This window comes from Bidens hawaiensis, unplaced genomic scaffold (genome assembly GCF_021521415.1).
Source record: "Bidens hawaiensis isolate Kalapana, Puna unplaced genomic scaffold, B.hawaiensis_p1.1 tig00030282_1, whole genome shotgun sequence".
NCBI classification, from domain to species: Eukaryota; Viridiplantae; Streptophyta; class Magnoliopsida; order Asterales; family Asteraceae; genus Bidens; species Bidens hawaiensis.
In genome coordinates, this window is record NW_027505178.1 from 98959 (window position 1) to 171047 (window position 72089).

The 72089-nt window shown below is 36.1% G+C and overlaps 5 protein-coding genes and 2 pseudogenes across 6 annotated transcripts in view; 2 read left to right on the plus strand and 5 right to left on the minus strand.

The window, feature by feature from the left end:
- The first annotated feature begins 9329 nt into the window (after positions 1-9329).
- LOC143611245 (two-component response regulator-like APRR7) lies at positions 9330-13801 on the plus strand. Its single transcript, XM_077085498.1, has 9 exons — positions 9330-9789; positions 9873-10034; positions 10140-10273; positions 10906-11034; positions 11126-11282; positions 11636-11915; positions 12054-12204; positions 13008-13481; positions 13649-13801. Exons 1-9 carry the CDS (start codon positions 9537-9539, stop codon positions 13757-13759), a joined length of 1851 nt encoding a protein of 616 aa, XP_076941613.1. The 5' UTR covers positions 9330-9536; the 3' UTR covers positions 13760-13801.
- A 358-nt stretch (positions 13802-14159) lies between these two features.
- On the minus strand, positions 14160-18975 carry LOC143611247 (benzyl alcohol O-benzoyltransferase-like; annotated as a pseudogene).
- An 11072-nt stretch (positions 18976-30047) lies between these two features.
- LOC143611251 (putative GTPase-activating protein AN11010) lies at positions 30048-33194 on the minus strand. Its single transcript, XM_077085500.1, has 9 exons — positions 32971-33194; positions 32806-32857; positions 32625-32717; positions 31830-31913; positions 31313-31722; positions 30555-30616; positions 30385-30454; positions 30201-30281; positions 30048-30110 (listed from the first exon to the last, which is right to left on the minus strand). The coding sequence occupies exons 1-8, from the start codon at positions 33109-33111 to the stop codon at positions 30216-30218; spliced, it is 978 nt and encodes a 325-aa protein (XP_076941615.1). The 5' UTR covers positions 33112-33194; the 3' UTR covers positions 30048-30110; positions 30201-30215.
- Positions 33195-33795: 601 nt separating this feature from the next.
- On the minus strand, positions 33796-35541 carry LOC143611252 (uncharacterized). Its single transcript, XM_077085501.1, has 3 exons — positions 35307-35541; positions 35134-35203; positions 33796-34856 (listed from the first exon to the last, which is right to left on the minus strand). Exons 1-3 carry the CDS (start codon positions 35351-35353, stop codon positions 34170-34172), a joined length of 804 nt encoding a protein of 267 aa, XP_076941616.1. The 5' UTR covers positions 35354-35541; the 3' UTR covers positions 33796-34169.
- A 1802-nt stretch (positions 35542-37343) lies between these two features.
- LOC143611253 (uncharacterized) lies at positions 37344-39388 on the minus strand. The gene is made up of 4 exons (XM_077085502.1): positions 39176-39388; positions 38976-39081; positions 37689-37837; positions 37344-37555 (listed from the first exon to the last, which is right to left on the minus strand). Exons 1-4 carry the CDS (start codon positions 39314-39316, stop codon positions 37460-37462), a joined length of 492 nt encoding a protein of 163 aa, XP_076941617.1. The 5' UTR covers positions 39317-39388; the 3' UTR covers positions 37344-37459.
- Positions 39389-42174: 2786 nt separating this feature from the next.
- LOC143611248 (putative protein phosphatase 2C 38) lies at positions 42175-44536 on the minus strand. The gene is made up of 4 exons (XM_077085499.1): positions 43899-44536; positions 43427-43794; positions 43046-43282; positions 42175-42372 (listed from the first exon to the last, which is right to left on the minus strand). Exons 1-4 carry the CDS (start codon positions 44164-44166, stop codon positions 42175-42177), a joined length of 1071 nt encoding a protein of 356 aa, XP_076941614.1. The 5' UTR covers positions 44167-44536.
- Positions 44537-70296: 25760 nt separating this feature from the next.
- LOC143611244 (uncharacterized) overlaps positions 70297-72089 on the plus strand; it is a 2889-nt pseudogene continuing 1096 nt past the window's right edge. Inside the window, exons 1-3 of the transcript XR_013149737.1 lie at positions 70297-70345; positions 71207-71383; positions 71457-71649. The product of XR_013149737.1 is annotated as an uncharacterized LOC143611244 (transcript). The remainder of the gene's footprint in view (positions 70346-71206; positions 71384-71456; positions 71650-72089) is intronic.

Here is a 72089-nt window from a genome sequence, read left to right on the forward strand (position 1 = left end):
AGAGATATCAAGGACTGTTAATTTATTTGTATTGCTTTTTTGGTACATCTTTTACAAAGAAAAACAAAAGAATAAATACATGAAGACTATCAACTAAAAATAGAAAAGTAATCACTAATTATGGCTGAAAATCCTTTCGATTGTGTAGCAACGGTCCTAAAATTGTAAAGAATATGGCTGTCAAATCTTCTTTAAATGGAAATAATATTTTATGATCCTACCTTATTATTTTATTTTCTGACATAAAATCCACCATTTAAGATTTCTTATCAGACTCCGCATGGCCCCCGAATGTCAACCAAAGTGTCCGCTTATAATCAGGGTCTGTTGATTTCTTCCTGCATTGGACTCTTCAGAAGAGCGACAACAACTTGCTACCAGCGATGCCTGCGTCGTGCGAGCTTCCTTTCCAGTTGAGACTATGCCAGATAAAGTCTGTGACAAGCCCATCAACCCAAACGTTAAGCACAATCCAAGCAATTTGACCTTCAAATATTTGGTCTGTGACATTTTGCTTGGTACTTTGGTAGCATAAAATATGAATAATTTGTAATAATCCAGTCTTAAACTACTTATATAAAAGATCATATTTTACTAACAAATAATCCGATAAGATAAAAAGTTTGTATAGACAATCTCTTCTCAAATCCATTTTTGATAAGCAGTCATAAACGCCCCCTTACTTATACGAAGGTATATGATACGCGACAACGATAACTGTAACTACGAAATTAGTTTATCACATTATTAAAGACTGGACCCCAATTTCATCATTGTTGGTTGCGATTTGGAGGATCTTGACACGGTGAATAGACTCAATAACTTAATCAATAGACAGAAAATGATCTAAGTACTATTATCAAATCGTTCATGTCTTGATTTACTATGGTTTGGTAGCGTGAATTTAGGAACCAGACATTTGTTTGTCTGGGGTCCCATGTTACTCATGTTTCAAAGTCCCTTTCATAGGAAACATTTTGGATGGTAGACCATTCAAAGTCCTTATCAAAGGTAACATCTCGGGTCAAAATTTTGACCCATTTGGATATGAAATCTCCACCCGGATCACCAATTTGGATATCAAGTGACTATTTGTTTCTTTTTAGTAGACAATTTCAAGTGACTTGACTTTTTCTTCTATTCATGTTGCAATTATCACATTATTCACATGTATTGGTTAGGTAAGTAGTTATCAACTTATCGTACATGACGTCATCCCGTCTCTTCTAAGAAAATACTCAAGACACTATATATATTTGTTTGTGTGTGTATGTGTGTGATAATTACACTAACAATATCTTCATTCAACACATTGATTAGTTTGTTACAAAAAGCACACATGACGAAAGAGTCGGGCATGAAAAAGCCGAACAGAAGGCTTCCACCTAGACGTGGTCTAGTCAAGTTACGTATATTTCATCTTATTATCGAGATGGTTAAGGATATGGTGACTGGTTTACGCGAGGATAATAAAATTGTGCCATCAGAGGAACTCATGAAGTCGATCCAAAACAAGTTTTGAGCTTGTCTTAGAGATATAAGTTTTCTTGTAAGTTTATGTTTTTTTTTTCAAGATTATGAACTCCACGTGCTTTTTGTTATGAACAATAACGATGGTTGTGGGTTCGAAACTTGAGTCTTGTGTATTTTTCCAATATTGTACGTTTTAAACGAACCGTAACGGGGATGCCATGTTGTATGGTGTTATATCAAAGCCTTGTTTGTCAAAATAGTGTTCGCATGCTTAATTTCACTTAAACTTGATATAAACAACTTTGAATCGATTCTCCATCTGTTCACACATTAGCATGCATGATTAATGCTAAACTGGTGATACCGAACAATGCCGTTATGCTCTACTATACAACAACAAAGGTTGTTTTGCGTTGAAATAAGACAGTTCTAGTTATTGAACAAAAATAACTTGCAAAAATATCCATCGTTATGCTCTACTATACAACAACAAAGGTTGTTTTGCGTTGAAATAAGATAGTTCTAGTTATTGAACAAAAATAACTTGCAAAAATATCCATCGCCATCCGTGGGACCGGAACTCACTACCACATGGTTAAAAGCCACGCGCTCTACCAACTGAGCTAGAACGGCAGATGCTTTATTAGTGCATATATATGAATAAGTCTATCTCCAAGATTAATGTTATTGCAACAGTCTCTACCACCAGTATCATGTGATTATTGCCATGATATTCACTTCTTTTAATAATAATAAAAAATGTCTCAGTTCTCTGCTAATCCGTTCCTGTAATATACAATAACATGGAAGATTGATAAACAACACAAGCTAGACCACAAAAATGCGGCTGCAAGATGTTGAGGCGTCTTAGGACAGTGGCACGATCATAGCGGTGACGATGATGTGCCAGGGATTAACGAGGAATATTATGATGTGATAGTTATGAAGACACTGATACTTTTTATGATTGTATATTTGTATATATTTTTTTTTGTTAGATATTGTTGTTGAACATATGCAAACATATGTATTATTTTATAAAGAGATGGTTTGTTTAGAACGTGATATTGACCCGACAGGGGTTTTGACTTGTGTGCACAGCTGCACATTATCTTTCCTTGGTATATAGGATATGAATATTAAACATGACATGCACCTACACAAATCTAATGCTAATTTTATAAGTTCAAATTTATTCTATGTTTTGGTTAGTCCATTTCTTTTGGCGAGTCAAATATCACTTTTTACTAAACTAGTTAGGCTCGTGTGAACCTAAAAGAGTTCACGTATTGATCCATTTATTTTTAAATTTTATTAGGGCGCTTAAGATAAAAGTAACTTTAATTTGAAAATTTCATGTCAAGATGTGTTAACATCATATTAAAATACGTGTGTATTCTTTGACATCGAAATAGAAGGCGTACGTGTAACATGTTGGGACGTCATGTTCCAAACATGAGTGAAATTGAAAGCGATTTAAATAGAACAAACTTTGGGAATGGGTGGTTGAGACATTGAGACAATAGTTTTCATGTTTATTATTGTATTTATAAATAAAATCATAAAATTACTAATGTTGGTTTCACCGAGTCAAACCAACAATTAGAAATATATTGATCCTTAAACAAACAGAGAACAACCTAGCGATATGCTATTAGTTTATAAATTCTATGAACACACTCTCAATATGTTTACATTGTACGTGTGGTTATAAGTCTACACAAGAGACGTAGGTTATAGTTATAAAGAATGCTTTATGATTTCCAAAAACTCTTGATAAATTCTAAACTTATTGCCAAAAATTCGGCGATTATGTTTAAAACTGTGAAATCCTTTTAATGTATCTGTAGAGTGCATATGATTATATCATGATTTTGCTATCCACAAGATCTTTTATATTTTAGCTTCACATTTTTCTCAACGTTTGTGAGATATTTATCCGGTCTACTAAATACACACTTTACGACATTGTTGTCTTGAAGATTTGATACACCAATCACCTTTAGATTATATCCTTGATATGAGCTTCGACCAGTAACTCAATGCATATGCTTTGTTGAACAAAGTATCAAACAATGTAGGCTATTCTGTGAAGGCCCTTAGGTCGGTCAGTGTGACTTACACTTTGGAAAAACTGTTGACTACCTTGTGGCTAGTGTCAATGTTCCAAAATTTTGCTTAGTAACCGTCGTCAAGTACACCAACGCATGATCAACTTTTACACAAACTTGACGCATCAAAAAGTGAGCATTTCTAAGCCTCTCTATTATGGTACCTATACCAAAAACATGAAACGCAAATGTTGGTACCAGTACGTCCGACATAAATACTTTACACAACATTGTTCATCCCTACGTAATTACTTATTAACAAGCCAAGTGTTATGATCACTACTATTCTAAGTAGGGCTGTTCATGAGCCCAGCCGAACCGAGCGAAGGCTTGCTCGTTGCTTGGTTCGTTTACAACCGAACCTAACCGAAAAGCAGAAATTTGAACCGAGCGAAAATTGAAACGAGCCAAAATTGAATCGAGCATTTTTCGATGAAACATCAAGCGATTTTCGAGCATCATTTTATTTCTTTTTCACTTTAAAAAATTTTCAGTAATAAACAAGTTTGAAGGTTGTAAGTAATATATTTGTAAATAAATTAGTAGTTTTTAGACAAATGTGTAATATGTTGTTAATTTTTATGAGAAAAAAGTTTGAAGTAAGATATGATAAGCGTGTAAACAAGCTTCGAGTATTCTAAAAACTTGAAGTAAACAAATGAAACCATAAATTTGACGGAATATGAAAAATTTAAAAGGGTTAAAATAGTGTATACTTATATTTATTTGTTTTGTCTATATATTTATATATTTGTACCTATATAATTATATATAAAATAAGTTAAAAATATTCGAGCCGAACCGAACTGAGCAGACCCTTGCTCGTTGCTTGTTTCGTTTACAAACCGAACTAAGCAGAGCAGCTCGTTTACAATCGAGCGAAAAAACGAGCAAGCATTTTCCGAGCGAGTTCGAACAGGCGAGCAGTTTGGACAACTCTAGTTCTAGGCCCAACGGGTCCAACCAAAGAGTCCAACTCAACAGTTAGCACAGGCCCAAATGAGTTAAACGTTCAGGTTATAAGCAAGAATAAAGGATTGTGTAAGGCATAAATTGTCACACCCTCAAAATCCACTAACGGAGTTTTACCGTCAGAGGGTGTGAACTAACAGGATCGGAATCATTAGTTATAATCAAACCGTAAAAACGTTTAATTGAAAATAAGTGCGGAAGCGTAAAAACCAAAAGATAAAAGTTGCGTCACGCAGGACGACTTAACACCCCATAACAACAGTTAAAAATCAGTTTGCATAAACAAAAGCGTTTCAAACAATGCATTATCCTATACCGCGCGCCCGCCTCGGCTACCTGAGAATAACATACTAAAAGTGTCAACACGGGGTTGGTGAGTTCACAAGTTTATATAAAATAAAGCGTTTAGCGTTTAGCGTTTGCGTTCAGCGTTTTGCGTTAAGCGTTTTGCGTTAAGTGTTTTGTGTTACCAGATAGTGTTATGTCAATTATATATCTATAGGTAGCTAGCCTATAAAACAAGTATTACTAAGTGTTCGACACCGAAGCTGACTGTTTATCATTTGCCTTGCCACCAGGTCTATCCCGACCATGGTATGTGTTTAGCCAAGATTACACCCACTCGACCTCCAGTCGAGTTTAGCGTTGGGTGGGGTTTGTCAAACCCAGTAGTACTACTCAACAATGACTCGCTATTATCCAATATTAAACGGTTTGATGTGAATGAAGGACTTTAGTTATTGCGTTTGCCACTTAGTCTTTACAAGTGATATATAATCTATATTAACAAAATCTTAAATGCGTTTTCGGAGTATGTTATCTCCCAAGTGAAAAGCGTTTGAAAACAGTTTAAAAGGGGTAAGTGAACTCACTGTTTGCGAAGAATTTCCCAAAATAATTCACCAAATGATGTGCGTCACCGACAAAAACTCTCTCTAGCGTTCTAAAACAACAAAGAGATTTTCTAAGTGTCGGAACTATTATCGAGTCTCTAGACTCGGCACATAATACCTATGCACACAACATGTTTCGTGTTTTGTTTGTGAATCGTGTGTGACTTTAACAAGTGTATTTGTGATACGTTACATGTGTGAGCAATTATTTACGTGTCATGTATTCATAATGTACATCACTAGCAATTACTTCTCGTAAGGGCAATTTGGTCAACACATAACAATTAACTAGCAATTATTCCCCACGAGGGCAATTTGGTCAAAATACGACAATTAGTTAGCAATTATCCCCCGCAAGGGCAATTTGGTCAAAACACGATAATAAATTAGCAATCACCATGTTTTATGCAACTTTCACAAAATTCAGCAACTAGTTTCTTAACGACAGAATTCTACTTGAAAAACTAGTCTATCCCACCGATCATAGCATCACAATTAATTTACCAAAAATCATCACAAAAGCATGTATGTGTTAGGTTTCCAGAACATATTTTGTCGTATTTTTATTCCATACATATTTCTCACAAAGATCAATTTACCACAGCAAACTCATAACAGTCAAATTTATGCGCAACAGAATGTTATTTGAAATTCCCGTTAAACGAAAAATCCAATAAATGCAAGACCACTTGGGTTAGGTTCCTAACTCAACTAGTCAACTTTCAGAAGTGGAACCAACCCAATTGGTCTCGTAGTTCATGAGATATAACATTTACAAAACAACCTAACAGCAGGTCTAACAACTCAGCTTTGCACAACGTTTTTGTAAAATCATAAAGGTTAACTTTTACACGTCCAAAAATTGCAAATTTACATTCTTTAGAAACTAGACTCAACCTAGTTTACTGTAGTATCAATTATCTCAATCAATTTTCACATTTACACCCCGTTACAGTCAATTGAACATCAACAACACAATCTGTCCAGAAACTGTTTGCATCCAAACTCAACATATTAACTATCTATGGACCATAATCCGTTCATATAACACTCTAGACACCATAACCACTATCCATGCATGTCAATTACACCATACATACATGGTCAGGGTTTTATTTGATCTCAAAATCAAAGACACAACAATTAACATGTAATAATATCCATTCTAGTTATCAAATCATCATCAATACATCATCAAATCAAACAAGACATATGAACACAACTTATATACAAAAATCGGCCCTAGGGTTTTTAATTAACCCATTAAAAATCGAAATTAAGTATAAAGGATGCAAGGGATAGTCGTTTATACCTTCCTAGCACCTTAATCTTTAATCAAAAGCTTGAAAATTTGCTTGTATGTGTGTGTGTGATTGGCGGCAGCCGTGAGCAAGGGGGAGGGGGGGTCCAATCGGGGTAGAGGGAGAGGAGAGAAAGAGAGGCTAGGGTTTATAATATTATTAATAATAATCATGTTACATCTAGGTCCCTCCACTTTAAATTATTAGTTTACTAGCCCAAAGTAATTAGTTTGCATCTTGAGTTAACTTCTTAAACAATGTAATCACATAACACATAAGCCTAACACATAAATATTGTTTTAATGTTTCTCGTTTATTCACCAATCGTTTGCGTCAACTCGTTTGCGTTTCGGTGCAATTCCCGAAAGACTACACATGTGGTAAGTGTCAAGCGTCATTTAAACCCTAGTTTAAATGTAATGAGGTGTGCGTTATAGATTCAATGATCTTTAAGTTTGAATTAACGGAGTTGAGTTAACGGAGTTAACCTGAAATTGACGAATGTCACATAAATAGAATTGTGTGTTAAGTCTATTTTTCTCATCTCCCGTTCTTTCTCTGTAATCTCATCCCCTTCTTCTTCAATTGGATAATAGTAATCTATGTTGATTAGTTTGATTCGTATTACACATTGTATTTCATACCTGGTCACTTCACTAAGACACGAGACATGTTCAAGCTTGTGTGTGAACAATTTTTGGCTTGTGTGTGAACAATTTTAGGTTTGAATAAAAAGTTTCGGGTTTGTGCTGGGTTTGGCATGCCAACTCGTGTACACTATCCGTCTAACACTTGATTTTGTTACGTGGAAAGGATCAACACTAGTTCATGATTGGTAGAATTTTCCAAATGCAAATCAACTTGATATGCTTATTTGTTAGATTTTATAAAATTAATCCTTCATAAAGGCATGCAGATCTAATAACATAACAAATATAATTGTAATCTCATCTAATAAATAATTATTAAAATAAATACAATAATAATAACATAAATATCTTGTACAAATTCTTGTTTACAAATACGTAGTCCCTAGACCAAATTCGAAAATGGAGTTGTCTTATCATCCTTTCTATCCAAAATGCTAATTTTGGCCAAACACATTCCTATTCATTTGTCTCACAAAACATAAGGTAGTAATCTAGCATTAAACTAAAGTTAAGGGGTAACTGTAAACAAATCCAATCAAAACAAGATCTATTTAACTGACACGTGTCACACAAGGACCCATCTCTTTAGATCCGGTCCAATCCATTTGGCCCGCCCGCCCCATATACACCTTTAGATTTGTCCACCTCATCTTCCACTTGTCACATCTTTAACCAACCACTACTCCACGTCATTTGCCACGTCGGACGCTATTTCATTATTCGTCCTTAGAGTTCCATATATTCACTTATCAGTCCCTTTGTTTCTTACACAAGTCATCTCTCAATCATTTCGAAACCCTAATTTCTTCATACAGAAACTGCAATTCATCGAACGATCTGAGATTAATCTGGTGCAATCAATGTGAATCTGATCTATCTGGCTGAAGATCTTACGGTAATCATGTAACTTAAAGTTTAGTGGATTAGATTAACGGTTAATTGTTGAATTTTGATTAATTAAACTGGATTATGATGCAATTAAGTGTTGTGGATTCAGGTGCGATTGATGCTGCAATTGTTCCGGTAAATTAGGGATTCTTTAACGTTACTAGTTTGATATTCACTTGTTATATTGTTTTAACTTAAATCTGTTACATCAATTGATAGAATCTGCATCAAATTTGGAGGTGTAAACGAGCCGAGCAGCTCCTGAGCTACTCGAGATCGGCTCGGTTAAAAGTTGACATGAGCCGAGCTTAATAATAAGCTTGTTTAATAGACGAGCCCAAGCTTCAATTCTCGAGCTCGTGCCGGATCGTGAGTCTAATAAACGAGCTTATTATTTATCTAGTTTTATTTTAATGTATTAAATATGATTTTTTTTGTTATATATAAAATTATGATGAAAGTAAGTAAATAATATGTACTGTGTTATATATAAAAGTTATAATCAAAATATATGCAAAAAATAGGTATAAATATTAGAAAAGTAATTAATAAATAATAATCAAGGCCGCTTAGAGCTTGAAAAACTACTCACGAGTTGAGGCCGAGCTTTAGAAATAAAGCTTGAAATGAGCCGGACTCGAGCCTGAAAACTACTCACGAGTCGAGCTCGAGCTTGATAAACTACTCAAGAGCCGAGCTCAAGCTCTAGATACAGAGTTTCAAACGAGGCGAGTTTGAGCTTGAAAAACAACTCACGAGCTGAGGTTGAGCCTAGACAAGCTCAGGCTTGGCTCGGCTCGGCTCGTTTATACCCCTAATAAAAATCAGTATCTAGCTTCATAAAATTGGAGTTTCTGGTAAATTTTGTTATTGTGTGGTTTGTGACAGGGTTTGAATAGAGATTTAAGGAGCTTTGTGCTGCAAACTAGGAGTGTGCATTGCTCAGCTCGGTTAAGGCGGTTAATTCTGTTACGGTTCGGTTAATTCGTTATTTGTTCACCCCTGTTGCAAAAAAAAGACCTGGTTGGTTTACTGTTTACATGTGGTTTTATGGTTGCTTGATAATGGTTTTTGCTTACCTTTTGTTTTAATATTTTCTCTTGTTTTAGTGAAGATAGTTGATTCGTGAAGAGGCAGTTATGTGCTGCTTATTTTGTTGTGTTGAGAAGGGTCAACAAATTTCAAGATTTGTTTTCCAAACTCGCTTACCATCAGTGTTGTTAAATATCATTGACAGGAAGTGTTTCAATGACCAGTAGGGATGAAAAGATTCAAAAACCGAGCAATGTGAAAGACGAACATGAGGGGGATGTGAATGTTGGTGTGGCTAACGGGTCAGGCTCACAAATAAATGTGCCACATCTGCAGTTACAGCCTCAAGGGTCCCTGAGCCACTGGGACAGGTTTCTTCATGTTAGGTCTGTTAAGGTCTTGTTGGTTGAAAGTGATGATTCCACACGTCTTATTGTCACAGCATTGCTTCGTAACTGTAATTATGAAGGTTAGTTAACGGGTCAAAATGGGCTTGGGTTGAGTTGGCCTGCGAACACTTTTTACCATCTGATGCAATTTCTTTTTTGGCAGTTATTGAAGCAGCCAATGGAATTCAAGCATGGAAGATTCTAGAAGATCTGTCAAATCATATCGATATTGTTTTAACTGAAGTAATCATGCCTTCTTTATCCGGCATTGGTCTTCTGTGCAAGATTATGAGCCACCAGACGCGCAAGAATATCCCTGTGATTAGTAATATCTTAAAATGATCTTTTCTGATAATAATTGCCAAATTTAGTGCCAAGTGTGTGTTCTTTAAGACTTTACAAAACTAACCCTGTTGACCACTATGTGCAGTGATGTCATCTCATGACTCAATGGGTTTAGTTTTTAAGTGTTTGTCAAAAGGTGCAGCCGATTTTTTACTGAAGCCTATTCGGAAAAATGAGCTTAAAAACCTTTGGCAGCATGTTTGGAGGCGATGCCATAGTGTAAGTTGAACCACTTATTATTTTTATAATTTTGTTTAACCTTTAAAGTGTTGTGAAAGTTATAGCACATCACACATGAGTCACATGACAGCCTAAGTATAAAAAAGACAAACAGGGTTTAATTCATCCTAAATCCCGGTTTAAAGTACATTCTACCCTTGGTTTAAATCGTAAATTACACAATTACCATGTGAAAACTTTTTTACAAAAAAGTTTTAAGACTTAATATCTACATTGAAATTTAAATCTTATACACAATCTATAAAAGAATAAACACAGTCCACGATGTATCAAGTTGTTTCATTGACACCAAATCCTGTTTGAATGACTATTATACCCTTCGTTTTAAGTCTAAATTACAAATTACCTTATGGAAACTTATATAAATCTTGGGTCTTTTTGCAAAATTTACTTTTAGGTATAGAGTTAGTCACATGCAGCTTCTTCAACTGTAACGTTTTTAACCGTTTATTTCACTTAAATGCTTATAAATCAATTTAGCCCCTCTTTCATCCTTGACTTGCTAAATTTGGATATATATGCTTGCTGCCACTTTGTGCATATTATACATCATGTTATCAATATTCAATACCATTCGCGATCTAGTTACAACTATATCTTGTTTTTGTCAGTCTAGTGGTAGTGGGAGTGAAAGTGCTACAAATGCTCAAAATTCAGTGAACTCAAAAAGGTCTGATAGTATGATTGGGGATGATATCGGGAGCAGCCGTGATGGAAGTGATGATGGTAGTGGGACACAGGTATTGTTTTCTTTTTTATTAAAATTCTATTAAGATATAATGTGCCATATATTAAATGTAGAAAGTTACTTATTTATCCATCTTTTTGCAGAGTTCTTGGACCAAACAAGCTGTTGAGCTTGATAGCCCGCAAGCAGCATCACCTTGTGATCAGACAACCGGGCATCCAGATAGCACATGCGGCGTTGTTATCCACTCTGATCAAAATCCAACAAAAAAGGATTTCCAAATTCAAGAAATTCAAGAGGGTTTGGATACATGTAATTTAATATTTCAGATTCATATTTTACTAAATATTATTCTTTGGGGGTGTTTGGATATCATTTTTGGAACTTATTTAATTATCAAAAATTCAAAGTGAGATAATCAGTTTTTAGTGTTTTAACAAAAAAATAAATAAATAACCAATTTAACTTTTTTACAATTACAACCAATTTGAGACACTCTTACCTATTTATTAGTATTTACTAACTTCAAACACATTTTTAGTACTATCTTCTTTGATTATCGAATATCGTAAAGTCACCTTCAAAATGCACTTCCAAACACCCCCTTTCATTGGTTTCCATGAAAATTGTCTTTATGTTTTTACATTTTTCAGATAGTGTTGAAAAAACCAATGGCACAGAACACCTTCAAGATTTTGATCCGATGAAGAACACGAGAGATGATGACATTATCAAGATGAATGGTTCTCGGGTGGTTAATGGAGAATATGAGGCTATAAAAGAGCCCACAAAAATAATTGATACAAACACCAAACTCATAGATGATTCTAGAGAAACCGTCACCAAGTTGAGCTTAAAGAGGCCTCGGGATATCAAAGAAGTTAAAAATGGACACAACATTTTGAGACATTCAGAGCTCTCAGCCTTCACAAGGTCGCCAAATTTTAATCCATGCAACCTCCTTAATTGTTTTATTCACGAAAGTATATTATTACTGTGATAATATAGTTTTGGCATTTGTATATTACATGTTAATGTTACATCTGATAATGCATTTTTAGTGCTTTGCAGGTATAACACAACCACAAATGCTACAAGAAATGGAATCACATCTAGTGGTTTTCAACTTGATAATAATAATAATAATTCAGAAAGTGTGAAGAAAGACTCGACCCGTGATGCTCATTCCGATGGCTTTCTTATTTATCAAGGCTTAAATGAGGTTTGCGTTTTACACTTTTACATAAATCTTTGTTACTTTACTAAATTAGTTTCAGACTTTCATCAAGCGGTTTCAATTTCGAACCGCTGAAGTCAAAGATGGCAATTTCTACCCATTTACTTGCGAACAGGTTGATATGTGGTTTATTCTAGCTCTATTGAGTTAAACTTAAATCAGTAAAAACAAATGAGTTAGACATTAAGTATGTGTTTCTGGGTGAACAAACCAAGGGGGCCCATTTTCAACCCGTACTAAATTACCGACTTGACCTGCCATCCAGCCCTCCATTTTTTCACATATATAGCTAGCGGTATATACGAGTCTGAGCTCAGCTCATTTCAGCTTTGTTTCTACAGCTCGAGCTCCCCTCGTAAGTAGTTTTTCAAGCTCGAGCTCGGGCTTGACTCGTTTATTATTTATTAATAAATTTGTATGCATTTATTATTATTAATATTATATGTGTGTGTATGTATATATATACACATATAATTTAGTTATTTCTATCATATTTGTATTTATAATAATAATAATTATATAAATACATATTAAGTTTATTAAATAAAAATCATATAAATAATAGGCCTCTTGTTTAGGCTTGCGAGCCAGCTTGAGCATGATAAGCGAAGAGCAGGCTTGGGCCCGTTTATTAAACAAGCTTATTTTTAGGCTTCAGCTTGTTTAAGCTCAGATCGATTCGAGCGTTTAGCAAGCATATCTCGAGTAGTACATATTATAGCAATACTTCAGTCCAAACGATACATAGAAATGTATATCTAATCAACTGTCCTACATGACTTTTGCAGAAAGCTGCACACGCCAAATCTGGTGGCATCCTGCCATCTGATTCATTGGATCCACATCAAGTTCACCACATTCATCACCACCATCATGTTCATCACTACAACAACATAGAACCAAAGGATACAGTGGCTAACCATGTAGATTCGGGTCTGAAAGTTTTGGCTGCAAGTGCTCCACATTGCGGTTCATCAAATGTATTGCGTGCAGGTGTTGTAGGTAACATTGAAAACTGTAGTTTGAACCAAAGTGGCTCAGGTAGCAAGCATGGGAGCAATGTGCAGAATGGGAGCAGCACGGGCGTGAATCTAGAAGGGAAAGATGGTGAAAGTGGCGGTGGACTGACAGGAAAAAGTGGTGGTGGTGGCGCTGGCGGCAGTGGTGGTGAAATAAGAAAAGATCAACACAAATCTGCACAGAGAGAAGCAGCCTTAATCAAGTTTCGACAGAAGAGAAAAGATCGATGCTTTAAAAAGAAGGTAACTTCCACTTTCTCTTAATATTAACGGTGCCAAACAAAACATGTATCGGTTCAACCCGGCCTACACAAAATGAAGCATTTTCATATACAATATTAAATCAGAAAACACGTTGAAGTCTTACAAACAAATAAATTCCTAATTATATGTTCATTCTCACTTTTCAGATACGATATCAAAACAGAAAACAACTAGCAGAACAACGACCCCGTGTGAGAGGACAATTTGTGAAGCAAACAGGCCGTCAGAGCTCAAGCAATGCAGCTGATGATGGCTAAATCCACGGGTGCCATCTCTATACGATCTTTCAGACCTGTTTTCTTGTTTGCATTGAAACATTGTTGTGTGTTTGCTTAAAAAACCGAATAATATTTAATTTATTGATACAAATTAGCTGCTTTCAACACTTTTAATTGATTTGTTTGGATCATCTTGTCTCTTCTCTTGTTTAATTATGATGATTAATAATATAGGGCTAATATAATAAAATTTGTTACATCAATTCATCAAATATACAATGATAAACATATAAAACTCATTATATGTTTGTACATGTAAACTCTTAAGTAGCATTTTGATTGATTATGTAATAATAATTCCATACATTATAATCTTTCTGAAAACATTTATATAAAAAAGTACTCTCAGAAATGTTAAATAGAAGTTACACCATGAAAATTATAGTTTGGGGTGAGCGAGTAACTTTTGTTCCTGGATAACTTGATCGTTATCTTGCATCAGCATGGTGTTGAGCTCTTTGACAAATCTCTTCATAGCGACACTTGGCAACCATATGTTCCAGAATCTCCGTTATGGCTTTTCAAACGCACGAAAAAACTAGCAATATATGGTAAATCACCCATACCCGCCTTGGTAGGTCCTGCATAGAGTGGCTTCCCCCATCCGAAATCAACATCAGTTAATCCACTGGCACGAGTCAAATCTGATACTATATAGGTTCGAGGAATTGTGAACATGAAGTGGGGTCGTCCTTTGATTACCATTAGGTCAATAACAGATCTCATGTACTCTTCAGTTACACTAGATTTGGCTTTCCTCACAAGCTCCAATGCGTGACCTAGTGGTTTGTTACATAGGTCTTGAGCTGTGGAAATGGTTGTTACAATGGCTACAACATTTCCATAGTATCCTAAAGGGAGGGGCGGGCTAAACCTTGTGCGCGCGTTAACAATGCAAATGAAACGCATCTCATCTTCGGGATTAGGGTTCAAAGCAATGGCACGATAACGCCAAAGGCAAGCTGATAGCACATCAAAGGTGGAACATTTTTGTAGGTGTTTTGGAACAAACCCTACGAATGGCTGAAATCCGAGCTGCTCCAAAGAAAAATGACCTACGTTCTAAATCATCTATCCGGACGGTAGTACCATTGGTACCGCCTTCAACTTCATTATACTCAAGATGAATGCATGTCACGCGTGGTGGATCCCTTGCACAAAGCAACTCTATTTGAAACCATCAACTCTATTTGCACAAAGCAACTCGACTTGTACAAACCATCAACTCTATTGATGGTTTGGATGCACCCTTTGTGATTTCACTCAATGCGATCATGAATTGTACAAGTCCTAATCCATCACTCATGGTATGATTCATTCGTACACCAAGGCTGAAACCTCCACATAATAGTCGTGTCACCTACCAATCAAACAATTTATAAACATATACCAATGACCAAAAGCTAGTTTATTTATTTTATTTTTCTATTTTACTAAATAAATCAGATTATATGTCAATTTTAATTAGTTAGATATAGATGCAGATGCATATAGTTTTTGCCAGTGCCAATGAGGTGGTGGTTCGTTGGTAAATCCGAAGCCTTTAAACACCTAGGTTTGGGACTTGGGAGATGGAGGTCTTAAGTTCAAGTCTCAAACAATAATGATTAAAAGAAATTCGTCGTTCAAAAAAAAATACATTTTTACTTATTTGTGGACAAAAAAGAATATAGTTTTGGCTACTACTAAATTGGACAAAAATAAAAGAGAAGAAAATATAAAATAAGATCATAGAAGAAATACATTTTTACTTATTCTTTTATTTTAAAAATTGAAAAAATGCGTTGGTAATTCCGGACCTAAGTTGATAAGTTATTCAAGTTAGTTTTTAAATTGTAATAGGATTATTATGGTAACTTTTTTTTTGTCACCAAGTAAGGGATTAGATCTAGAAATATAGGCCTTGGGTGGAGGTTTTAAATGAGTAATCAATATAAATTATTGTAACCGGTAACATTTAAATCAATTTTCTCTTTTAATAATAGGAAAATTGGATTTTAATAATCTCAACTTTCTGTTATTGGTCGATAATAATCTCAACTTAGTTTATTCCCACCAGTGATCCCAAATTTAAAAAGTTTGGCTCTCAATGGTCCCCCGTTAAAAAAAATCTAACGGCGTTAAGTTTTTCTCAAATTTTAAACTGATTTTTTAGGGCTTTTGATCGGAAGAAGGATACGAGTCGATTGATGTAAAACTAAGCCCGAAATGATACTCCAAACAACTTAATTTTTGTTAATTTGAAGTTCAAACACCCAATTTGAAGTACTAATCAAGCCATTTGGAGCATCATTTCGAGCTAATTTTTACGTTAATCGACTCGTATTCTCCTTCCGATCAAAAGCCCTAAAAAATCAGCTTTAAATTCGGAAAAAACTTAACGCAGTTAGGTTTATTTTAACGGGGACCATTGAGAGCCAACTTTTTTAAATTTGGGACCACCGGTAGGAATAAACTCCAACTTATTATCGGCCAATAACAAAAAGTTAGGATTATTAAAATCCAATTTTCCTTAATAATATTATCTTATCTTATCTTACTCTACTAATAAACAAAAATAAATATGATGATGTGTCATAACCACATTAAATCATAATTTCTAATCTCTATTCTCCTTAATCCATGCTATCCATAAGTCATGAATTAAAATTATTTTGACAATTGGGTTACAAAATAGTAAAAAAAAATTTCCATTCTAATCTTAATCTTAATCTTAATCTACTAATAAACAAAAATAATGAATAACCACATTAAATCCTAATTTATAATCTTTATTCTCCTTAATCCATGTTATCCATGGGTCATGGATTGAAATTAATTTAGCAATTGAGTTATAAAATAGTCAATTTTCCATTATAATATTCTAATATCATTCCTATTACCTACAATGGTTCACGGGCCAAAACCATTTTGGCAATTGAGTTATAAAATAGTCACAAAATTAAAAGTAAAATATTGATTGGGATCAAACAAGTAAAAATATGAAAAACAAGTAAAAAATATTAAAGAACAATCTTTTTCTAAGGTTGTTTTGTTCATTCGATGTCCAATTTTTTTTCATGAACATTATATGTTGCATTATTCAGGGTAACTGGTAGACTTGGTTTAAATTTGTTTATATTAGATGACAATTTGAATACTTGTGATAAAACAACAAATCTTGTATATAAAGAGATTTTATCAAAATTTATAAATTTGAGATTCCAGACTTTTTATTGTTTGTATAATATATTTTATTTATTTTTTACCTTTAATTTTATTCATTTATTTCAATAGCAAATTTTATTTTTTATCATTTAACAAATCTCGTGTAATACACGGGTTCAAAAGCAATTATATATATAGAGAAAATTCTGAAAATAGTCTAAAAGAAGAGAGATAGTATCAAAGTAGTCTTAGAAAATATCAAGTTCCAAAAACCATCGGATCCGACGCATTTTGTAATAACCAATAGATTTTAACATCCACTAATATTCTGACAAGTGTCTCATCCCTTACCTACCACGTGGGTTTTGGGTTCTAATAAATCGAACTAGATTGTTTTTGTTTGAAATGCATCTTTGTTTGAAAATCATCTCCATGAAAATTCATGTTTTTTTGAAATTAGTCAGACTAGATGAAATTCATGTGAATTTCTTCTTTCGAGACGAAATTAGAAAAAAAAACACCATCTTCATCTTCATCTTCATCTTCATCTTCGTCACATCCTTCCTTTGCCGCCGCCGCCGCCACCCATCTCCTTCCCCGAAAAACTCCAAGAGCTCAACATTTTCCTGCGAGCCACCGCCGGTCAAATCCATATGAATTTCCGGCGATGGCGGTGGCTCGCCGGAAAATGTTGAGCTCTTGGAGTTCTTCGGGGAAGGAGATGGGTGGCCGCGGCGAAGGGAGGATGTGACGAAGATGATGAAGATGAAAAAGGTGAAAAAGAAGAAGATGAAGATGTTAGGATCAACGAAATTAACATGAAATTCGTATGGTTAGACGAATTTCACGTGAACACGAATTTCAGACCAAAATAATCGGGACAGATAGATTTGAAAGTAAAACTATCGGATTGTGATAGTTACTTTACACGTGCCAATGATTTAGTGGTGGACGAATTTTAGACCAAATGTATCGATGCCAATAGATTTCATTGGATTGTTTTGGTAAGTTGAAAATTTCAAAGACTATTTTGATACTCTCTCTCTTTTTTCGGACTATTTTCAGAATTATATATATATATATATATATATACTATTTTGATACTCTCTCTCTTTTTTCGGACTATTTTCAGAATTTTATATATATATATATACTTTAAGAAAAATTATCCTGTGAACAACATGCATGATTTGAGATGTTGATTGTCCAGTGGGTCATCGGTACGGTTTTGATGGTGAATGAAAGAAACTAATAAGAAAGCAGCAATGACAAAAGCTGTAGATGGGTTAATCAAATCTTTTTTTTTTTAAGTATATTAGAACAAAATAGTTTTATCTCAGAGTTTAGTTCTGTTTTTGGTAAAGAGGTTTGCCTATTTCAACTACTTTAATACCAAGCCAAAATTCTTAATTTACCGTGGTCTGTAATTTCTAACTTTTGACCATTTTATCATTTTAGCCAACTCTGTTAGATTTTTGGGTAAAATGGAAATACATTGGTAAATTTATTTAATATTTGGAGGAGGGGGGGGGGGGGGGTTTATTTGTGCACCTTTTGTAAGCACGTATATATAGTTTGCATGCAACATGATTCACCTGAAACAACATCAATGGTGAATCGATGATGCCACCGGAGCCTGGAACATCGTACATAAGCTCTTCGATACAAGGGAACGGCGGGCAAAGCACATCCCCAAACTGCTTCAATGCAACGTCTGCCTCCGCCTCTATAAACAACACACCCTGGCCTGAGCAGTCCACCATCAGCTTCCTACCCGGACCTTCCTTTAACCGCCCCGAAAATGGATAGTAAAACACGAGTACCTTTGCTAAAGCATCCCTGATCAAACTCGCGGGGTTCTTATTTTTCATGTTTGGATTGTGTTGGTAAAAGAGAATCATGGGAAGCTGAAACCTAAGGCCTTCCTGATCATCGAGGTCGGAGAGAGGCTTTAGTTCTCGAGGTGTCGGTTTAGCCGGAACAACGAGCTCCTGTAGATATCTTCGGACGTTAAATGACAATGGAGTGGTGGTGATTTGTGACATATTTGGTTTAGCTTTGTGAGTTTGTGTTGGTGTAGTTTGATAAATTTATATGGTGTGAAATGTGGATAGGAACGGATATGGTAGTTCTTATTTTTCATATTTGGATTGTGTTGCATCAAAACCATTTTTCAAAAATTGCATAATATTATAATTGTAAAATAAATCAGCGTTTCCTTCATCCCATTACGAATTCTATGTATGCGATTCAAAAAATGATTTCAGTAAGTAAATCAATTCATGATATTATTGTTCTGGTCGATTTGGTTAAATATTGTACGTGTTCTTTATAGGATTTTTCTTTATCGAGGATCGAACAACGTTCTTCCAGTATAGTTTTATTTTTTTTTTCAATTTTGTTATAATGTGATTAGTTGACTATTTGATAGGTTCCTCATATTTTTCATATTAATTAGGATTTATAAGTGTCTTAGTTTTTTTTTTCTTTTTCTTATTTCTTACAGATACCGTATAGGAAGCTGTTAACAAGAATTATGGTTTTTAGTTGAACCACATCAACATCACAGAAGCACTAGCGATATATACAGATACCGTATAGGAAGATCTTAACCACATCAACATCATAAAAGCACAAGTGAAATATATCACTATGGTTTTTTATGAGTTGATATCTATTAATATTTCGTCCTAGCTAGTATCTTTTTAAATAGTTTTTAAAATATAGTTGCCGTTCCCGAAAAAAAAATCAACATATTCAATGAAGGAAATCTTAGTTCTCGGTTCACAAACAAATATCAGCACAAGCAACATCAACGTTCCACAAGCACAACAAAATATTAATAGCGCAACCTCATCAACAATATCAAAAGAATGGAAAGGCTATTAATGGTCAGGAGGTTTGTCATAAGGATTTCCTCCCTAGTTTCAGGAGGTTCGAATCCACCAAATGTATGTCATTAAAAAGAAGGGAACACCATTGTTTTATGACCGTTTAGATAAGAAGAGTTCGATAAACGTTACGACCCTTTGAAAAAGATACCACTATTACTTACCTATTACAGTTCAAAAAGAAGAAGCACCAGCAACAGCAAAACCAAAACATCATCACAGGCAGTAATTAAACACATAGCACACTTAATAACAATGAGACGAAAATAAGGAACCAAAATATAATAATGAAAACACATTCAAATAATCAAATACTTCGGTTTCGGTTCGGTTATTAGGCAACACCCAAACCGAAACCGAAGTAATCGGTTATTTGAATATGCAAACTGTTCGGTTTTCGGTTTTCCGGTTTTTCGGTTAATTTCGGTTTCGGTTATTTTTGGTTTTTTTTCAATTATGTGTTGACATTGCAAAAAAAAAAATTTAAATGAAAATGCATATTTTAAGCTTATATAAGAACGTGCTAGAATACCACAGTCCATATATATTGAATTTTTTTAAAAAAAAAACACGTGTTACATGGAACTATATGAATACACAGTTGCTAAATAGAGTTTAAAAATTAAAAAGCATTAAGAGTTTAGTCCCGGTCTTCATTCATCATCTTATTTATTTATCTTAAAAGTTTAGTCCATTCTTTATCATCTTGATAATCTTTATCATCATCAATCGGTTCGGTTTGGTTTTTTAAAAATGGATAACCAAATCAAAACCGAAATTTCAGTTTTTCAAAAAAACAAAAAATTAACTGTCGGTTAATGATTCTGTTCGGTTTTCTCGGTGCGGTTTTTTCGGTTAATTCGGTTTCGATTCGGTTAATTCGGTTTTCTACTCACCCGTAATATATATTAATGTTAAGTCAAAGGATTCTGTCTTTTTAACTATTTGTTTATTTTATTATTTTATAACTCAATTTCAACAACAAAGTTGTTATTCCAACATGGAGTACATAGTGTTTGGAAGTCCCGATTGCATTGTATTTTCATCTCGGGTCGGGAAACAAATCTGGGCAGGCATGTCTCCCTTTGATGTACCTAGTCTATTGTTATCGAGTGAGTCCTTGCGGGTATGACAGGCGTTAGGATGAAAAAGAAATGTCATGCTAAGTGACTGTGGACGTATGATTTAGTGTGCGCGTTGCATCCATATTGCAAGTCAATGCTCAGCTGTATATTTGACAAATGTTCTTATAAAGGAGAAACCCCAGCTTGGATGGGACGTGTTCAGTGAGACGTCCGAGGTGAACTCCTTTACCTTGTTTGTTGGTTCAGGCCACGAGTATCAAAACATATATGTTATTATAAATTTATAATTGGGCTTGGAACATGTTGTGCTTGGGACAACAGGAGGTATTTTTTATTTACTTAACAAAACACAACTCTTGGTATTATTTATGAGGGCCAACAAGAACCGCTGTTTCTCACAAGTCTCTTATCTTTTCCTTACGGCCAATTTTCAAATGAATGGTCGGGGGTTATAACACTTGGTCAGTCACCTATCTCAAGTCTAGACTCCGTCCACACCAAAGAAAAGGGATAGGCCGTTATATTTACCAATGGTTCAGGCCCGTCTTTGGAATTTCATATGCCACAAGCGTGAAAATACTAGTTTTTATTCCTCGTATTACGAGTGTTGTTTTACATTTTTTTGTTTCTAATATTTATATTATTTTTGGATATTTTCAATTTTATTTATTGTAAAGAAGTTAATAGCTTAATAATATAATTAGGGTTTGATAATGAAAGAGTTTCACAAATAAATAAGACATTATAATTCGTTTAAAAGCTATCTGGGTTTAACAAGACCCATTACCCGCTTATTTTTTTTCCTATAAAATTGTTTCTTAATTATAAATAATATCTTTTTTTAAAATGGGATATTAAATTTTTGTATATCCCTATTTTATAGGATTTTCATATCAAATATTTGGTGAGATTAATTTTTAATTTAATGAGATCCGTTTAAGGGCTATCTGGGTTTGGTGAGATCCATACCCATGAATTCAGGTCAAATGCATGAGAAGCCTCTATTTATAAGTAAAGCAATCTGGTGGCTTGAGAGGAAATAGAGAGCAACCAGAGAGCTTTTAAAAGTTTCGTTTATATATATATATATATGTGTGTGATTAGGTTTATTTCAAAAGTGTTTCTTAGTAATTATTAAAATGCTATATTAGTAAAATGTGCATTTCTCTTTTTTTGGTAACTACTTACAATTAATGGTAAGTTGCACTTTAGTATTTTACTAGTATTTCGACCCCCGCGTTGCGGGGGTTTGTGAAACCACAGCCGAAGTTCAGAAGTAGAAGTTTATATAAGTATTCGACAACCGTATAACAAAAACTAACCGACCACACCAAAGGATAGCAAACATGAGTCTGAGCACCAAAACTTTATTAAACAAAAGATAAATCAAGAATTCCACACAAAAGTGTCTAAATGAATACTTATATTTGCAATACCCAGACCTCAATTTAAGAATAAAGGGATCAAAATGTCAAGAAGGTGTCATCATCCAAACTCATGGTGGTTTCCAATCTAATCTCCTCCTAGTGCTGAAGATTACCATAAGTATTACCTACATGACTTGGTATTTCCATTGTTACAAAAGAATCTCTCTCATGTAGCCACCCTATGACCCAAAAACAAACAGTAAAATGAGCATATAATCACCTTTTTGCATTAACATAGTTCGTTACGGCATAGCATTGCTGCACTTTTAGTATTTCATCGAAGTGTTCCTGTTGCCTCAAGTCTGCAATGACTTCGATAGCGCCCCCCACCCCCCTGCATCGAGTAAATTGTATTATATATATGTTAGAAAACATATACGAAGATGATCTAATCTAGTCATTTTTAATTCATAATGTTATTTTATTCTGATAGCGTATACAATTTTCAAGAAAGCTTATACGCTGAAGTATCAACAGAAATATTATTTTCTTTTGACATTTGCTGATCTAAACGTACAACTTAGAGCAGCAGAATTCTTTTTGGAATTTTGGAAACCATTTCTTTATGATCCTCATTTGTATGAGCTGCGGTTTTGAGCCGATTTGATGTCAGGTAGGCGAATCAGGGCCGACTCCATTTAATTGTATGTGACACAAATAGTAGCAACAAATCCAAAAACACTCTTTCTCATCTTGACATTAACTCAAATTAACCCATTGAGATGTAGAAAGACCCCAACAGTCTCTTTATCCATAATTCCATATTTCTTCCCTATTCACAACTTCATTTGCAACCCCACCGACACTAAATTAATACCCATTCATTAGCTAATTCATGCTACGCAAGAAACGAAAATGCTGTACAATGCATGATTACATGATAGTCACGTCATTTAGTAACTTTTTTTAATGCTTGATGTGCAGCTATATCTAGATAAAAAGAAGCTACAGCAAGCTAAAAAAGAGGTACACCTTTGTTCTTCGTCTACATCTTTACTGCGCCTCCACCACCTTCTGTACATCACCACCTCCACCAGTCGTTTATTAGGCGGCTACTTGTTCTGGAGACGGACGTCTCTCTGTTGAAAATGCAAATTAAATTAGGTAAAAAAAAAATATACAATTGCAGTTGGTTCCACTAATACATGTTAATAACAGTTTGTTATAAAGCAGTACCCAATATGTGCTACACTAAAGCTGTTACCTTTTCCTACTTGCTTCTTAAACTGTGATTGCACATTACAAATAAAGCATAAATACACTTTAAATCAAACCAAATATAATGCCACGATATGGTGGAAGAAGGAGGTGGCCAGGGATGTAGGGTTTGCGAACCCCACGCACAACAACACGTGTAAATATACCATCTCTAAAGCATCAAGTACAATACCTAATGCACCAATTTTGTCAACAAAGTTCAAAATTAATATAATTAATTAATAATTTATTTTAACTAAATTTCTTCCTTCGTGTCATTATAAATTTAGATTCATGAGATTTTTCTAAAGCATTTCACTACAATGCCCAATTTCATTAATTAAGCAATTTTTTTTATTCAATTAAGCTTCATCATATATAATTTAGGTTCATTAATTTATTCATTTCATAAAAAAACCATGAGATACAAATTTCACAATCTGATTTCTCTCTCATTTCATTAATACTTCAAAATACTACAAAATTCCTAATCACGATATAAATAAAATCAAAAGCAAACTTTTTCCAAGCTCCATAATCTCATCATAAACAAAATATCAACTACATAAATTTAAACCAATAATGTTTAGTAATACATGACTAAAGCCACAAAAATAAAATGTTGACTATCTACTATCCTGGATTAACCAAAATTTCATTCAGATTCAATATCGCCCCAAAAATGAGATCTTTTCGTGTTTAGCCTTCTCTACTTTCGACATTCTTCTTTTCTTCTCTGCATCAACACTGCTAGTGACCAATATCGACTGATTTTTAAAATCAAAACATACAAGATAATAATGATCAAGTTTAATCAGACATAAACTTACACATGAACTTACAGTGCCCTACACAGACTACAAATTACATACACACCATACATTAACTTACAAAGCCCTACACATAATTATACATGAACTTACAGAGCCTACACATTACCAAATATGAACTTACACATTAACTTACAGAGTCCTACACAGAACTTATAGAGTCCTACACAGATTACAAATAGCCTACACATAACTAGGCATGAACTTATAGAGCCCTACACAGAACTTACACAACGTTGCAATAATTACAATTTACCTACACATAACCTAACATGAACTTGCATAACCCTACATACATTAAAAAATACATATACATTTTTACATATGAACTTACACGGTCTTAGTATACGGATTGCCTACACATTTTCCACTATGAAAAGCATGTGCAGTACATATAAAACGTAAAACTACAACTATAAACTAAAAACGTAACCCCTACAAATTTAGTAAACTACCACAAAAAAAAGTGCAAAAAATAAAAATAGCATTTGTAAACCATAAAAATAGCATTTGTAAACCAAGTATACCTGCATAAATCATACACAAACATAATAAAAAATGTTGTCACCGTCTTGCATGTGTAGGGATCACTTATCATAGTGTAGGCAATAACAAAATAGTGTTTGTATACTAAATAGAATATAAATGTTGCTGATAATCATTATATATACACACACACACTAACATAAAAATGCTCTAATTTTTCCTCGAAATTATAAACTCTTGGAATAAGAATTATGAAAAACAAAGCATGAATCTATAACATGATACCGGTGATATTAAGAAAGTTTCACTCAAAAGAATTTACTAACCTTTATGTCGTTGTAACCTTAATTTAAAAACAAAAACATAATATGAAACCCAGTGTCGTTTAGAAACAAAACAATATTAAAAGCTTAAACAACTTTGATTCATACATCCCTGTGAAGAAGTTATTTTTAAATGAATTATAATAATTTCAGAAATTATAATTCCTTGTATAAAGATTTTGAGAATTACTATCTTGAGAAAAAAAATAAGGCATGGTAAGGGGAAATGGGTTTAATATATATACAACATGGTGTAATTATATTGAAGTGTAATGCAATTACGTAATTACACTACTTGTAAATATAATTACACTGCTTGATTCTCACAGTTAACACGTTAATTTAATCTGTACGTTAACTTTAACTTTCCCCTACCCGAGTGAGCATGACTTTGGCTATTTTGGAATATTGATTGAATAGGTCTTAGAGGTGAAATATTATGGTGTTGCTCATTGCATTTTTGTGATGTTCAAGTATTCTTGGTTTGACAATAATCACAGGGTTAGAGTGGCGATCCAAAACATGGTTTGGGATACGATTCAAATCAAGACTAAAGATCAATGAACTCTAGCATCATAGGCAAAACATGGTGTATATGTGCCGTATTCTTCGGCATCAAATGATTTGAAACTTTGGTGGATGGTAGTAAAGGCAAATATTTACTTTTTAGCCATAAGTTGACTCTTGACCAATTTAGTACCGACAAGTATGCTAATTTAATCTCAATTCAATTTTAAATTTAGTGTCTAGTTTAGATAATCAATTGAGAATCAACACCATCTACTAACTACTCGCGGATTCAACACCCTATTTACCTTAAGAAGTTAAGTTACCTTAGGAATACAAGTTTTATCTTGATCTTTGATTGACAATTTGGCGCAAATCACTTACTAACAACTGAAGTGTGACCGAAAGTCGAAAGAGATGTGATGGTGCAGCAGCGCGAGATCAACAATGGCGCATAGATGTTGACATGTGGTGGTGTAGAGGTGTGAGAGAGATGATGAAGAGGAGGGAAAATTATAATTGAGGGAAATTTACATAAATTTGTCGACTGGTGTCGTAAAAGCCGTCGGTATGACAAATAATAATAATAATAATAATAATAATAATAGCAATAATTAATATATATATATATATATATTAAATTACGGCGATGCTCATAACACCTAGCTAGCATCCATCATTTATGGCTAGCACAGTAGCACTACTATGGTATGCAATCTCATTGTGGTGAAAGTTCTAAGTGTTTTGATGAAAAAAAAGTTTATTAAGAAGTAATTTAGAAAGTGTAAGTTTTTTTTTTTCTTTGAAGACTAAGATACCCACGTGCAAATGTTTGTGTCACGGTTAGATTAGACGAAAGAAGGCCGCAACTAATGCAAGAACAAAAATAAGCTAGTTGGAAGGCTCCATCAGATTGATATGCATTCAACTTCTATGATGCAGACAAATAACACGTCCTCAAGTATTATTTTGTGGGGCTTATCACCTTTTTGCATCCTTCCAATTATGTGATAACGACCCGATAGTGTACTATTAATACATGATAATCTAATTATCGCTATCAGCATAATTACAAAAAGTCACTGCGTATTTTCCTCCTTTCGAGTCACACAATAAACATCTTTTGTATTTTATCTTGTTTAAAAATAATGTGTCTTTATCAATTTTATATCCAAATATGTCGGTTGGTTGTTTATTGATTTCACATGTTTTGGGCTGGCCATTGGAGAGTTATTGGGCTTGAAGCTGATGCTATTGGATTGGCTTACTTGCGGATGGATGGGCTAAATTTGATGGGCTGGATGGAACCTTCAAGGCCCGCGCATTTTTTATTGATATTGATAGCATGAAAGATTTAAAGGAGTGTTAATCTTATGGGTTATTTTTATAATTATTTACATCGTCTTGCTCTCTCGAAATGTCTTCTACACATTATTTGGGGTTTCTTCATTCATGATAAAAAGAAAAAAAGAAAGAAAGAAAACGTTTAGAAGCAACTGTGTTTTTTGTTATGTTTATCACATTGATGTACATCGGTTAGTTTTGAGAGTACTGTATTGTTGATTGTGTCTGTAATCTATCGTAAACAACTTATATTATTTGTTTTTTTTGTTGATTTGGTAATAAACATGTTTGGTTCAGGATTATAGAGTCTTGATTTATCATTTGTGACATATCCAAACACATAAAAATAGACCAAAACATATGTATCAAGTAAATGGTGTTATTCACGATCTATTGAAGCAAAGGCGGACTCTCTCTCGGTTAGGTTTTGAATTGCATGATTTTTAATTTACTAGGTTTTGTCTATGAAGCCTTATTAATGGTTTTATTCACGATTTTAAAGCAAGTGTATGGACCCAATTACTAGATTGCTTATAACCAACGAAATAAGTTAACCTTATCCATTGTGGGATCCTTTTACGTTACCCTTTAAAAAACTTATTGGATCCAATTAGTAATATATAATATGACCCAATCTATGATATACACATACCACATGGACCTTTCGTGCACTTTATTCTTTTTTTTTTTTTAAGTTAAAAGAGTGTTTAATGTTCATAGTATTCCTACTGATTAACTGAAGGGGCATCTATAACTGGGGTCTTTTTTGAAATTGTCTCGGTGACTGTTGATAAGATTGTTTTGGTAGTTTCTTTAGTTGAAGAATAGTTAAAACCATTCCTTCCAAGTAGGTAGGAGTCGGTAGAGGTTTAGTACCAAAAGCCACCTATAGTGACCACAGATTCGACATCTGAACCAGATACATAATTAAAGTAAGAAACAAGTGCTGTATATATTAAAAACAGTTTTAATAAAACATATTGAAATGGGTAGATATGGATTTTAGTTATGTATAATATTGTAAAGTTTAATCAGGTATATAATATCATATTGAAATTAATGTTTTTCTCAAAATCAAACACAAATAATTTATGTTTTCACAATGACATTGCCACCTAAATGTAATGTGAATTTGGATTACTCCTGGTGATAATGTATAAATATTACAATTTACATTTGATCTTAAAAGTAAACAAATTGCCCACTGCATGTATGAAAAACTAGATGGGCTTGACAGAATGAACATATAATAATAATGCACCAAAAATAACAAAAAGAACAAAAAATGTTGACCTGCATATGAGGCTTGTACCACAGGGTACAATCCTTGAAAAATCTTGATTCAAATTTCTATATGTTTTATGGTTCTTGGTGACCATTGTTTTCAGATTTTGCATCTGATGTCTCTTTTCCCTGTGACATAACAGTCACATGTAATCCTTATTATGTTTGCAATAATGATAGATTCACAATAGTATTTAAAGATACGAACCTTGTTTCGTTCACGCCAACCTAGTCCAAATGAAAGTATGCCTGGCTTTTTTGTTGTGTTGTTGTCTTTCACAGACTCGGGACGAATGGTTCTACACAGGATTAACAACTTATGTTAGTCAACGTAGGAGTCAAAGATGCAACAATGTATGTATGCAAATACAAACGTTTATAAATAAACATACAAGTTTAGATATAAGTTTTGGTAAAAGGTACATATAAGTTTAGATATAAACGGGCGGGTAAGGTGAGTTGAATAATGGGCCAAAATAAGTGTGAATTAAAACAGGCAATATCTTGTACGGGTCAAAACCAATCCAGTCAGATTGGGTTAACCCGAAACTTCTGTTACCCTGTTTTCATAAATAACTAGTGTGTTATAAGGTTGAAAACTTCCAACACGACCCAAACATGACACGAGGATAATCAGGTTTTTGGTTCGTATGCTCGGTTCGGCTTGTTTAACCTGTTTGGTTAATAATCAAGTCGACCCACCAACCTGTTTAGTTACACAGGCTGACCCCCTAGCCCGTTCCCCAATAACCCACTTTTTACTACCCACCAACTTGATTAGCACGTTTATAATGGCCCATATCGAATTAAACACGAAAATATTTGGCACAACTCACCAATTTTATTAATCAAGAAAATAACTCAAAACTTGATCAATTTTACATTAACCCTTGCATGAATTCTTTGGGGTTATATAGAGGCTCGATTATAATTAGAGTAAAACACAAACTCCTATTTATCTATTAAATAGAATTCCATCTCTATCGAATAAATAAAATAGATAATTATCTCTAATTGCAATAATTAATGCGATCGATCCATTAGCTCGAACCGGCCCCACCTTCCCAACCCATAACTCGGTTCGGGAATTAACTCCAACAGTTTACACCTTGGTTATCACAAGCCAACCCGTTTAGCATATTTAAATAAATGGGTTAAACAGGTCGTGTTGGGGCCACGTGATTTTATGTCTTCATATATTTTGGATGTAATAATGTCGGAACTGCCCCCAAAAGTTAATTCATTAAAAGAAATGCTTATAAGAGAGCATTGTTAATGACATGAAAATCAATCATGTTTGAAATCCAAAATATTGAAAATAAAAAAATGCACGTACGCTGGCATTGCTTGTGCTTTAACTTGGCCAGAATCATATTGCAATGTCGCCTCTAACATGGATTCCGCCATTACAGCTCTTTTCTCCATCTGAGCAAGTGAACTAATGGATTGCTCATACTTCTCCTGCATATAACATATTCCTAACTTTCAGGAAATATCAAATAACATAATCTCATAAAATTCTTCCTCGTAAGGAAAGTTCATGTTGAGTACTTAAAGCTGCGAAAGCATATAAGACAAAACGATCAACAAATATGAGAAAGGAAATATCAAATACCTATATCATCTTTGTTCATACAATGGAAAAGTTGTAAATAATCAGAACATCTTAATCTTCTTTGTAACTATAATTAATGGTTTAAAAAGTACCTCAAGCACACGAACTAAATATCTCTGAGCCGCTGCGTTTCGCTCTGCAAATCTACGAGCATCTTCTGCGACTTTCTGTTCTTGCTCAACTCGCATTAGTACCTGTAATAAAAAAATGCAGTTACCTGTTTTTTAAATGTTAAAATACATATTAATACCAGGAAAACAATAAAAAGAAAATTGTATTTGAACCTCAAGCATTGCTTTTTACTGTTCTTTCTTATCATCAAGAAGTTGTTGCAGCTCATATGCCTCGTGTTCCAAATCATCAATCTGCGTTATGTTAACAAATCTTGGATCAATTTCTCATATTATTAACCTATTTTGCCACATATACATAAAAAAGAAATGTTTAATATATATTTTGAGAGAATACCTTCGTAAACAATTCGCGCCTATTATCTTGTTGGGCCAACTCCATAAGTGCTGTTTCCAACTCCTCAGCTCTAGAAAGGCAATACCCTTTGTTATAAAATGTCATCGACGCTTTTGCTTATTTCATCTTGAATATAAATGCAAAAATAAAAATTAAGTATTGAAGCTTACCTAATTGTAGCTGATCTTTTGTCCTCCAGCATTGAGCACAACTGGGCCTTCAACCAGATAACCTGTACATTTAACCTATTAAATACCGCAAAACTATATAAATATGATAAGGGTTAACAGTTCACCAAAATGTAACTTACTTTCACCTTTTTGGTAAATTTATGCTAGGAAAAATTGTTTTCATTTCCATTGTAGATTTGTAGGTAACATAGTTTCATTTTTTTTTTACCATAGTATGTAAGTAACCTTCAATAGCAGGTAAAACTGTAGTTTATTGATGGTGTAGTGGTGCCATGTCAGCGTTTTACCTGCTATAGAAGATAACTTACATGCAATAGAAATAAATATTGTTTGGTCATTTTATGCAAGAAGAATGTAGTTTTTTATGCAAGGAAAAATTGTTTTGATTTACATTAAGTAAATATAGATTCAGTTTTTTACCATAGTATGTAACCTTCAACAGCAGGTAAAATTATAGTTTTTTTATGATGTGGCGGTGTGCCATGCCAGCATTTTACCTGCTATAGAAGGTACTTGATACAATTGTAAAAGACTGAAACTATGTTACTAACAATGCTAATCAAAACAATTTTTCTTTACATACAATGAATAAAAACTGGGACGACCTTCAAACTGTTTTACTCATTTGACCGGTTTACCTGTTTAGTTAAACGTTTTACCTTAACCCGTTTGACCTGTTACAGATATAAACATAACCCAAATCGACCCGGTTTAAATATTGTAGTTTTAAAACTTACCTGATCTTGAAGATCTGGAAGAGAGTCCATTTCCGAATTGACATTTTCCATATTAAAAGATTTATCCCGTTTAACAGGAGACATCAAATCCATGCTATCTTTATCGTTAAACCCTTGTTTTATACTAAGTTCACGCACAATTGGCTCACGTTCTTTCTTAAAAGTGTAAAGTTTATTAGCCAGCCCTTTGGAACTTTTCCTTAAATTATCTCCTTTTGTTCTTTCTTGAACTGCTGCTATGACATCTGGTCTATGTTTTTGCCTAAGTTGTTGTAATGTGTCTTCTGTAACATAGGAGAAACTTATGCAAGCAGTTACAACTAGATTGCTGCTATCAAAAGTTGAACCAACAAGTGATTGTAATAAAGTTATAGCATCTCCAGCATCCATGGTTGATCCTACGTCCGGACCTACAACAAGTTGCATATTAGTTACTAATAATAATAATCACCCGTGATAGCCTAATGATACAAAATGAAAAGAAGTTTCAAATTAAAATGTAAAGGAATATGGGTACCATAAAGCTCCATTAAAGCTAGTGCAGTTCGCAATAACATTGCACGGTTTCCTTCAAATAAAATCACATCCCAGACACGAAGAACTGAAGGTATAAAAGACAACTAATTGTTATTGCTAAAGGATCCGTCTTTAAGGCCTATAAACAAACCGAACATTCAGTTAACAGTTTGTGAACTGTTCGGGGGGAGTTCGTGTATTTAATAAATGGACGAATATGAACAAAACATGTTGTTCAGTTAGTTGAACGAACAAACATGAACACATGTCTCGTTCCTTCATATGTGTTTGTGAACGTTCATTTACGTTCGTCTATGTTCATTTATTCAATACAGACGAACAAGAACAAAATATTTTGTTCATTTAGTTAAACGAATGAACATGAACACATGTCCCATTCAGTCATTTATGTTTCTGAACGTACTTTTGTTTTAATTCGTTTGTATTCGTTCATTTATGTTTGCTACTTTACATTTGTCTAAATTCGTACACTTATGTTCGTTAATATAATCATTCAAAGTTTTTTTTTTGGCTCATTACGACCCAGTCTAGTTTTAATAACTTTCTAGGCCCCACACATTGTTCTTCACTATACTTTAATTAATTATAGCTCAGTTATGTCCATTCATCTATGTTCAGTGACGTTCGTTTTACTTTTGTGAACCATTTGTTTATGTTGTTAACAAACAAATATAAACGACCACTAGCATGCTCGTTTCTTAACGGACGAACATGAACAAGAAAACGTGTTCACTTAATCGTTTGCATGCCTAGAGAATAAACAAAAAAGCCTCACCGCTTTCCCATGGAATCATATTTACAAATATGGAAAGAAACCACGGTCCACAGATCCATCCCATCTCGACTCCCATAAGATCAAAATGAGCAACTATAGAACAAGAACCACATAGATGAGATACTGCATGTGATAAATTAGTTAGTAAACAGGATTATTAAAAACTAGCAGTAGAGAAAACCTAGATTAGGGTATCTTTCACGCATCAAATCTTCAAAAACAAGTTGGTCCACCTGAATAAACAAACAATATGAAGATGATATTATCTTCCCCTTCAGATTCTCAACAAAATTTGGTAATGTTCTCGATAAAACATTTAAAATATAAGAATAATAGAAAAATATACCTGGGATTCTATCATGTCTGTTGTAAAGTATCCATCATAGTAATTATCGATCATTCCCACCAAAGTCCTGAAAAGATTCCAATTAAAGTAATATGCCAAGGGGTTTATTAATGATGCTAAAAAAAGTAGTTTTGGTGACATGTTAGTATAAGAAGTTTAAATCATATGATCTTACTGTAAATTGTTAGTTTTGTAGGAAAATGGCATGTTAGCTCATGTACACTACTATAGTATACATTCCCACTTGTAAAGATATTTAGATCACATGATCTTACCAACTTACCATAATTATGTCACGGACTCACGGAAAAACCATGATGAAACCGCCACAATGTGTATGTATTTAGAAGCTATCTATCGTGAACTCTATCACTCGTTTTGGTGTATGAATGTTGACAGCAAAGAGCTTGCTCAAATAGTAGCAGTATTTATGTAGAAGCCAACTAAGACAACTTTAAATATCTTAGCTGTTGTAAAAGTGGGAATGAAAAAAAGAAAAAAAGCCCCTATATAATCAAGTATTTACTAAAACAGAACGGTGTGCCAGATTAACATATTTTAAAACTATAATGGAAGATCACGAGTCAATACGTACCAGAAGGCATTTTCTTCAGGCATCATTAACAGCAGCATTGCAGCAAAAAAATTCATTGCCTACACAGATTATTTATAAAAAATGACCTTCCAATCAGAATACAGATTACAAGAAAACGAATTGGTTATTAACCACATATCAAAAGCATATTACTTGGTGAAAGGTATGTTCAAAACTTCAAATCGAAAAATTCTCATAAACCATATGACTAATCATTTGTAGTACTAATTTCATAGGTGGCACGGATTATAGCATTGGTCAATAAATAAACTGTCAAAGAGTACAATAAGATAATCAATCAGGTACATCAGAAGTTTAATCAGCAGGTTACCTGACAATAGCCAACATCAGGGTTATGACGAGCATAAGCTATAAGTAACCGCCTTAAAGAGCTCCTACCTTCCTCATTTAATGCAGGATGACCAGGAAACGTTCGTGGTAAATCCTGTTTTAGGTTAAGAAAAAAAAAAGGATTACTTTCACACATAAAAAGATAGCCACTTATAAAAGAACATGAATATTAATGACCTTTTCAATCTGCTTTTTAGTTTTTTCTGGAACATGAGGTCTTTCGACTTTTTCCCCTGGTTTAGTGAGATCCGTATCACTTGCATCCAACAAACTCTGGTAGTAACTCTCCACCCTTCGTGCTTTCACCCCGACAAAAGCTTGCCATGCCTGAAACAATAAAATATTTCATGTAATAAGATATTAATATGCTAAAGTGTAATACAATTGATGAGGTGCAATCGAGTACCTCTCCTCTAAGATCTCGCGGCACGCCCCCACGAACAAGTGACTCCAATTCTTTCCAAGGAAACAAGGACTCAACTTCATCACTCGACTCTGTTGAATTTGGTTGCTCGTTATCATTTGACTCCTCATTAGAATCCTCACCGGTGGGTCCCCCCTCATGAATTGTATGAAGTTGTTTTTCATGATCATTTTTTGGCTCATGTTTAACACGTCGACACATCATATTCTCAATGTTGCTAAGGGACAATCTGACTTCCGCCCAATTCTCCACCACGGGCTTCTTAACTTTTGGTGTTTCTGAGGCCACTTTTTCAGGAGCATTATCTGTTTGATTATCATCATTTCTTGGTGTATCATCACTTGCAACGTTAACATTTTCCTCTTCAACTGATTCCGGTATATGTTTGGTTTCATTTGCTGTTACATCAGCATCAGCTTTAACGACATCTTCCTCAATAGATGAGTTTGTTTGACCAAGTTCTTCTTGCTGCTGAAGAAAGACCCTCCATTTTGTTGACCTTTCTTTTTCCTCACTCTGAAATATGAATGGAATGAACTTGAATGCCACGATTATACGAATAACTAAACCTATACATATACATCAATATATCAACCAATACTCATTTGGTTGATGATATCCGAGACAAGTTTTTACAGGTTAAACAGACTGAATATATGCATCATTTCACCAATGTAAGTTTTCTATCTTATTTGTCTAATGGATCCCAATCTGTGTATTTTGTAGCACGTTTAGAATCGTGTTATGCAATAAACATTCACACACTAATAATAAGACAATATTACATTATTACCTTATAGATGCGATTAAACTCGTTGAATGTCTCAAGGTACTGAGGTCTAACAGTAAATCCATATGCATCCCTGTCAATTCATTCACAAGTACTTAAACAAAAAAGTTCCTAATTCCATTACTAAAACTAATAATGCAGCATCGAATACTAGCAATCAGCCACTGAGATTATACCTGAAATCGGCGCGTAATGTTCGCTTACTCAGCAAGGATAACAACATAGTTCATAAAGTTTACCAACTCTATTTCCCATAACAATATTTCGGCTTCATAGTTCATACCATGACTACAAAGCTGATGATCATATCACATACACAAAATCCACTGCAGATTCGAATAATTCCAACTAAATCATCAAACTAATCCAGTTCATACAAAAAACTCAAAAGTCTTCATAATGCCACTAGGGGTGCAATAAACGAGCCGAGCCTTATCGAGTCAAAGCCTCAAATAAAGCTTGTTTAGTTATCAAGCCTGAGCTAGAGCCTTGTAACGGAAGATTGTTAAGACTCGTCGAGCCAAGCCCGAGCAAATAAAGCTTTTGGACTTTTATGTATTAATTTCACACTACACAGCCAAGCTCGGGCAATTCTTTGGCTGTTTAAGGTACTAAAGACCTTAACAAGCTCGAGCAATTCTATGTAGTGTGAAATTAATACATAAAACACCAAAAAGAGTTAAAACTTAAAAATACACCAGGCTCGATGAGTCTTAACGATCTTCCCATACAAGGCTCGAGCCCAGGCTTGATAACTAAACCAACTTTATTTAAAAGGTTTTCTCAAAAAAATAAAAATCTTATTAAATACACATTAAATTTATATAAACAAGTCGAGCTCAAGCTTGAACACGTGCGAGCTTTTGAAAAAAGAGCTCGGCTCGTTTACACCCCTAAATTATGCCATTATATCTGAAATCTGAGGCATGAAATCACCTTTTGGCGCCAAAAATGGGAAAAACCCTAGCATAATCAAGCTAACGATCCAAATTTTGCAGTACCAGAGAATAAATAACCCTAATTCTCGATTGAAACGTGATAGATCCGTTTTACGTAATGAATTCGATATCGTCAGAAAGAAAGAAACAAATTAACGAAAATTTCTGGCCTTAATTTGTCTACCAACTATAATATAATTTGATTGAAACTTAACGGAATTGTGTACACGTGTCACCGAAGATACATACAATACAACGAGTATATAATATGCATAGGTTTGAGAAATTGTAATCGGAAGATTAGCGTTACGTATTTGAGCGTAATTCGCGGGGAATCCTGTGGTTGGTTTCTTTGTTTGAATTCTCATCACCATGGCGGGAGGAAGGAATGTAAATGTTAGTGGTTTTAATCCATCATTTACTATTAATTACTTTAATTCCTCTTGATTTTGATGTCTAACCGGTTTCGTTAGAAATTGTAAGATTAGCGTTACCTCTTTGTTTTAGTCCGCAAGACTCTATGACGACGCTCTGACTAAAAGTTCCAATTCCGTCACTAATAATGTGGGTGTGGTTAACAAAATAGATGTCTCGTATTATTCTCTAAACTAATTCAAATAGACAAACTTTATATTAATGAAAAAATTTTAAAACCATGACCTAATGATCTAGTGGTATGGTGTCTACCTTTTCAAAATGAAGGTGGTGGATTCAAATCTTTGCAAGTGTAAGACTGGGTTGATTCTGATGGAAATTAACTTGCTGTTAAAAAAAATGAAAATTTTTAACAATTGACGCACCCTGCCAATTGATCTCACGGGCTGAAAACCAGTTGGCCAGACGAACAGATTTTCTTATTTTGTAAACCAGTTGGTTCTTTTTTATCTGATCAATTAGCTCGTAACCAATAGACTAGCACAATGAAGCGCTTAACTGATCAAACAGGTCGTTCAGTTTTCAAAACATTGATTTCAGCATAATAGGCTGCCTTTATTTATATTTTATTTTATACAATCTCTTTATAATGTTCCTTTAATTCCTTGAAAAGTCCAGACCAAACTTGTTTTCAAGATATAAATTCTTAACAAGCTTGTCAAGCTTCTTGGCCCGAGCCATACTTAGCTCGAGCTCCTTCATGAGCCTTCTGGGCCGCTGGTTAACATATCAAGGTTTCTTGAACCTAGTACTTATAAGTTGCTAGCATGACTATCGCATAAGGGGTTAGCCTCAATTTGTACAAGGTAAAACCAAAATTTTACACAACAAAACAAAAACAACATTTGAATATCGATAGTATGTGATCTATGCCAATAACAAACTACGGTTCAATTAATGTTGTAACAGAAAAACATCTCATAACGTCAGACACAAATTGTACAGAGTACATAAGATCAGTCCTGTTTGGTGTTAGAAAGTCTAGCACGGTGTTTGAGTTCTGCTCGTTTCCACTTCACGATAAGGTGGCATAAAGAAAAAAGTGTGTTCACCTACAAACAGAAAGTGTGTTTTTAGCTAAGTGTACTTTATTTGACCCGTTTGAGATAAACACAACCCGTATAACATATTGACCTGATTAAAGAATTGCCACTATCAAAAATGAAAAGAAAATAAAACACTAACCAGAATTATGGTTGCAAAAACAAGAAGAGGACCAGACCAGAGCACCGAGAGGAAGACTCCATGGCGGTCAAAATAATTTTGACCCGCAAAGCTTTTCCAGTTATTACTCAACACAGTGTTTAGCCTTTCAGCAAGATACACACCAGCCACTGCACCGATATAAGTCAATATAATCAATTCAATATAACCATCATTGATGTTTGGATATAAAGTCAAAGTTTGATACTTTAATTTAAGTGTCATTCCATTTACACAAACTAAAAATTTTTAAAGCTGTTTGCTTCGTCCTATAAATTATGCCAAAAAAAATTACTTCTGAGACATATCGGGTTAGTTGAAACTTTAAGCTAAAAGCCTAAAAGTCACCTATTTGTCATCATTACAGATGTTGATGGTGTTGTCAAGACTGACGGGTAATATAGGCATTTGGCCAATAAACAATTTCCTCAACCTATAATATATCAAATATCAACTCGCATTCTCTAGATGAATAACCCAATCAGTTACCAAACGTGGTTTTCTTGTTAATGTTCATTCATTAAGAATATGAAGGTGTTCATGTTCGTTTATGTATAAACGAATGGTTCACGAACACAAACAAACAAATGTAGTGAACAGAGATGAAGAATCTAACCCAACATAACTGAACAAACACCAATTAAAAGTAAACGTGTATATCAAATTATCAGGGCCGGCCATGGCCTATGGCAGAGAGGTCGACGACAGCCATAGGCCCGACTACCCGTTAGGCCCGAAATTTTTTTTTAAAAAAAAATTATATGTATTTTTATGAAAAACTATATGTATACTTAATGTTTAAACTCAATTACATAACAACTTGGTCTAGTGGTAAAGAGACATGACTACCAACTAAAAGGTTGTGGGTTCTACTCTCATTTGAAACATTTTTAAGCCTATTTTTATACATTAGTTTTTTATACAACCCAAATTATAACCAAGGAAGCCAATTAAAAAATTAAATTGTTATACAGGCCCAAAATATTTTTCGCCTTCAGCCTAAATTTTTTTTTCAATTTTCGGAGCCGGCCCTGCAAATTATCGATCCGTCGGGCCTAAAAGTTTAACAGAACTAGAGTAAATTGCAATGGGTGATATTTTAATTTAATAAAACCATACCAAATTGTAATGCACCAAACAATGTAAATGAATACATAAACGATTAAACCTAAAACAAATGTAAATTAACAAACATAACAAACGTAAATGAACATAAACAAACATTCACGAACGAGACATCCGTTCATGTTCAAGAGATGATAAACTTACATGATAGAAGAAACACGTACATCTGAAAGTTGATATTCTTTCTCGAGGTGAAAATTATTATTAGCACCATAAAGTGAAACGACAATAAGCCCATTAACCAAGGTTCCTGAAAAATAATTTTCAAAACTTACAATCAGCTTTCGAAGATAGATTAAATAAATCTTATCTCTAATCTTGAAACTTAAATGGTACTTAGTGACCTTCCAATCAATGGCATGAAAGAAGCCAATGAAGATATCCATAGCTGGTTGCATTCCAACTCGAAGCTCAGAAGAAATTTTCTCAACAATTTCTTGCATTTGATCCAGATGGTCATTCATTGCGGTCTTAAGTTCATCCATGATTCAGTTTTCTCTCAATTCACTGCACCGGATCTTGAATGTTTGCTGCAGTAATAATAACATAGCATCAGCAATCAAAACAATTTTTTACTAATTCAGATTTATGGAAGACATAAATAACAACAAATTTATGTAAACACCAACTTCTTTAATCAAAATTTACTTTGGCTTATTCATAACTTTAAAGGTAATCCACATAAAATGAAATGCAGGCCTCCTTTAGCACATATAGAATATATAAATAACATCTGTTTTGTGTCAAATGTGACTCTATATGTTACATACTTATATCTAGGGTTGTAAACAGACCAAACTGTTCATGAGCTGTTTGGTGGGAAGTCCGTTTATGTTCGTTGACTTTGTTCGTGTAATAAACGAACAAACATGAACAAGGAATTTCGTTTGACTAACTAAACGCACGAACACAAACAAAGGTCATGTTCGTTCAATTGTGTTCATGAATGTTCGATAATGTATTCGTTTACGCTCGTTTATGTTCGTAAATGTTTGTTCATTAAAGGTTTTTAATGTTATTCTTTATTTTTTTAATTACTTTTCTAATCTTACATATAGATTTAAGCAATTTTATTAACTGTAAAACAAAAATACATGAGCAATATGTAATAATTTATTTATATGTGAAATTAACATGTGAATACGCACGTTAGAACAAATACCAACACAAGCTTGGCAGCCGGATCGAACCGTTGACACCGACCATTTTCGGTTAGCCAAATTAAATAAAACATTTTCAGTTGGTTTCATTTACAGCCGTAATTATATCAGAATAGGTATTCCAGAGATCGAAAACCTAAAAAACTTAGAAGCTATTTATATCTTCAATTACACAGTACAAGCAATTAAACTCTCAACAGAAGTCAAAGTCAAATTCAGATCCGTCTAACGGATCGGAGATTACAATTACAAATTAATTTATTTAAGACGGTGCTGTAAACTGTGAATCACATATCAAATTGTTGGAATCTAAACACAAAATCACAATATTACTAAGAGAGAGAGAGAGAGAGTAAGTGATTGATTACAGCGTACAGATCGCCGATCCACGAGATCGCCGATTGTGCAGTGATTTGGTTTTAAGATTTGAAAGCAAGCTCGACCTTGTTCTAGAAACTCGTTACTAGAGAGTTAAAAGGGGTTGGGTTTTATCGCCCAAGCTCGAGCTTGAGAGGGATGGAGTTCGGCTCATTTTAAGTTTTTTACTTTTTCTTTTTAAAGCCTGGGTTTCGGTTTGGGTTTGGTTCGTGTATTGTTTATTAATTAATTAAACGGGTGCCCGTGTGATGCAGCAGAAAATACAGACATTGATAATCATGTTATAGATTCATGGGTTCTCGTTGTTTCGTTTGTAACCGTGAAACCATTAATGTCAACCTAAACATTGTTAATTGTTTGGTTTTATTGGGTTTCAATTTTCAACGGGCTAGTTTCAGTTTTCGGTGACTAAAAACCATTACTCATGGTTTAATTTAAAACCATCAAAACCGAACGTCAAACGCCTATACGTAAAATTTTGTTTTTTTAACTAAAAACATACTATGACAATATCATACTCAAATTAAAGAGAATTAAATGCTCGTTTTTATGGTGCGTTTTTTTTAAATATTAACGCACGAAAAAGTTATGACCGTTTAAAAATCGTGGGGTATTTGGGTTAAAAGAGAAATTATAAATAATAGATGGTTAAAAGATGAAGGGCCAAAATTATAACTATTTTTTAAATTTACAAAATTTGATTAAAGTTAGAAAGGGTTTGGTTGTAACTTTTTTGGAAAGAAAATGAAAGACACATGAGATTAAAGACTAAAATGACCATTTTGCTCTTATTTTAGGGTGTACCATATGCTTGAAAATTTGAAAACTCTTAAAATATTTGCCCATCAATCATACGGTTTGTATTACCTTTTTCCTCATATCATACAACTTTTATGACTATCAAAATGACTCATATGACAACTTTTTGTGTTACTATACAGCATTTATGATGATATAGGTTGTGTGCTGGTGTACGAATAGCATATCAGTTGTGTTTGTATATCGGTGGCGCTGCATGATATGCATATTTTGATTTTACATTTAATTTTGAGAAAACCAATAAATAAAAGTATTCCCACTTTAAAAAAAATATAGAAAAAAGGACCTTTGTATGCCCTAACTTTCATGTCATTTGAAAAGTAAAATAAATAAAGCATTGTAGTTGGGATAAAAATCAATTAAAAGTTATAATTGACACTGCTATCATTGTTAATATATAATACTATAAACTCGTTGGAGATGATTATTAAAATCTAATTTACTAATGTTTGATAACATGGCACGGTAAAAATTTTATTGTGATAAAGTCGAAAATTAAATTTTAACAATGTTTGATCCACCCTAATAATGTGATGTGTATTTAAATTTCATAACCTGCCTTGTTACCGGTTTGGACTCGTTTTAGCATTTGTAAAAGCTTCAACAAGTGAAAACCCCCATTAGTAGATGATGTGAGCTAGAGCCACGAGAAATACACTACGTTGGGTAAGTCGGGTGAATATTAACATGTATGTTATGTGTAAAATGTAGTTGTCAAATTGAATCGTTAAACGTTCTCAAACAAGACTCAACTAACTCATTCAGATAAGCTAGTTAAACGGATTAACTAGTAAAAACTTGTGGTTGGGCCACACATAATAAAAGTAATTATAACTAAAGTATAATAACTTTTACAAATATCAACACTTGCATAAAAGTGTCAATTAAAATCAAATGGTTTCAACTCCCGTATAAAACAGAGTTGAAGAACACAATAACCATTGCATATTGTGTCAATAATATTACATGCACAATTTGTTAGGTGCCTACACTACACCTCCTTTAATAGAGAAACTTGAACTAATATTCATCAAACAATGATCGAGATAAACAACGACAACCGTAATATCATCATGAAAATGTCTCCTCACCCCTCTTTCGATTTTCATCAAATCCGAATATCGCATTTCGCGTTTCCTTGCAGCTACTTGAAGCGCCGCTTTCACTAGTCTTTTTGCAATCCCCTGCAAACACAAAGAAAATGGGTTAGAGTTGGTTCTAAATGGGCCTGGGTTGTAAATAGGCCGATTCATGTTGCTCGTTTAGTAAATTGTGTGTTGAAGAAATGGGTTGACGGGCCAGCCCGTTTGAAATTAGAATTAGACTAGAAGAATAAAAAGAATATAAGTTCAACTCACCAACCCATTTACAACCCGATCACGATCCATTCACATGAACAACCGGTTTACACCCTACCACCCCGTTTATAGCATTAAGATAAACATATTAAATGGATCAAGTGTGCTTTGGTTAAATTGGACATAATGTGTATAACTCCTAAATCACTTTATTTAAAAAGTAATTTATCACTTAAGTATATAACTTCGTAACCATACTAATCAGACTAGTTATTTATAAAAAAATTAAAAAAAAAAGTGAAATTATTTAGCCATCGATAGTTATTTTTCCAAAATTCCCCCCTAAACATGTACAACCTTCTAAATAATAATCTTATTAACAAACTAAATATAGTTGAAATATATAACTTCATAATCATATTAATAAGACTAGTTATATACAAAGAAAAAATGTGAAATTATTTACAAAATTAAATATTCGTTCCGACCTGATACCTAACCCGCCCATTTTGCCACCTTTGGTTTCTTATCATTATTTTAGAAAATACTATGAACTTACATTACGAGGGTAACTATGAACAATATTAACGGCTTCCTCGTTGCTAATATGCTCCCATAACCCATCGGATGCAAATATAAGAAACTCATCTTGTGGGTTAATTTCATGTATAGAGACTGAAGGTTGGGGACTAAGGATTTGCTTCGAAAACGGCTTTGAGACCCGAAACTTTCGCAAAAGTGGCTCTCGGTTGAACTCGGGACTCTTCAAATATGCATCCCCTATTGATCTCGAAACCTAAAAACTCAAAAATACAAATAAATCATTTCCATAATAAAGAACAATAATTATTGTTCATAAAAATATTCCAACAAAACCCGTTTTGATCCGCTACCCAACCCACCCATTTTGCAACCGCTAAGTAAATTTAATATATGATACCTGTATGAGGCCTTTAACGCGCCAAACGTTATGTTTCTTAACAACAATATTTGGATCCTCGGGATGCAAAGAACGAAGCTCGGCTCGTATATGTTCGTGGGTCACATTATGCTCTTCGGATAATTGAACGGCTGAGATTCGTCTACCATTTTTCTCCACCCTCCCCAAAACCACCCGTGAGTCCCCGCCATTTGCAATATATATTAGCCCGTTACAAATAACGCCCACTAGACAACACGTGCCCACCAAGGCAAGTTGTGGGCCCGAACGCCCTTGGTCTCTAACAAGCGATATAAACTCGTCCTCGGTTTTTAAGAAAGATTTTCTAATGACATCCGCGGACATTTGTTCATCTTGTGATACAAATTCTAAATCAAGAAAACAAAAATAATTAACAAATTATAACAAAACAAAACATAAATATAAAGAGCGTGTGACATAACATATCATAGCATAACATGAGTTAACGTACTCTTAAGATTGGAGAACAAGTTTTCGTTCACAAACCGTGATGCTTCGGGCCCACCATGACCATCATAGACCCCAACAAACGTCCCATAAAGCCCATCTATCAACTGGCCCGATTCGACTTGGCTTTGATCCTCCAACATATTGTTTGCTTGAATAGCGGCCATTGAGAACTCTCCGCTGACATGGCGATCCAAATCCTTGTACCGCAACCCATTTGTTGTTGCATCTTGTACCACTTCTAGCCCTCCTTTCCCACAAGGTTTAACCATATCTAAGTAACTATGACCCGAAATGAGTTTCGCTTATATATTATCCAAAATATTCATAAATAACAAACTATATATCCAAAAAGAGCGAGCACTTTATATTTAAGCCTGACAAAACAGGTGGGTCAGGTCACGGCAACAAGCCGTTTTAATTTGTTTTAAAAAAAGTTATTTTGGTTCTGGTTAAAAAAGGTTCGAACCAAAATGGGGTCGGATTTAATAACAAGATTTATCAAACTAAGACCAAGAATCTTGCTTATGTTCTAACCCAACAACCAAGATTCTTGAAAGTTGAAACTATATACTATATAGTACCCACAAAGATTAAACAACCTAGACAACATTAATGTCTAGAACTTCAAATGGGCCAAATGGACCAAATGGGTATGGGTAAAAATTTACGAAAACAATTTAATTTAACTCAAAAAGACAATTTAATTCAGAGAATATGGAGATGTGTTGTTGAAGTACAGACCATGAACCAGTTATATATGTAGTGTATCTAGAATTATTAACTATTTGTCCACTTTCATGAACATAGTGAGCTGTAAAACCCATAAAATAATATTATTTTGTGATAGGTGTGTTTATGGGTTAGATGAAAAAAACAAAGGTTTCGACAGATGATAGCTGTCGAATGGGATCTGTAAGATTATGGGAAGCTGGTGACATATGAGGTTTAGAGAACGGAGACAAACTGTAAACACTGTCTATGCGTCATGCATTACCTCTTATATTAGATTTTCATTCATTATCCATCCCTTAAACATACTCATTTTCTCTCTGATGTTACGTCCTTTCATAACTCATAAGCACCTTTAAAAAATATAATAATATCATTATTATATTGTATGTAGGGATGTTCATGAACCGAGCCCAGCAAGAGCAAGCTCGGGCTCAAGCTCGAACTTAAACGAGCCGGCTCGTTAAAATTGTTGATTTTTTGCAAAAAAAAAAATGTTTTTATTTAATTACAAATAATAAAAATAATAATAATAATAATAATACATAAAAATATTAAACTATAGCCTGTCAACTATAAAAAAGAAAACTTATATAATGAAACGGACAAGCACCAATGGAAGTTTGTACGTGCTAATTTGTTGATGTTTAACCAAACACAAAAACGAACACATATACTTGAACGAACATATTTTACCGTCTGTGTTGGCTTGTTAGAAAGTACCTTCGCAATAAACAAACATTAAGGAAAAATATATAATTATATAAACTATCTTGTTAAAAATTATAAAAGCTAGAGTATATGTGATAAAGATATCCTTATAAAAATATTGTTAAATAATGTATATTAATTATGTTATATAAGAGCATGTTTGGGATTGAGTTTGAAAAATGTTTATTGGCTTATTGATGTTTTCAAAAAGTCAATAAATTAAAATGTGTTTGGCAATCACAAAAATCTTTTGTATTTTAGTTTTTTGAAATGGTTAAAAAGCAGTTTTCCAAAAACCTCAAATCCTGGCTTTTCAAAATGACTTTTTAAAAAAGCCAATAAGCCGATAAGCATTTTTTAAACTCAATCCCAAACATGCTGCCATGTGTATTTATAAATAAGCAATTATAAGAAAACATTAGTTAAATAGTCAAAAGATCAATAGTTTAAAATTACATAAATAGTCTTTTATGGGTAAAAATAACAAAATGTTCCTGACTTAATAGAAAAGGTTTAACTTTAGTTAGTCTCATGACCTAATTTTGCTACAAAACATCATAAAGGATGTCCAACGTAACTATTAAAGATAAAGAATCAAGTATGCAAGTAGGTAGAACGATAAAATGGCGTTATGAGAATTAGAGATGCATAATGTTATTTAATGGTTTAGTGTTCGCTAACCGGATTGAGTTTCCATTGCATCAATAGGTATATGCATTGTTTTCAAAACAAATTAGATGATTGGTCTAAGATATAAATAAAAAAAAAATTGTTGAGAAGATTTTGTTATTTAATATTTCAGGCTTCATATTTATTTATTTCAGACTTCTATTTTGTTAATATTGTAAATCCGTATAAAAAAGTAATAAAAAGGATCATATTTTGTTTTAAATAAAATATTTATATAATAATAGTAACTTTTAAATATTCTTGACACAATCTTGTTTTGTAAAACCGGTCTAACCTAAGAACCAATAAGGATACTGATTTGAGAATTGGTGTGATTACAGTACATAAGTGTTGCATTAGAACATAATGTTGGGGTTGAGTCTTATTTTTCTTGAATTTGATTTCTTTCACTCATTTTTAGAAAAAAAAAATGACGCTAAAAATCACCTTCATCAAGAATAAATGGAATTAACAGGAAAAATTATATAAGTGGTCACTTCACACTCATCATTTTAGATGGTGTACAACACACACAACACATTCCTAGTTTATTTAATTTTAGTTATGTTACAAGTAGAGTTTTGTTCATAAAATCGAAGTTCTAACTATTTTCTAGGCTTCCATGTACGGTTGGATAAACATCCCTTTTACCTTTTGGACCTACAAACCCATAACCTTGTGACTTTCACAACTCCCTTCATTCTTCTTCCAATGCATAAGAACCAAGAAGTTCACTAACGACCAAAAAGAGACCATTTTTTCACATATGAGTTCACATACCAAAATACAAAGAACTCACACGAGTACGACGAGTTATTATAAAAAAGGTATGCAACTTCAATTCACCGATGGTCTTCACTATAATAACGACATTGAATGATACTCCCACGTGTTGCATCGTGCACCAAAGGTCAAAAGTCATGGGCTCGATATGGATACCCATCCATTTTGTCTATTGGTAGAGATTATCGTCATATATCTTATCCGCTTTTATTGGTCTATACAGTATTTAAATGCCAATATTGTAAAACGATTTTGCGTTACATAATTTACGATGCTACATTGTATTATCACTATGTTATCAAAATTAAAAGGTTTTAGTTGTATATTTCTATCATGTTATGGTTATTATATAATTAAGTTTAGGATTTAAAAATCAAATGCTCTTTTTACATGGGGTAAGTTTGAATTGCTTGTTTTCTATATTAAAAGGTATAAAATATATAACATATATACGTGTGTGTGTGTTTTGTGATCATGCATTCATGCACAACATATTATGGGCTTAGATCAGTGGTATTGGAAACCCAGTGAGAGACCAAAATGTATGTTGGGTTCAGAACTTAGTCTCCTTGTCGACGTTTATGGCAACACATTAATTTTAATTGTTTATTTATTTATTTTGTGTATTCTATTATATGTATAATTTCTATTTAAATTAATTCATTAACTAATAAATAAATTTTGGAAGTTGATTTGTACATAACTAATGCTTGATCAATGCACACAAACAAAAAATAATAATTTCATATGATGTAATCAGAGCAAAATATTTAAATTGAAGTCCCTTTGTAAAATATAATCAATGTTGATTATTAAAAATTAAGCACCGCTCCAGAACCAAACATACCACACAATTACAATACAATTCAATGATAAGTAAAATGTTATGAAGCATTTTATTGAGTACTAGGTTAAATCTCGTGTTAAACACGGATGGAAAATATATAAAACTTCATATATATATATATATATATATATATATATATATGAGTGTGCGCGCGCGCGTGTGTTACATACATTTTAATGAATTGTAAATGTAGGATAATATAGCATTATTATTATTATTATAAGGCATCACATTGTTATTTTAATTAAAAAAAACCCAACATACAAAAGACAAATAGAAAAAAAATAACAATTTAAAACATAATTATAAGTTATGCCACATATTTATAACTTATACAATGAAACAAAAAGACATATTAACTAAAACTTCATCATCTACTGAAGTCATATGTTATAAACTATAAAGCGTAAACATGTAGATGCTGTAACATAAGTTGTGTGTTATAAAACTATTTTTATTGAAATTATAAAACATTTAAATACACAACATATAAAATGCTAAAAATATAAATATAACAATGAGATATAATTATAATTTTATTAAACCGCGCATTTAATAAAGCAACAATATAATCCAAACCTCTTGACTTAAACCACTATTTCAATCCAAACATCCATACATCTGGTCCAAAGGCTCATAAATAACTTCTCAAAATCCAAAAAAAATAATAATAAAAAGTCTTAAAATTAAAAAAAATAACAATAAAAACAATTAATTGTCTTTATTACTCAATAAATGATGATTATAACATTTATTTTGAAACTTTCTTCAACGAATGTTTAAAATTAATGTTCAGATTAACATGTAGAAATTATATAAATGGAAAATTGATGAGTTGGAAGCCTATGTGGACATGCTAGTTGAATAACATGTGGAAACCTTGTTTTGCTTTAATAGTATAGTAAGATAAGATAAGATAAGGTATCACATTGTTATTTTAATTAAAAGAACTCAACATACAAAAGACAAATAAAAAAAATAACAATTTAAAACATAATTATAAGTTATGTCACATATTTCTAACTTATACCATGAAACAAAAAAGACACATTAATTAAAACTTAATCATCTACTGAAGTCATATATTGTAAACTATGAAGCGTAAACATGTAGATGTCGTAACATAAGTTGTGTGTTATAAAACTATTTTTATTGAAATTATAAAACATTTAAGTACACAGCATATAAAATGCTAAAAATATGAATATAACAATGAGATATAATTATAATTTTATTGGGCGCATTTAATAAAGCAACAATATAATCCAAACCTCGTGTCTTAAACCAATATTTCAATCTAAACATCCATACATCCGGTTCAAAGGCTCAAAAATAATTTTCCAAAATCCAAAAAAATAATAATAATAAAAAGTCTTAAAATTTAAAAAAACAACAATGAAAACAATTAATTGTCTTTATCACTCAATAAATGATGATTATAACATTTATTTTGAAACTTTCTTCAACTTAGAAGTTAATATATAAAATTAATGTTCAAATTAACAGCTAGAAATTATATAAATAGAAAATTTATGAGTTGAAGCTTATGTGGACATGCTAGTTAAATGACATGTGGAAACCTTGTTTTGCTTTAATAGTATAGTAAGATTTGAATACCGGATTACCATCTACTTCTGTTTGAACCTCTCAAATGTGGGCCATGTGGCATTCCTTTTGTAAAGTTATTAAAATAAAGTCCCTGTTGTAATTAATAAGCATGATCAATTTTGATTAAGTTGGGTTTAGAGGTGGTACAATGGGCGAGTTAATTAGATAATGGGCCATGTTTAGTTGGGTTGTCTTAAATCACCCTTTGTTAAACTGATCATAAATTTATCAGATATATTCCAAAAAAATAATTAAAAAAACTATATGATAATCTATGATTTTGCCTAAAGTGAATTAGGAATTTAATGCCTTTTGAGCTATTTTGATCAATTAGATCTTTTTTACATGTTTCACTTATAATGTTTATTTTACGTGTTTGACGAGTTAAAGATAAAACATAAAAAGACTAGAATCAAAAGTAGCCAAAATGGGTCCATGTTAAAGTAAAGATGAAAATAAAGAATTCATTGATGTGTTGAAGTACTTTTCTCTAAATCACTTGATTTTGGTCATATGTAGTTTGTACTTTTTCCGTCATTTCAATCACACTAAAAATGTCCTTGCTCAAGAATCTTGGAAGAGAATTGAGATGTATGATATGCCTTAATCGGTTGTTACAAACTATATAACTATATAAATAATTTTGTGATGTGAAACGAGTCTTCTTGTACCCAATGACTAGCACTCGTCACACGGGAACTTGGTTGAATAAAAAGAATTGTAGCATATGAGCATATCCTTTCTTCTGAAGAATTCCATGCTAAAATCACCTACTAATTGCGTGTTGTCATCATTGCAAACTAGAATGATGTTCAAAGGGATTAAGATTGTATATTTTTATTACAGGTTAAAGTGGTATTAATAATTAATAAGGTCACTTGATCTTTTCTGCTTGTTTCATTTATAATGATCAAGCTGAAAATAATAAATTAATGCCGAAGCCAGGCCATGGGGTCAAATATGCTAGATCTAGCCTTCCCAATCTTATCTAGAGCCGTAACACGAGATAACTTGTTAGAAGGGCTCCCAAGGTTGTGGTGCGAGGACCATCATTCGACTATCAAGTCAACAACGTATCCATAACTACATATAAGAGCATATGATGTCCAAAGAGAGTAGAGAAAGAGAAGTTGCAATTGTGATCTTGGAGACGGGAGAGGGAGATGAGATGACATGACACTACTATAGTAAGAAGTGAGTTGGGTTAGGCCCAATGGGTTGGATCGCATTAGGGCCCAATATCAAATGTTGAGCGCGGTCTTGAAACATGCATTCGTAAAAATTGAAATGCTTTGCTTTTGTTAAAAGAAAGGTGTTACCAACATAGATCAATGTCTTGACGAATAACCTGGGCATCTATTGAACCAGTATTATAGAACTTTGATCAAACAAGCGTAAACATACGGTAATGGCATGGCAAAAATATGACATGATCATATAACGCCTCTTTCGACAAACGAAAATGTTTTACAACCAACCTAGTTAGCGTTTGGTATGCGGGAATGAATGGCGAAATGGGAATGACTCATCGTGAGGAAATGGAAAAATGTGTGTTTGGTTGATCAAATAAATAGAATGACCTACTACCGAGTCCATTCCACCCCCCCCCCCCCACAACACCCCAATTTCATTTCATCCATCCTCGTTTTTTTTATTATATTCTCTCTTTCACCCTACATCACCTCCGCTAGCCTCCCACCATCACTATCAACACCCACCACTGTGACAACTGCCCAAATCCGACCCGACCCAGGTACCCGTTTTCGGATCCGATTTTAAGATTTAAAATTTGATTATAATCTTTATAAATTTTATTATATATATATATATATATATTACTAATAATAATAATGATAATAATAATAATAATTCCTTTCCGCCGTCCCGCCCCTTTTTCTCTCTTGTCGCCGTCCCGCCCCTCTGCTTTAACCTTGAGCCTTGAACCCTTTTTTTTCTCTTAACTCTTTGCTTGTCCTTTGGTTCTTCCCGCCTAAGGATGTCTGCGCAGCTCCACGCGCCAGACTCCTTACAAGGAAGCCTGCGTGAAGACCAGCTGTTCCTGCGATTCGCGAGGCGAACTGTTCCCGCGGCGCAAAGGATTGTAGTTCTTCCCGCGGCGCGCTAAGGATTGTAGTTCTTCCCGCGGCGCGCTAAGGATTGTAGTTCTTCCCGCGGCGCGCTAAGGATTGTAGTTTTTCCCGCGGCGCGCTAAGGATTGTAGTTCTTCCCGCGACGCGCTAAGGATTGTTCTGTCTGCCTTCGCCCTCGCGCACTCAAGCCTTCTCGCGCTAGACACTTAAGTCTTTTCTCCAGTTTAAGCCAGCCTGTATGCTTTTGAAATATCTTATCTTCTGTGCTATACCTACCAAGGTATGGGCACAGTAGGCCAGATCTGACATCTGTCCGAAAAGTCACTTTCGGCGCAGCTTGCTTACCAACCCTCTTGGTTGTTAGAAAAAGTAACTGGCATAATCTTTTAAAATCTTCTTTTCCATGTCTTGAACAGTACTTTGACTGACCCCTCCCATGCTATGAACAGTAACCTGTCAGCCTTCCCCCATCCCCTGCAGCTGCCACCATATCTCTTGCTTTTGATATCTTTTGCTTTGATTTGATAAGATCTTTTTCCCCAATTCAAGGGATGTGTTCCCTAGGGTTTTCCTATAAATACAAACTAATTTCCTGGATAATTAAACACACACTCAAACACTTAAACACTCCCCAAAATCTTTTTCCCTTACTCTCAGCCGAAGATCCTCAGCGACGCCTCCACTCCCCTCTTTGCAATCCGTCTTCTCTTCTTTCTGCCCAGAAATCTCGGTAAATATATAATATATAATTTTTTTTAAATAATTTGTTTAAGTGACTTGCATATATTCAAGACATAAAAACCAATCGTTAAATCAATAACCTCTTATTATAGGTTAACTTTCGCTTGTTTAAAAGTTGGTTCTTGCATTATCTTTCAACGCACCTTTTACAAGTGAGAAATCTCGTACCTAATCCCCTTTTATTTTTAACGTTTTGGGATGTTCATGTGTTCGTACAACTTGAGTCTTAAACTTGTTTATGAAATTTTGTGCGCAAAACCCATGTGTTATGGACGTTTACTAGTGTTGTATATTTGTATGTGTTGATCATTAACCGCTTTGATCGGCCTATTCCGAAGTTTTCATGGATCCATTAGATGAACACGGGAGACCTATTGTTACGATTTTCTTGGTTTGTTTGCACATACACGATTGATTATTTGTTTTTGCTCGATTTGGAGCACGCTATGAACTATGAGCTATGATCTATTTAGGCTTGATCACAATCTGTTTACACACTATGTTTAACACCAGTTATACACATGTTGCGCGCAGTGCTTTGTTATTATCTATTTATATCTATTAAACTTGATTTCTCACCGACACGCAAGTGTTGACGTTTTATTTTAACACATGTTCAGGTTTGCTGTAGCTGATTTTGGAAACTCGATGACACGTAGGATGTTTTCTTTTACTTTGGACCTAGTTTAAAATATAACAAGACAAATTTATGTATTTGAATATTATGAGTTATATGTGATTTATGTTACTTTATGGTGTGTTATGCGCATGCGCAATGAAATGTATTTATTAAATATTGACACCCAAATAGTGTCACGAGTAATGAAACAATTCGTAGCGCCCCGATGTATAATCCGCCATCGGTCGGGGTGTTACAGATTGGTATCAGAGCTCCGTGACTTTAGGATTAGGTGGTTAGACGTAACGACCTAGAATACCTAAGAGTCCCTTCTCGCGCATGAGAAAAATCTCATGATTGCGCGCTAATTGTTAATTACTCGATATTTATAAAATATGCTTGCGCATACGCAGCACATGATTTCATGTTTTATCCGCGATCTTTCGATTTTTATTGTTAAATTTCAATTCGTTTCTTTACTTACATATTCGTTTGTTGTTGGGACTTAACATTGAAAATCGAAAAGTCATGGTGATACATGAATAGTTGATTTTCAATCCCCATTAACTTTATGTTCTAAAATTGAAGATTTGAAAAGTCATGGTGATACATGAATTGTCAACCTCCAATACTCATTTACTCGTATATTTTAAATTGAAAATTTGAAAGGTCATGGTGATGCATGAATTGTCGATTTTCAATTCGAATTCATTACCTGTATTAAGTTTGCATTTAAATTCATATTTTACTTCAAAATTTGATAGCATTTAACTCCGCGAAACAAGCTTTACAATGATATACTTTGCGCTAAAACGATTTCCCATACCAAGATAGTAACAAAAACTAAAACTTTTATAGAATGCCTCCGCTATCAGCTCGTCGTCATCAGAGGAGAGAAGCCTCACGCAGACGTATGCAGCGTCGTTCCCAGGAAATGAACGCCGCAATAGCCCAAGCCTTAAATCAAAATAATACCAACCCCTCCAGATACAATATTAAGTCCTTTAATGCGGGTAACCCTCCGAAATTCACAGGGCTCGAAGGAGCCACCGTAATGCTCCAATGGCTCGAGAAAATTGAGAACACCTTCCTCCATACCCATTGCCCTCCAGACCAACGAACCTTATACGCCTCAAGTGTCCTGGAATCAAGGGCGCTTACATGGTGGAACAGAGTAGCTCACGCGCGTGGCGCAGAGGCTGCTTCTAGCATGCTCTGGGAAGAATTCAAGGATCTTTTGACTCGAGAATTCTGCCCTCCCAACGAAGTAAAACGCCTTGAGGAGGAATTTTGGAACTTGAAACAGTACAGTGGTGAAGCGCGCGAGTACGCTACGCGCTTTCACGAACTAAGTTTGCTTGTCCCGCACCTAGTTACCCCTTCCCGCCGCGCCATCGAAAAGTTTCTTGGGGGTCTCCCCATGGAAATTCAAGATTCTGTATGGGCCAGGAACCCAGTAACCCTCTCTGACGCCATCGAGTTGGCCGCTGTGCTCAGCGACAACCATGTCAGGGCAGGAACCCTGTTCCTGCGGGGAGCCGAGAAGACCAAACTCACCAAGACTGTCCCAGAACCCTCCAACCGTAACAACCACAAACGCAGGCACAAACCCAATCATCAAGCCTACGCGCTTACCAACCCGCTCATTGTCCAGCAACCCGCCTACCAACCCCCAGTACACGCTCCTAACCCACTGTCAACCTACCCAACACCCCCTGTAGTCCATAACTATGCCTTAACCAATTCCGCGCTCCCTGCCCCGTCAACTAAGAAACCTTACACAGGAAACCAACCCTTTTGCCCAACCTGTAAACTTCATCACCCAACTCAAGCCCCGTGTCGACAATGCAACCGATGTGGCCGTATTGGTCACACTGCTGAGTACTGTAGAGTCCTTCCCGCCAACCCAATCGCGCAAACACCACCAACCTACCCGCAAAACCCACAATCAACATACCATAATCCACGACCCAGGTCGTGCTATAACTGCGGTGACCCCAGTCATTTCCGGAACGCGTGCCCGAGACTGCAAGTACAAATTACGCAAGCTAATCCGGTTAACCAAATTTCAAACCAAGTGGCGCGCGGACGAGCTTTTAATATAACCGCGCACCAAGCGCAAGCGAATAATGACGTGGTTAATGGTACATTTTTACTTAACGGACAATATGCATCTATACTTTTTGATACTGGCGCCGATAGGAGTTTTATTTCTCGCGCATTTGAACAAAAACTTGCGCGACCGCGAATAAACTTAAACGGAAACTTTACAGTTGAAATGGCTAACGGTGAAACAATTATAATAAACTCCGTGATCAAAGATTGCATGCTTAACCTTAATGAACACGATTTTCTAATCGACCTCATTCCCATGCCTCTTGGAAGTTTTTGATGTTATTATTGGTATGGACTGGCTCTCGCAAAATCGCGCCGAAGTAATCTGCGCCAAGAAATTGATTCGCATTCCTCGGGAAAATGGTCAAGATCTTCATATCTACGGCGAGAAACCATCTAACGGTCTTAAACTTATGTCATGCACTGAAGCCCGAAGACTTTTACGAAAGAAATGTGTCGCGTTCTTAGCTCATGTGGTCAAACCCGATGAAGGAAAGAAGAAACTTCATGAAATCCCCATCGTGCGTGACTTTCCTGAAGTCTTTCCCGAAGATCTTTCTGGTTTACCTCCCGCTCGGGAAGTCGAGTTTCGTGTTGATCTTGTTCCTGGTGCATCCCCCGTAGCCAAATCTCCTTATCGACTTGCACCCGCTGAAATGCAAGAATTAGCAAGTCAACTTCAAGAGTTGACCGATAAAGGATTCATTCGCCCTAGCTCTTCGCCGTGGGGTGCTCCGGTTTTGTTCGTTAAAAAGAAAGACGGTTCGTTTCGCATGTGTATCGATTACCGCGAGCTGAACAAGCTCACCATTAAGAACCGGTACCCCTTACCGCGTATTGACGACCTCTTTGACCAACTCCAAGGTGCCTCTTGTTTCTCCAAAATCGATCTCCGTTCTGGCTATCACAGTTGCGTATCCGCGAAGAAGATATTCCCAAAACTGCCTTTCGAACCCGCTACGGTCATTTTGAATTCTTGGTCATGCCCTTCGGTTTAACCAACGCACCCGCTGTCTTCATGGATCTAATGAACCGGGTGTGTAGGCCTTTCTTGGACCAATTCGTGATCGTGTTTATCGATGACGTTCTGGTATATTCCAAAACCAAGGCCGAGCATGAACAACATCTTCTGTTGGTATTGCAAAAGCTTCGAAACGAGCAACTCTATGCCAAACTCTCCAAGTGTGAGTTTTGGTCTGACGAAGTACAGTTTCTTGGTCATGTTGTAAACAAGATGGGTATTCATGTCGACCCATCCAAAATTGAAGCAATCAAGCACTGGATTACACCGACCACTCATACCGAAATCCGTTCCTTTTTGGGCTTAGCTGGTTACTACCGGCGATTCATTTCGAACTTCTCAAAAATCGCCTTGCCTTTAACAGCGTTAACGCACAAAGGCAAACCGTATATTTGGGGCTCGAAGCAAGAAGAAGCCTTTCAAACGCTCAAGCGAAAGTTGTGCGAAGCTCCTGTTCTAACGTTACCAGAGGGTACTGACGACCTTGTCGTTTATTGTGATGCCTCCAACCAAGGTCTCAGTTGTGTACTTATGCAACGAGGCAAGGTTATCGCTTACGCGTCAAGGCAACTCAAAATTCATGAAAAGAATTATACGACTCACGACCTCGAACTTGGCGCAGTTGTATTTGCCTTAAAAATCTGGAGACACTACCTCTATGGTACTAAGTGCATCATTTACACCGACCATAAAAGCCTTCAGCACATTTTTGATCAAAAGGAACTTAACATGAGACAACTCCGATGGAACGAACTCATCAGCGATTACGATTGTGAGATCCGATATCACCCTGGAAAGGCTAATGTGGTAGCCGATGCGCTCAGCCGCAAACCCAGTCAACTCAACTGTATTTTGCCGCGCACGCAGCTTCACTTCGCGCCAATCCAAAGCAATCTTGAATCGCGCATTCGCGACGCGCAGCGCCCATCGATCAGCAAAGGCAACCTACGCGCCGAGTTAGCGTGTGGTGCGGAAGCGCATCTAGTCCCTAACCTGAATGGAACTCTCTGTTATCTCAATCGCATTTGGATTCCCAATGATGAGATTCTTCGCACTGTCATACTGAGTGAAGCGCACAAAACTCGGTATTCCATTCATCCTGGCGCTGACAAAATGTACAAAGATTTGCGCCTTACTTATTGGTGGCCCGGTATGAAAAAGGATATTGCTGTGTTCGTAGCTAAATGCCTAACTTGTTCTAAGGTAAAAGCTGAACATCAACGCCCATCTGGTTTGCTCGAACAACCAGAAATTCCTACGTGGAAATGGGAAAGTATAGCAATGGACTTTATCACCAAGTTACCCTCGACCGCAAGCAAACATGATAGCATTTGGGTAATAGTGGATCGATTGACCAAGTCTGCCCACTTTTTGCCCATTCGTGAAACCTACCGTGTTGAACAACTTGCACATCTATATGTCAAAGAGATTGTCTGCCGTCATGGTACTCCCTTGAGCATAATATCCGATCGCGATGGCCGTTTTATATCTCGCTTTTGGAAATCTCTCCAATCTGCGTTAGGAACTCGTTTGGACATGAGTACTGCATATCATCCTCAGACTGACGGACAGTCTGAGCGAACCATCCAAACCCTTGAGGATATGCTTCGATCTTGTGTTCTTGATTTTGGAGGTAATTGGGATTCACACCTACCTCTGATCGAGTTCTCTTATAATAACAGCTATCATTCCAGCATCGGTATGGCCCCATTTGAAGCACTTTACGGTTGAAAGTGCCGCTCACCGATTTGTTGGAACGAAGTGGGTGAAGTTCAAATCACAGGACCCGAACTAGTTCAAGAGACAACCGATAAAATCGCCAAGATCCGTGATCATCTGCTGACTGCCAGAAGCCGACAGAAGAGTTACGCAGATCGCAGGCGGAAGCCTCTCGAATTTCTAGTTGGTGATCTTGTTCTCCTCAAAGTGTCGCCCTGGAAGGGTGTTGTCCGCTTTGGGAAGAAAGGTAAGCTTGCACCTCGTTATGTTGGTCCATTCAAGATTCTTGCGAGAGTGGGAAAGGTTGCCTACAAACTGGACCTGCCGCCCGCGCTCAGCAATGTGCATCCAACGTGTGACATCTGACCCAATCCGACCCGACCCAGGTACCCGTTTCTCTGACCCGATCTCTTTCTTTTATGATTTAATATTTATTTATGCTTATATTTTACTTTTAATAATAATAATATATTTTCCTTCCCGCCTCTTTCTCTCTCTTTCTTTCCGCCGTCCCGTCCCTCCTCTCTTTCCGCCTTCTTTTCCCTCTTGTCGCCGTCCCGCCCTTAAGCCTTGAACCCGTCCTTTGTTCCTTCCCGCCTAAGGTTGTCTGCGCAGCTCCACGCGCCAGACTCCTTACAAGGAAGCCTGCGTGAAGACCACCTGTTACTGCGATACGCGAGACGAACTGTCCCCGCAGCGCGCTAAAGATTTTAGTTCTTCCCGCGGCGCGCTATGGATACCGTTCTTCCCGCGACGCGCTAAGGAATATAGTTCTTCTCGCGACGCGCTTAGAATTGAAGTTCTTCCCGCGGCGCGCTTAGAAATGTAGTTCTTCCCGCGACGCGTTAAGGTTGGTTTTGTCTGCCTTCGCGCTCGCGCACCTTTGCCTTCGCGCTCGAAGCTTTCTCGCGCTGTCTTGTGTCCTTCTGTTTTAACTTGCTGTTTATTTTCTGTGTTGTCTTATCTTCTGTACTGTTGACCTAATCTGCTTTATGTCTGAAAAGTTACTTTCGGCGCAGCATGCGCACCAACCCCATTGGTTGACAGAAAAAGTGACTGACATAATCTTTTGAGATCTGCTTTTTCAATGCTTGACCAGTACCTTTATCTGACCCGCCCATGCCTGTTTACTGTTCCCTGTCAGCTTTCTCTTGTCCCCTGCAGCTGCCATATCTTTTGATATCTTTTGCTTTTGGAATCTTTTACTTTTTGGAGATCTTTTCCCCTTTTCTAGGGATTGTGTTCCCTAGGGTTTCTCTATAAATAATAATGTTATTTTCCTAACACTACACACACAAAACACTTAATCTCTCATGTTCTCTCTTGCTCCTTGCTCTCTCTGCCGTCTTCCTCTCTGCCTCCGTCTTCCTCCCTGTTCTGCTCTGCTTTTCCGGTAATATATATTATATATAAAAATTTACTTATTAATTATGCTAACTTATAATCAAGACTTAAAACAAATCATTAAAACAATAATCTTATTTATAGGTTAACTTGTGCTTGTTTAAAGTTGGTTCTTGCTTTATCTTACACCGCATCGTTTATCAAGTGAGTAATCTCGTACCTAATCCCTTTTTGCTTTTAATGTTTTGGGATGTTCATGTGTTCATATAAACTTAGTCTTAAACTGTTTATGAACTTTAGTCGCGCAGTATCCCATGTGTTGAGGACGTAGACTTGGCTGTTTATTTGTATGTGTGGATCATTAACCGTCTTGTCGGTCTATTCCGCAGTTCTCATGGTACCATTAGATGAACACGGGAGAACTATCGTTTATGATTTTCTCTTTTGTTTATACTTGCACAGTCTTTCTTGTTTGTGAGCTCAATTGTGAGCACTGGCAGTCTATGAATCTTAGAGTTGGTCCCGATCGGATTACACCCTTGTTGAAAACCAGACATACACATGTTGCGCGCAGATTTAAGAGTCCCCTCTCACGCATGAGAGAAATCTCATGTTTGCGCGCTTATTGTTAATTACTCGTTATTTATAAATATGCTTGCGCAGACGCAGTATATGATTTTGTTTTATTCCGCGATATTTCGATTTTTGTTGAATTTCGATTTTTATTGATTTTACTTACATATTCGTTTGTTGGATTTGAAAATCCGAAAAGTCATGGTGATACATGAATAGTTGATTTTCAATTTCCATTTACGATTATGTTCTGAGGTTGGAGACTTGAAAAGTCATGGTGATACATGAATTGTCAACCTCCAATACTCATTTTCTTGTATATTTTATAGTGAAGATTGAAAAGTCATGGTGATACATGAATCGTCAATCTCCAATACTCGTTTGCTCGTATATTTTAAATTGGGAATTCGGAAAGTCATGGTGATACATGAATTGTCGATTCTTGATTCGAATTTGTTACCTTTATTAAGTCTGCATTTATGGTCATTTATTTTACTTTAACTTTTGACAGTAACCACTCCGTGAAACCAAGCTTTATCAGGTTATACTTTGCGCTAAAACCAAGATATTAACTAAAAATTAAAACTTTTATAGAATGCCTCCGCTATCTCGCCGCCATCTGAGGAAAGAAGCCTCGCGCAGACGTTCGCAGCAACGTTCCCAGGAAATGGTCGCCGCAATAGCCCAAGCCTTAAACCAAAACAATGCTAACACCTCCGATTACAACATTAAATCCTTCAACGCGGGTAACCCTCCAAAGTTCACAGGTCTTGAAGGAGCCACCGTGATGCTCCAGTGGCTTGAGAAAATAGAAAACACTTTCCTCCATACCCAATGCCCTCCAGACCGACGAACCCTATATGCTTCCAGTGTCCTGGAATCTAGAGCGCTTACTTGGTGGAATGGAGTAGCTCATGCGCGTGGCGCAGAAGCTGCTTCTAGCATGACATGGGAGGAATTCAAGGAAATTCTGACGCGAGAATTCTGCCCTCCCAACGAAGTTAAGCGCCTGGAGGAGGAATTTTGGAATCTTAAGCAATATAGCGATGAAGCGCGCGAGTACGCGACGCGCTTCCATGAACTAAGCCTGCTTGTCCCTCACCTTGTTACCCCTTCCCGCCGAGCCATCGAGAAATTCCTTGGGGGTCTCCCCATGGAAATTCAAGATTCTGTATGGGCCAGAAACCCAGTAACCCTCTCTGACGCCATTGAGTTGGCCGCGGTGCTCAGCGATAACCATGTCAGAACAGGAACCCTGTTCCTGCGGGGAGCTGAGAAGACCAAACCTACCAAATCTGCCCCTGAACCAACAGAAACCAAACCTGAACCCTCAAACCATAACCAGAAACGTAGGTGCAGACAAGCTTACGCGCTTACCAACCCGCCCATAGTCCAGCAACCCGCCTACCAACCTCCAGTATACGCGCCTAACCCTCTGTCAGCCTACCCAACTCCCCCTATAGTCCACAACTATGCCTTAACCAATCCAGCACTCCCTGCCCCGCCAACTAAGAAACCTTACACAGGAAACCACCCCTTTTGCCCAACCTGTAGACTCCACCACCCACCTCAAGTCCCATGTCGACTTTGTAACCGATGTGGCCGCGCTGGTCACCTTACAGAAAACTGTAGAGTCCTTCCCGCCAATCCAATTGCGCCAACACCACCAGTCTACCCGCAGAACCCACAACCAACCTACCAAAACCCACGACCCAGATCGTGCTTTAACTGCGGTGATCCCAGTCATTTCCGGAACGCGTGCCCAAGGCTACAAGTTCAGATTACGCAAGCGAATCCGGTGAACCAGATTTCAAACCAAGTGACGCGTGGACGAGCTTTTAACATAACCGCGCACCAAGCGCAAGCGAATAATGACGTAGTTAATGGTACATTTTTACTTAACGGAAATTATGCTTCTATACTTTTTGATACTGGCGCCGATCGAAGTTTTATTTCTCGCACGTTTGAGCAGAAGCTTGCGCGACCGCGCAACGATTTAAAGGAAAATTTTTCAGTTGAATTGGCTAATGGCGAAACTGTTTTAATTAACTCCGTGATTAAAGATTGCACGCTTAATCTTAACGAAAACGATTTTCTGATCGACCTCATCCCCATGCCTCTTGGAAGCTTTGATGTTATCATTGGTATGGACTGGCTTACGCATAATCGCGCCGAAGTTATTTGCGCCAAGAAGATGATTCGCATACCTCGAGAAAATGGTGATCTTCATATCTACGGCGAGAAACCCTCCCGCGGTCTTAAACTTATGTCTTGCGCCGAAGCCCGAAGGCTCATGCGGAAAAGGTGTATTGCATTTTTAGCCCATGTGGTTAAACCTGCTGATGAAAAGAAGAAGCTTCGCGATATCCCTGTTGTGCGTGATTTTCCTGAAGTTTTTCCTGATGATCTTCCTGGTATCCCTCCCGCTCGTGAAGTCGAGTTCCGTATTGATCTTGTCCCTGGTGCTTCCCCCGTAGCTAGATCTCCTTACCGTCTTGCGCCCGCTGAGATGCAAGAATTGGCAAGCCAACTTCAAGAGTTGACTGCTAAAGGATTCATTCGCCCTAGCTCTTCGCCCTGGGGTGCTCCGGTGTTGTTCGTTAAAAAGAAAGATGGATCGTTTCGCATGTGTATTGATTACCGCGAGTTGAACAAACTCACCATTAAGAACCGGTATCCCTTACCGCGTATTGACGACCTCTTTGATCAACTCCAAGGTGCCTCTTGTTTTTCCAAGATCGATCTCCGCTCTGGCTATCACCAGTTGCGCATCCGCGATGAAGATGTTCTGAAGACTGCTTTTCGTACTCGTTATGGCCATTTTGAATTCTTGGTCATGTCCTTCGGTTTAACCAACGCACCCGCTGTTTTCATGGATCTAATGAATCGGGTGTGTAGGCCTTTCTTGGATAAATTCGTGATCGTGTTTATCGATGATGTTCTGGTGTATTCTAAGACCAAGGCCGAGCATGAGCAACATCTCCGATTGGTATTGCAAAAGCTTAGAGCCGAGCAGCTCTTTGCCAAGCTCTCCAAGTGTGAATTCTGGTCTGATGAAGTACAGTTTCTTGGTCATGTTGTAAACAAGATGGGTATTCATGTCGACCCATCCAAAATTGAAGCAATCAAGAACTGGATTACGCCATCCACTCCTACCGAAATCCGTTCCTTTCTGGGCTTAGCTGGTTATTACCGGCGCTTCATTTCGAACTTCTCGAAGATCGCTTTGCCTTTAACAGCTCTAACGCACAAAGGTAAACCGTATATTTGGGGCTCGAAGCAAGAAGAAGCCTTTCTAACGCTCAAGCGTTTGTTGTGTGAAGCTCCTGTTCTTGCGCTACCTGAGGGTAATGATGATTTTGTCGTGTACTGCGATGCCTCCAACCAAGGTCTCGGTTGTGTTCTTATGCAACGAGGCAAGGTTATCGCTTACGCATCAAGGCAACTTAAGGTTCATGAAAAGAATTATACAACTCACGACCTCGAACTTGGTGCAGTTGTTTTTGCCTTGAAGATCTGGAGACACTACTTTTATGGTACTAAGTGTATCCTCTACACTGACCATAAAAGCCTTCAGCATATTTTTGATCAGAAGGAACTTAACATGAGGCAACGCCGATGGAACGAACTCATCAGCGATTACGATTGTGAGATCCGGTATCATCCTGGTAAGGCTAATGTGGTAGCCGATGCGCTCAGCCGAAAACCCTGCCAGCTTAACTGTATCTTGCCGCGCACGCAGCTTCACTTTGCGCCGATCCAAAGCAACCTTGAATCGCGTATTCGTGACGCGCAGCGCGCATCCATCAGTAATGGTAACCTTCGCGCCGAGTTAGCGTGTGGCGCGGAAGCGCATTTTGTCCCTAATCTGAGTGGAATTCTCTGCTATCTTAATCGCATCTGGATTCCCTTTGATGAGAATCTTCGCGCTGATATCCTGAGTGAAGCGCACAAATCTCGGTATTCTATTCATCCTGGCGCTGATAAGATGTACAAGGATTTGCGCATTACTTATTGGTGGCCCGGTATGAAGAAGGATATTGCTGCGTTCGTAGCTAAATGCCTGACTTGTTCTAAGGTGAAAGCTGAACATCAACGCCCATCTGGTTTGCTCGAACAACCAGAAATTCCTACGTGGAAATGGGAAGGTATAGCGATGGACTTCATTACCAAGTTACCTTTGACAGCAAGCAAACATGATAGCATTTGGGTAATAGTGGATCGTTTGACTAAGTCTGCTCACTTTCTGCCCATTCGTGAAAACTACCGTGTTGAGCATCTCGCGCAGCTTTATGTCAAGGAAATTGTCTGCCGCCATGGTACTCCTTTGAGCATCATATCCGATCGCGATGGCCGTTTTATATCTCGCTTTTGGAAATCTCTCCAATCTGCGCTAGGAACTCGCTTGGACATGAGTACGGCATATCATCCTCAGACCGACGGTCAGTCTGAGCGAACTATTCAAACTCTTGAGGATATGCTCCGATCTTGTGTTCTTGATTTTGGAGGTAATTGGGATTCACACCTACCTTTGATTGAGTTCTCTTATAATAACAGCTATCATTCCAGTATTGGTATGGCCCCATTTGAAGCACTTTACGGTCGTAAGTGCCGCTCCCCGATCTGTTGGAGCGAAGTGGGTGAAACTCAAATCACAGGACCCGAACTTGTTCAAGAGACAACCGATAAAATCGCCAAGATCCGTGATCATCTGCTGACTGCCAGAAGCCGACAGAAGAGTTACGCAGATCGTAGGCGGAAGCCTCTCGAATTTCAAGTTGGTGATCTTGTTCTCCTCAAAGTGTCGCCCTGGAAGGGTGTTGTCCGCTTTGGGAAGAAAGGTAAGCTTGCCCCTCGATATGTTGGACCATTTAAGATTCTCGCGCGTGTAGGAAAAGTTGCCTACAGACTTGACCTACCGCCCGCGCTCAGTAATGTGCATCCAACGTTCCATGTATCCAATCTCAAGAAGTGTTTAGCTGACGAGAACCTTCACATTCCACTTGAGGAGGTTCAAGTTGATGAAACTATGCATTTCGTTGAGAAGCCTGTTGAGATTATGGATCGCGAGGTTAAGCAAACCAAGCGCAGTCGCATCCCTATCGTGAAAGTTCGTTGGGAGTCCAAGCGTGGAGCCGAGTTTACATGGGAAAGGGAAGATCAAATGAAGATCAAGTACCCGCACCTGTTCTCTGCGCAACCTACTTCGAGATAAATTTCGGGACGAAATTTCTTAAAGTAGGGGAGACTGTGACATCTGACCCGATCCGACCCGACCCAGGTACCCGTTTCTCTGACCCGATCTCTTTCTTTTATGATTTAATATTTATTTATGCTTATATTTTACTTTTAATAATAATAATATATTTTCCTTCCCGCCTCTTTCTCTCTCTTTCTTTCCGCCGTCCCGTCCCTCCTCTCTTTCCGCCTTCTTTTCCCTCTTGTCGCCGTCCCGCCCTTAAGCCTTGAACCCGTCCTTTGTTCCTTCCCGCCTAAGGTTGTCTGCGCATCTCCACGCGCCAGACTCCTTACAAGGAAGCCTGCGTGAAGACCACCTGTTACTGCGATACGCGAGACGAACTGTCCCCGCAGCGCGCTAAGGATTTTAGTTCTTCCCGCGGCGCGCTATGGATACCGTTCTTCCCGCGACGCGCTAAGGAATATAGTTCTTCTCGCGACGCGCTTAGAATTGAAGTTCTTCCCGCGGCGCGCTTAGAAATGTAGTTCTTCCCGCGACGCGTTAAGGTTGGTTTTGTCTGCCTTCGCGCTCGCGCACCTTTGCCTTCGCGCTCGAAGCTTTCTCGCGCTGTCTTGTGTCCTTCTGTTTTAACTTGCTGTTTATTTTCTGTGTTGTCTTATCTCCTGTACTGTTGACCTAATCTGCTTTATGTCTGAAAAGTTACTTTCGGCGCAGCATGCGCACCAACCCCATTGGTTGACAGAAAAAGTGACTGACATAATCTTTTGAGATCTGCTTTTTCCATGCTTGACCAGTACCTTTATCTGACCCGCCCATGCCTGTTTACTGTTCCCTGTCAGCTTTCTCTTGTCCCCTGCAGCTGTCATATCTTTTGATATCTTTTGCTTTTGGAATCTTTTACTTTTTGGAGATCTTTTCCCCTTTTCTAGGGATTGTGTTCCCTAGGGTTTCTCTATAAATAATAATGTTATTTTCCTAACACTACACACACAAAACACTTAATCTCTCCTGTTCTCTCTTGCTCCTTGCTCTCTCTGCCGTCTTCCTCTCTGCCTCCGTCTTCCTCCCTGTTCTGCTCTGCTTTTCCGGTAATATATATTATATATAAAAATTTACTTATTAATTATGCTAACTTATAATCAAGACTTAAAACAAATCATTAAAACAATAATCTTATTTATAGGTTAACTTGTGCTTGTTTAAAGTTGGTTCTTGCTTTATCTTACACCGCATCGTTTATCAAGTGAGTAATCTCGTACCTAATCCCTTTTTGCTTTTAATGTTTTGGGATGTTCATGTGTTCATATAAACTTAGTCTTAAACTGTTTATGAACTTTAGTCGCGCAGTATCCCATGTGTTGAGGACGTAGACTTGGCTGTTTATTTGTATGTGTGGATCATTAACCGTCTTGTCGGTCTATTCCGCAGTTCTCATGGTACCATTAGATGAACACGGGAGAACTATCGTTTATGATTTTCTCTTTTGTTTACACTTGCACAGTCTTTCTTGTTTGTGAGCTCAATTGTGAGCACTGGCAGTCTATGAATCTTAGAGTTGGTCCCGATCGGATTACACCCTTGTTGAAAACCAGACATACACATGTTGCGCGCAGATTTATTGTTATCTATGTACTGTATTAAACTTGATTTCTCACCAACACGCAAGTGTTTGACGTTTATTTTAACACATGTTCAGGTTTGCAGTAGCTGTTTTGGAGCTTGAGGACACGTAGGAAGTTTTCTTTATTTTGGACCTAGATTAAAATGTATCAAGACAAGTTATTGCTGTTCGAATATTATGATTTATAATATATTGATTTATGATGATTTATGTTATCTTATGTTTACTTTGCGCGTGCGCGAATGAATGTATTTATTAAATATTGACACCCAAAAGTGTCACGAGTAATGAAACAATATGTGGCGCCCCGATGTATAATCCGCCTTTGGTCGGGGTGTTACACAACGTTCCATGTATCCAATCTCAAGAAATGTTTAGCTGACGAGAACCTCCACATACCACTTGATGAAGTTCAAGTTGATGAGTCTATGCATTTCGTTGAGAAGCCTGTTGAGATTATGGATCGCGAGGTGAAGCAAACCAAGCGCACTCGCATCCCTATTGTCAAAGTTCGCTGGGAGTCCAAGCGCGGAGCCGAGTTCACTTGGGAAAGGGAAGATCAAATGAAGATCAAATACCCGCACCTTTTCTCTGCGCATCCTACTTCGAGATAAATTTCGGGACGAAATTTCTTAAAGTAGGGGAGACTGTGACAACTGCCCAAATCCGACCCGACCCAGGTACCCGTTTTCGGATCCGATTTTAAGATTTAAAATTTGATTATAATCTTTATAAATTTTATTATATATATATATATTACTACTAATAATAATGATAATAATAATAATAATTCCTTTCCGCCGTCCCGCCCCTTTTTCTCTCTTGTCGCCGTCCCGCCCCTCTGCTTTAACCTTGAGCCTTGAACCCTTTTTTTTCTCTTAACTCTTTGCTTGTCCTTTGGTTCTTCCCGCCTAAGGATGTCTGCGCAGCTCCACGCGCCAGACTCCTTACAAGGAAGCCTGCGTGAAGACCAGCTGTTCCTGCGATTCGCGAGGCGAACTGTTCCCGCGGCGCAAAGGATTGTAGTTCTTCCCGCGGCGTGCTAAGGATTGCAGTTCTTCCCGCGGCGCGCTAAGGATTGTTCTGTCTGCCTTCGCCCTCGCGCACTCAAGCCTTCTCGCGCTAGACACTTAAGTCTTTTCTCCAGTTTAAGCCAGCCTGTATGCTTTTGAAATATCTTATCTTCTGTGCTATACCTACCAAGGTATGGGCACAGTAGGCCAGATCTGACATCTGTCCGAAAAGTCACTTTCGGCGCAGCTTGCTTACCAACCCTCTTGGTTGTTAGAAAAAGTAACTGGCATAATCTTTTAAAATCTTCTTTTCCATGTCTTGAACAGTACTTTAACTGACCCCTCCCATGCTATGAACAGTAACCTGTCAGCCTTCCCCCATCCCTTGCAGCTGCCACCATATCTCTTGCTTTTGATATCTTTTGCTTTGATTTGATAAGATCTTTTTCCCCAATTCAAGGGATGTGTTCCCTAGGGTTTTCCTATAAATACAAACTAATTTCCTGGATAATTAAACACACACTCAAACACTTAAACACTCCCCAAAATCTTTCTCCCTTACTCTCAGCCGAAGATCCTCAGCGACGCCTCCACTCCCCTCTTTGCAATCCGTCTTCTCTTCTTTCTGCCCAGAAATCTCGGTAAATATATAATATATAATTTTTTTTAAATAATTTGTTTAAGTGACTTGCATATATTCAAGACATAAAAACCAATCGTTAAATCAATAACCTCTTATTATAGTTTAACTTTCGCTTGTTTAAAAGTTGGTTCTTGCATTATCTTTCAACGCACCTTTTACAAGTGAGAAATCTCATACCTAATCCCCTTTTATTTTTAACGTTTTGGGATGTTCATGTGTTCGTACAACTTGAGTCTTAAACTTGTTTATGAAATTTTGTGCGCAAAACCCATGTGTTATGGACGTTTACTAGTGTTGTATATTTGTATGTGTTGATCATTAACCGCTTTGATCGGCCTATTCCGAAGTTTTCATGGATCCATTAGATGAACACGGGAGACCTATTGTTACGATTTTCTTGGTTTGTTTGCACATACACGATTGATTATTTGTTTTTGCTCGATTTGGAGCACGCTATGAACTATGAGCTATGATCTATTTAGGCTTGATCACAATCTGTTTACACACTATGTTGAACACCAGTTATACACATGTTGCGCGCAGTGCTTTGTTATTATCTATTTATATCTATTAAACTTGATTTCTCACCGACACGCAAGTGTTGACGTTTTATTTTAACACATGTTCAGGTTTGCTGTAGCTGCTTTTGGAAACTCGAGGACACGTAGGATGTTTTCTTTTACTTTGGACCTAGTTTAAAATATAACAAGACAAATTTTTGTATTTGAATATTATGAGTTATATGTGATTTATGTTACTTTATGGTGTGTTATGCGCATGCGCAATGAAATGTATTTATTAAATATTGACACCCAAATAGTGTCACGAGTAATGAAACAATTCGTAGCGCCCCGATGTATAATCCGCCATCGGTCGGGGTGTTACAACCACCACCACCAACCACCATCGCCGCCCACCGTTGTCGTTACCACTGCCACCACCCATCGACGCCAATCATCACCATTAGTGCCATCCACCCACCATCGCCCTCCGCCCACCACCACCCACTACCACCGCCCACCATCGCCGCCACCTCCCACCACCACCTTTACCGCGACCACCCATACCCACCTCCAACCACCATTATCTCTTGTCGCCCACCACCACCCGTCACCGCCCACCAACTGCCAATGTCACGACTACCACATACCTCCCACCACCACTGCCACTCACTATCATTTATTTTATTTTTTCTTTTTTTTCCTATCTATTAAACAACGCAAAATAATGATGCATTACATTCCCATGTGTTAATCAAACATCTCATTAGAATGGTAATAACACATTCCATTCATTTGTCCATTCAATTACCACGTTCATTCCATCTATTCGTCCATTTCATTACCTCGTACCAAGCAGACCCCTACAGATGATAATCCAATATAGAACCTTTTATACTTATTGCTTTAAACGCAATTCTCGACATTACATTTTTTGTTTTCAACTAATAATATGATTTCCTCACTCACTACATTAGGGGTGAGCACAAACCCAACTATTAATTGAAAAGATTAATCGATGCTAACTAATGGTTATTATTAAGTGAATTTGATTAACTGACCATTTGATTATAGTCACGCTTAAGTTCTTAACGAGTCTTCATTAACCGAAACTGAACCTTGTATGTTTGTATTTTTTCAAATTTTATACCTCTATTTCCATCTTTTATACCTCAATTTCTAGCTTCGAACATATATAAGTTTACGATGCAGTTGTTTGTAACATAGGTTTGAACGCTATAAACAATTTTGGAACTGACATATTTTAGCTTTGAATCTTCACCAAGAGCTTTGAACACCATAACCAAATTATTGCTAATTGAAAGAAATGTAGAAAAAATGTTTGCACAATTTAGTAGAATATAACCCAAACCTACTCAAAATTGATGGTTAACCAACCATTCAGTTATGGTTAGATTTAAGCAAAATTTCATAACTGAAGCTCGGTTATGTTATTATTAAGCTCATATAACATTCCCAAACCAACTTTGAACACGTGATGGTTGAAAAAAGTTTGTTTTAATGACTAACGAATCTTTCAAATGAGCTACTGGCTAAATTTGTCATATCGGAATGCCCCCGTCTTTCAATGCAGAAAAACCCTCGTCCTTGAACACTAGCTCAAAGACACGTGATGAGAAAAAACTAAATATGCCCAAGTCAAACGTTGACATTTGATAATACCTCGGGCGCATGTTAGTTCCTTCCTTCCACTCCAAGTACTATTATTATTATTATTCGATAGCCGGAAAACAATACGCCACCGTCACGACGAAACAGTTGTTCGGTCAATCGTGTTGCATCAGTATCCTAACAACTTCATCGATGATCGATTGATTGATTAATTTGTTCCAATGGCGACTTCTAGGGTTTCGTTTATTATTCTCCTCCTTTGTTTTCCAGGTAATTATTATCAATTAATTTACTATACTCGCCAGCTGATTATCTAATTGAATCATGCTACAAGCTTAATCCAATTCGAACATACATCATTAGCATTAGCTGGATGTAATTGTACAAGGAACTCTAGGTTTAACTAACTTCTTTCTTTAGCTTTATTTCCTGGCCGAGTAATTGCCCCTGTTTGTTTGTTTGTTTTTTAATTTCAGCATTCGGTTTGGCTCAGTTTAAATGATAAATTTCTTAAAACATATATAACAAAAAAATTGAACTGAAAAATATAATATTCAAACTGTTAGAACCTGGGAATTGAATTGATGAAATATAGGATCATTGGCCTGATTCCAGATAGGCTACATCTCCAAAACTCGATACGAGTTTGCTACATAATACTTGAACGAGAATTACCAACCAATGCTACTAGCCCTACTTTTCCTCCTACGGATTAATTTTAGTCAAAGGGTGTTTAGGCAGGAACAACCAACATCTCTTGAATCAACAATGTATTAAATAAAACTCATTGAACACAATATCATAAAATGCTTGTTTCTATGTACATGCATACATTTACATTTACATAAATAATAAAATAGAGTAATGGCAAAATAATTCAAGCTAAACGAACCAAGCTAAGCCGAGCTAGCCACCCTTCCAATTCGAGTGAGCTTTTTTTGAGTTTTTATAGAGTGAGCTCCCAGAGTCACGAGCTTTTTGGACAACGTTACTCTGGGCTATATTTTTGGTTTTTCTATATGATCATGATTCATGACTTGAAGATTTATGTTTGTGGACAGTTGTTAACAATTTTTTGATTTTTTTTTATAATCGAATGATTGGTTATATAGTTTCCCTATTTATTTTCAGAACTATTACTATCAGCAGTTGTTACACTTCAATCTCTTGAAATATATACAACCCATGAAATACTAGCATCAACACCCAAAGTCTACTTTAAATGTAACGGGGGAAAACAAGATAGTTTTACCAGACGTGAAGAAGAAAAATAATTTATATACTTTCAAGGGTGAAGAATCTTTTCAGGTATGTAAATTGTAACACCATTTTTAGTGTCTATTGTTTTGAAATGAGTTTAAGTTGTTTAATATTATTTCAGCCGCTTACAAGTTTTGAAAGCACAAAATGCAAAAGATGTGGATTTTACGAAGAGGATCGATTTACATCTGATGATGTGTTTGATGAGTGGGAATTTTGCCCGTCTGATTTTGAATCTGATGATGGCCGGTATATTCGTGCCAAAAGCAAGGAATTTAACGCCACGTTTTTGTGTCACGAGTGTGTCAAAAAAGGTATTTTCTTTCTAATATCTTATATGCATATCATGTAAACATGTAGTTTATTTAGATGTGACAAGTCAAAACAGGTGCATCCTTGTGTGGCTTGAAACCGACCGGGTTGGGTTAAAGTGGAACAGATTGTATCAAATATATTTGAAGTTTTTAAGAGTAACTTGTATGAATATGATTAAAGTTTATGCTATTTTTATTCTATGTTTTGACTAAAAGTATTTAGAAGGTTGTATGCACTAATAATACTCTTTAAGGCGACTTTTGACCCATATAACCCTTTGTTTAGCTGCTTCCTTTTAGAAGTATTTTTACCCATTAGACATAGAATTTGTTAGGGGTGTAAATGAGCCGAGCCATAGCTTGACTAGGGTCGAGGGTCGAGCTTGGCTCATTTTGACTTATGAGAGCTCAAACTCCGGCTGTTTTACAAAAGCTTGGGC

What these genes read in the sequence shown, in the direction of transcription:
- LOC143611245 (XM_077085498.1), top strand. Translation starts at nt 9,537, where the DNA reads ATGACCAGTAGGGATGAAAAGATTCAAAAACCGAGCAATGTGAAAGAC. An exon ending in CAAGAATATCCCTGTGATTA is followed by an intron (nt 10,035 to 10,139) that starts GTAATATCTTAA and finishes CACTATGTGCAG; the next exon opens with TGATGTCATCTCATGACTCA. An exon ending in ATGATGGTAGTGGGACACAG is followed by an intron (nt 11,035 to 11,125) that starts GTATTGTTTTCT and finishes ATCTTTTTGCAG; the next exon opens with AGTTCTTGGACCAAACAAGC.
- LOC143611253 (XM_077085502.1), bottom strand. Translation starts at nt 39,316, where the DNA reads ATGGATGAACTTAAGACCGCAATGAATGACCATCTGGATCAAATGCAA. An exon ending in TTCATGCCATTGATTGGAAG is followed by an intron (nt 39,082 to 39,175) that starts GTCACTAAGTAC and finishes ATTATTTTTCAG; the next exon opens with GAACCTTGGTTAATGGGCTT. An exon ending in TTTTTGCAACCATAATTCTG is followed by an intron (nt 37,556 to 37,688) that starts GTTAGTGTTTTA and finishes TTCTGTTTGTAG; the next exon opens with GTGAACACACTTTTTTCTTT.
- LOC143611248 (XM_077085499.1), bottom strand. Translation starts at nt 44,166, where the DNA reads ATGGTTAAACCTTGTGGGAAAGGAGGGCTAGAAGTGGTACAAGATGCA. An exon ending in GCGTTAAAGGCCTCATACAG is followed by an intron (nt 43,283 to 43,426) that starts GTATCATATATT and finishes TTGAGTTTTTAG; the next exon opens with GTTTCGAGATCAATAGGGGA. An exon ending in TTCATAGTTACCCTCGTAAT is followed by an intron (nt 42,373 to 43,045) that starts GTAAGTTCATAG and finishes TTGTGTTTGCAG; the next exon opens with GGGATTGCAAAAAGACTAGT.
- LOC143611252 (XM_077085501.1), bottom strand. Translation starts at nt 35,353, where the DNA reads ATGTTGTTATCCTTGCTGAGTAAGCGAACATTACGCGCCGATTTCAG. An exon ending in ACATTACGCGCCGATTTCAG is followed by an intron (nt 35,204 to 35,306) that starts GTATAATCTCAG and finishes ATGAATTGACAG; the next exon opens with GGATGCATATGGATTTACTG. An exon ending in AGTTTAATCGCATCTATAAG is followed by an intron (nt 34,857 to 35,133) that starts GTAATAATGTAA and finishes TTCATATTTCAG; the next exon opens with AGTGAGGAAAAAGAAAGGTC.
- LOC143611251 (XM_077085500.1), bottom strand. Translation starts at nt 33,111, where the DNA reads ATGTCACCAAAACTACTTTTTTTAGCATCATTAATAAACCCCTTGGCA. An exon ending in AGCTTTAATGGAGCTTTATG is followed by an intron (nt 31,723 to 31,829) that starts GTACCCATATTC and finishes AACTTGTTGTAG; the next exon opens with GTCCGGACGTAGGATCAACC. An exon ending in AAAAGATCAGCTACAATTAG is followed by an intron (nt 30,455 to 30,554) that starts GTAAGCTTCAAT and finishes TTGCCTTTCTAG; the next exon opens with AGCTGAGGAGTTGGAAACAG.